Consider the following 72,089-nt stretch of genomic DNA (forward strand, 5'->3'; position numbering starts at 1 on the left):
TTACGTAATCTTCGCACACCGAATTCGCATAGCGGCAGCATGTTCGAGTGATTTTTGTAGCTTGTTATTAGTCGTTTCGCGCGTATTTGACACACAAGCTTGCACCGTGCAATGATGCACACAGCACCCACGCTCTTGACCGAAGAGACGACCCAACATGCCCAATGAACTTACACACAAACTAATGCCTATACCTCGGCTATCTTTCCTTGTATGCAAACGTTTATGCACACACCAAACCCCATCTCCCTGGTATACACATGATACATGTAATGATAAGCATGATAAGAGAGAATTGAGATGAATGAGGGAAATTGTTCTCTGACCATCGACGTGATCATTGTGAATGTAGGCCTACAAACATGCATGCTAACTGACCACGGGACCATACAGCCAGTACCAAATCATTCACCGTTTCCCCCTTTTCTGCACTTAACAGTCATAAGCCAAAGGAAAAATAAGGGATATTAATGATTCATGCGATATTGGACATGTTGGACAAGTCATGTAAGTTTTATAATTTCATCATGTTCATCTGTTTTGTAATTGACGATCCTGATCCTTCACTGTGTCGGTGAACTGCATCAAGGACTCATCATTTTTAAATAGTTTTTACTGGTTTTTCATTGTACATGTAAATCTTATGTTCGCCGTTGCTATCACCTATGAATATTAATACTATAACGAACCTTCAAGTACGACGTTGTGTGCATATTGATCAGTACACTACGTGTAGACTGAAAGTTTACATATCGGATACAAAAGTTTACGTGAATGACGGCTGTCATAAACGCCTATCAGTCGTTTTATTCAGCTCGGCAAAACTGATGTACAGGTTCTTTTGGTAATTTATAACAAAATGCCACGGTAAAAAAAAAATCGGCGCGGATAGATCGAATGCTAATAAAGTTGAAAAACAAAGTATCGTACTTTGCAGAAATCCTTTTGTTTTGGGACAAATCGCCGGGAAGGGAAAGAAGGGGGAAGAGCTCGTGGAATCGTTCGCTCTCGCCCGTTTCTCATAGGTTTGCGTGCAAATCTCCGTGAACCGCTGGCAATGTGCAGCGCTCTCGCTGTTATCGATTCACTGTGGTGACCTCATTTTATTACATGTTTGCGTAATGACGATTTCGCGTGATTTTACTACACTGATTTAAGCATAAGATGTTTGCAATGCATTTCCACTACACACGTGTACAGAGTGTAGCAGGGAGTAGATTGCAAAAAGTAAGATCAGACACCTGTGTATTTGTGATTATTTATTAGTTATAATGCCTGTCCTTTTAATGAGTAGAACCATGTTTTTAGGTACATAGTTCCCCCCCCCAAAAAAAAAAGGAACCATAATCCTCCATTGATCCAGATAATTTGGCAGCAAAAACAAAATCCAAAAGTTCACCTACAATACCCATTTTCCCATGATAGGCCATATATATAATAAATATATATGCCGATGATTGGGCAAAGTGCTCAATGCTATATAAAGCAGAGCATACCGGAACGAAACTCAACTCTCAAAATACATATGGAATCTGAAAGAAAAGAACATTGAATCTACGCTAACTTGGGACATTGAAAAAAGTCAAACTTAAACCAAAGAAAAGGTGGCTTGTACAATCTTTGCTTAGAGGAAAAAGTGTCAATAATAACAAACAGAAACTCACTAAACAAAAGGTGGGAACTGATTTCTAAGTGCAGACACCGAACGAGACCAAACCGGAAACCAGCGAAGCATCAAATTGACTCGCCGCACCACACAAATAGCCAATAACGTCAGTCTGCCAGAAGATCGCCTCAAGTCCGGGCCTGAAACCGCCGGTAGCAGACGTTTAATAGGTATGAATATATACATACATATATTTTATTTTTTTCTTTTTAAAATTTTTTTTCAGGCAAGACGCTAGAAAGTAAAAATCAGACAGTTGCTTTAGAAAATTTGAATTCTCCAAAAAAAATTCTTAAGGAGGGGTTGAATTGTAACGTTTCCAATCTGATCACATATTCTGCCAGGCAGTACAGGCACTCAAAGAAAAAAGCCTACACAAAGCAGGAAAAGCTGCTTAAACAGCTAGAGATATTTACCCAAATCCATCTAAAAATGGGGTAGACTCATTCAAACAGCAAAAGTACTCTACCACAATGTTCGGTATCATGTCCAAGCAACACATTTTTTTTTAAATATAACAAATACAAATATAACAAATACTTGTCACATGAGAAGCTTTGTCGCCTGGCAACATAAGGTTATGTACCATATCAAGTAAAACTATGTCATGTGTTGCATAACTTAGGACAAAGACATATTTATTAACAAATTAAAGGGATACTCCAGGTGAAAAATTGTCTTGGTTGCTCAATGGGTGCGATAGTTCTAGCGGATGATGTTGCTCTCATTAGTGCCTGCCCCCAAGAACTCCAAACTATGCTAGACGGGACTTTCTCTAATTACTGTGATTGGAGGTGTACAATTAACACACAGAAAAGAACTGTTGTAATAATAATAATTATAAAAAATGTCTACCAGTTTAAGGTCAGCCAAGTGGAATCTGGGGGAATGACGATCAAGGAAAGCAAAATGCATCCAAACTTTGGCATAGTTAAAAGCGGATGCAATACTGACCACACCAATGACATCATTTCAAAGGGATATAACAGCTTCTTCTCTCTCACTGGAACCAAGCTTAAGAACTCCGCACCTGCTCCCACCAATATGTGCTCATCTATGGAAAATGTTCTGCACACCCAGGATGCTATACAAAATTCAAGTTTAACATCTAATACTGGCGACATGCTATCCCATCTGAAAAAGGCTCAAACATTCTTGTTTAAGAGAGTGCTGGGATTGCCAAGGCTGATGAAATTATTTACTTATTGCTCAATATTCTCCCAATGGATAAGCAAATTGATTATGATATTCTTTACCTACTTGGGCAATACCCAAGCTTTTCTGACAAACGCACCGAAAGAAGGATCCTGCTGAATACTATAGCACACAACACACCTTTGGTCAGATGCTGGATGAAAATTTTTAATACTTATCAGCTTCCAAAAAGTTCCAAGTCTCACCAACCTTCGCAGAGATCGCATTCCAAATAAAGTATGAAGAGGTTAGCACTAGGAAACATCTATAAACACCACTATCCTGCCCTTGAAATCGCAGTAGCTAAGAAGTCCTCTCTCAGTCTATGCTCGGGCATGATCCAACGTGATAAGATTACCCCAAAACTTAAGATTGAAAAAATGGGGGCCTTGACTGCGGCACATAGGAATCATATGTTCATACCAAGTGCCCCCCCACTGGCATTTACCCCACATGGTTGGGGTAAGTGGGACGCGCCAAATCCAGGTGAGAATTTATATTGGGCCCTTTTGTTCAATTGATGTTTGAAGTTAAAGTAATGCATACATTTCATATGAAGGTAGTCTTTCAAAAATATTCTGACATATTTTTCTTTGATGTAGACTAATGTTATTATTTGAATAACACACTGATTTAATAATTTGGTATTATTATAATTATCATTTTAATGTAGGTGTCCAGACCTATATGGCTTCACCATGCCCAGAAAAAAGAAAGACTGGACATCTATCCACAAACTTGAGGGGAAACGGAGTGCAGAGTCCATGGAAGCTGCAGTTAAGACGGTTAAGGAGAAAAATATTGGCATCTGGAAAGGAGCAGCTACTCATGGTGTGCCGAAGTCAACACTTCAGCGACGACTGCAAAGTGGGGAAAACTGACCTGCCAGCTTCAAGAATTCCAGTAAATACACGTGCACAGAAAAAGGAGCTCTATGATCACATTTTGTATAAAGAAAGTAATGGTCTTTGATTAACGATAGATGTCTGTAGATTGGCATTTGAGATGGCATTAGAAGGAAGGCTTATTCATTCTTTCTATGATAAGAAAGCGAGATTTGACTGGTAGGTTGGATTCAAGAACTACAAACCTCACGAACCTCTTTGACAGCCAGAAGCACTCTCTGCCACTTGTGCATCAATGCTGAATCCAACGGTCATTGATAAACATTTCAAGAAACTGCAGAATTCCACTGGGCTGGGAAACACACCAGCTCAAATCTATAATGCAGATGGAACAGGATTCAGTCTAGTCCATGTGCCATCAAAAAATTTGGCAGAAAAGGGGAAGAAAACCGTACAGGCTACAAGTGGAAAGAGGGGAGAAAACGTCACACTGAAAACCATTGATTCATACCCAAACTGTCAATCACCACTTTGTTTTTGAACTCAACAGAAATGACAAGCTTACGAGAGTAAGTCAACTTAATCAAGATTGTTTGAGATCCTTTTGTTGAGTTAAAAAGAGTACTTTAAAATTTAAATTGTGTCTTGGTAATTTTCACAGAAAATTATATTTCAAAGGAAATATTTAACGATACCTATCTACATGTGAAGGCATTTCATTTTTGTAAACTTTTCAGCTAATTTTATGCAAAGGTCAAAGTACTAAGCCCATGACAAATTTTCTGTTCAAACAATTGTTAGGGATTTATACTCAAAATAACGACCATACTTTTGGCTTAATTCAAGTTATAGTTTATATCGAACACATATTATGGGGGCCATTTTTGTCATTTCAAACAGTCAAAATCACTTTTTGAATTCCTTTGTTATCAATACTGGTGGTGTGCTCACTCTGAAAGCTGTAAAAAAAATTTCCAATCTCTGTTCTGTCTTACCAAGATGGCACCCTTTGGTAAAACACTAATGAGAGTCTTAAGAACATCAACAAGCCAAGTCTCAACTAAATCCAACGACTTCTTTGTGATTCTTTTATACCTAAAAGAATAAAAGAATTAAACATGTTTTTAAATAGAGATTTCTGTTGTTGGGAAGATAAAATAAATATAAATTTTAACATCAGAAAGTATTGTACTGTTTTTGTCTGTTTAATATCCAGAGCTTTTATGACTATTTCACTATAATAATGTTCAAACTTTATTCGCGAGTTACTTGCCAGCGTACGAGATGCTGGTCATCAAAGGAATGCCTTTCTTATTTTGAATCTTTGGTATTACATTGTGAATGGTGTCATTTCGTTGAACCTCATTACTACAAGCGTTGTCTTGCCTGCATATTGCAGTAAAGAGACTGCATGTCAAAACTATAGGTAATTACATTAGTGGAACAAACAGATAAGGTCATGCCATTAGTGGAACAAACAGATGCAAAAAGCATCCGAACTTACAGTACCAGTGAGATATCTTTAATACCTGTTTCGAGGCTATAGAAAGTTATTGTGTGTACAACACAGCACAGTGCAAGTCATGGAAAGTTCACTAACCTTTAACCTTAAATTAACTCACATTCGAACTTGACTGAAAGTTCAGTAACATCAATGTTCAGTGGTAGGAATCCTGAGTACGCTGTATTGGCAGTCGACACGGGGAGGTCAGATATGACGTTGTTGTTATTGAGATCACTCATCATAGCCGGGTTCGTGATGACACGAACATCGACTCCATTGGAGTTGAAATCATCGTTGTGCAAATGACTACAGATAGAGTTCTTAAAATCTCCACTGAATCTACAATTAGACAGTCGCACACTAAGACCAAAATAATCTTGGAATGGATCGAACATGATTAATACTGGTGGTGCGCTCACTCTCAAAGCTAGTAAATGCCATCTTCGGACTTCAACTTGTGCCTGGGGTACACCATCTCGCTTTCCCCGTTGTTTTTACAGAACACACACCAGCTGGGCGGTCGGGTTGCAGTACCCGTTGCTCCACCTCTACCGTTATTAGAGCGTCGACTCGCTCCTCTCATCACTTTCGAAAGTTCAGTAATATCAACGTTCAGTGGTAGGAATCCTGAGTATGCTGTATTGGCAGTCGACACGGGGAAACCGGACATAACGTTGTTGAGATCACTCATCATAGCCGGGTTCGTGATGACACGAACATCGACTCCATTGGAGATGAAATCGTCGTTGTGCAAATGACTACAGATAGAGTTCTTAAAATCGCCAGAGTCTACAATTAGACAGTAGCCGACTTAGGCCAAAATTATCTTGGAATGGATCGAACATGATTAATACTGGTGGTGTGCTCACTCTCAAAGCTAGTGATGCCATCCTCCGACTTCAACTTGTGGCAGGCGTACACCATCTCGCTTTCCCCGTTGTTCTTACAGAACACACACCAGCTGGGCGGTCGGGTTGCAGTACCCGTTGCTCCACCTCTACCGTTATTAGAGCGTCGACTCGCTCCTCTCATCACTTTCGAAAGTTCAGTAATATCAATGTTCAGTGGTAGGAATCCTGAGTATGCTGTATTGGCAGTCGACACGGGGAAACCGGACATAACGTTGTTGAGATCACTCATCATAGCCGGGTTCGTGATGACACGAACATCGACTCCATTGGAGATGAAATCGTCGTTGTGCAAATGACTACAGATAGAGTTCTTAAAATCGCCAGAGTCTACAATTAGACAGTAGCCGACTTAGGCCAAAATTATCTTGGAATGGATCGAACATGATTAATACTGGTGGTGTGCTCACTCTCAAAGCTAGTGATGCCATCCTCCGACTTCAACTTGTGGCTGGGGTACACCATCTCGCTTTCCCCGTTGTTCTTACAGAACACACACCAGCTGGGCAGTCGGGTTGCAGTACCCGTTGCTCCACCTCTACCGTTATTAGAGCGTCGACTCGCTCCTCTCATCACTTTCGAAAGTTCAGTAATATCAATGTTCAATGGTAGGAATCCTGAGTACGCTGTATTGGCAGTCGCACGGGGAGGTCAGATATGACGTTGTTATTGAGATCACTCATCATAGCCGGGTTCGTGATGACACGAACATCAACTCCATTAGAGTTGAAATCATCGTTGTGCAAATGACTACAGATAGAGTTCTTAAAATCGCCAGAGTCTACAATTAGACAGTAGCCGACTTAGACCAAAATTATCTTGGAATGGATCGAACATGATTAATACTGGTGGTGTGCTCTTTCTCAAAGCTAGTAAATGCCATCTTCGGACTTCAACTTGTGCCTGGGGTACACCATCTCGCTTTCCCCGTTGTTTTTACAGAACACACACCAGCTGGGCGGTCGGGTTGCAGTACCCGTTGCTCCACCTCTACCGTTATTAGAGCGTCGACTCGCTCCTCTCATCACTTTCGAAAGTTCAGTAATATCAATGTTCAGTGGTAGGAATCCTGAGTACGCTGTATTGGCAGTCGCACGGGGAGGTCAGATATGACGTTGTTATTGAGATCACTCATCATAGCCGGGTTCGTGATGACACGAACATCAACTCCATTAGAGTTGAAATCATCGTTGTGCAAATGACTACAGATAGAGTTCTTAAAATCGCCAGAGTCTACAATTAGACAGTAGCCGACTTAGACCAAAATTATCTTGGAATGGATCGAACATGATTAATACTGGTGGTGTGCTCTTTCTCAAAGCTAGTGATGCCATCCTCCGACTTGAACTTGTGGCTGGCGTACACCATCTCGCTTTCCCCGTTGGTCTTGCAGAACACACACCAGCTAGGCGGTCGGGTTGCAGTACCCGTTGCTCCACCTCTCCACTTTCTCGGTCTAACTTGCCAATTCAGTGTAATTATAAAACATATGTTTCTTGATTATATTTTTATGATATCAATGTGCGCAAAGTGCCATGACAACCCAAAATAACTATTTTCTTGATTTTGTCACTTTGCTGTTATTTGACCTAGAAGGAGACCTTCGTTTACCGCTCCTCTTTGCAAAATCTGTTTTAACATTACTGCCATGCAAAAGTTATTTATGTCCAGTCAACGAGGTGAGTTGGATCTTATTCATGATATTGCTGATATAAATTATTAATCAATTCTTTATTTTCATGTGATATTATTCTAACGATTGTGGAATATGATGGATATTCATGTTTTGGAACTTGGTTCATATTGATGTCCTTTTTGTTTATATTATGTAAATGTACTTGAAACTTAGTGATATGACAATCGGTTATGAATGATGAGAATTAGTTAAGAATTATTGTATGAAATGTTAAATGATCATATACATGTACGTCTTGTTTAAAATGTCATAGTTGAGGAAATTTCACTAAAAGAGTAATTTAATAAGACTTGATTAATATATGTTTAATTGGAAATGATATTATTGCAATGTACATATTCGATATGAAATTAATTGTTTGAATTGTTCAATGTTTGTTACAGTTTCACGGCACTGTTTGGAATAAACTTTCAACATGTACATATTTGATATGAAAATAATTGTTTGAATTGTTCAATATTTGTTACAGTTTCACGGCACCGTTTGGAATAAACTTTCAACATCCGTCCAAACGTTGGATCTTTTGACTTTTGTCTAAATAACTTGGTGGCAGTTACACTCATCACTTTCGAAAGTTCAGTAATATCGATGTTCAGTGGTAGGAATCCAGAGTACGCTATACTGGCAGTCGACAAAGGGAGGTCAGACATGACGTTGTTATTGAGATCGCTCATCACAGCCGGGTTCGTGATGACACGAACATCGACTCCATTGGAGTTGAAATCGTTGTTTTGTAAGTGACTAGAGATAGAGTTCTTAAAATCTCCACTGAATCTACAATTAGACAGTAGCCGACTTAGACCAAAATTATCTTGGAATGGATTAAACATGATTAATACTGGTGGTGCCCTCACTCTCAAAGCTAATGATGCCATCCTCGGACTTCAACTTGTGGCTGGCGTACACCATCTCGCTTTCCCCGTTGTTCTTGCAGAACACACACCAGCTAGGCGGTCGGGTTGCAGTACCCGTTGCTCCACCTCTACCGTTATTAGAGCGTCGACCCGCTCCTCTCAACACTTTCGAAAGTTCAGTAATATTGATGTTAAGTGGTAGGAATCCAGAGTACGCTATACTGGCAGTCGACACAGGGAGGTCAGAAATGACGTTATTGAGATCGCTCATCACAGCCGGGTTCGTGATGACACGAACATCGACTCCATTAGAGTTGAAATCATCGTTGTGCAAATGACTACAGATAGAGTTCTTAAAATCGCCAGAGTCTACAATTAGACAGTAGCCGACTTAGACCAAAATTATCTTGGAATGGATCGAACATGATTAATACTGGTGGTGTGCTCACTCTCAAAGCTAGTGATGCCATCCTCGGACTTCAACTTGTGGCTGGCATACACCATCTCGCTTTCCCCGTTGTTCTTACAGAACACACACCAGCTAGGCGGTCGGGTTGCAGTACCCATTGCTCCACCTCTCCACTTTCTCGGTCTAACTTGCCAATTCAGTGTAATTATAAAACATATTTTTCTTGATTATATTTTTATGATATCAATGTGCGCAAAGTGCCATGACAACCCAAAATAACTATTTTTTTATTTTGTCACTTTGCTGTTATTTGACCTAGAAGGAGACCTTCGTTTACCGCTCCTCTTTGCAAAATCTGTTTTAACATTACTGCCATGCAAAAGTTATTTATGTCCAGCCAACGAGGTGAGTTGGATCTTATTCATGATATTGCTGATATAAATTATTAATCAATTCTTTATTTTCATGTGATATTATTCTAACGATTGTGGAATATGATGGATATTTATGTTTTGGAACTTGGTTCATATTGATGTCCTTTTTGTTTATATTACGTAAATGTACTTGAAACATAGTGATATGACAATTGGTTATGAATGATGAGAATTAGTAAAGAATTATTGTATGAAATGTTAAATGATCGTATACGTCTTGTTTGAAATGCCATAGTTGAGGAAATTTCACTAAAAGAGTAATTTAATAAGACTTGATTAATATATGTTTAATTGGAAACGATATTATTGCAATGTACATATTCGATATGAAATTGTTTGAATTGTTCAATGTTTGTTACAGTTTCACGGCACTGTTTGGAATAAACTTTCAACATCCGTCCAAGCTTTAGATCTTTTGACTTTTGTCTAAATAACTTGGTGGCAGTTACATTCATCACTTTCGAAAGTTCAGTAATATGGAAGTTCAGTGGTAGGAATCCAGAGTACGCTATACTGGCAGTCGACAAAGGGAGGTCAGACATGACGTTGTTATTGAGATCGCTCATCATAGCCGGGTTCGTGATGACACGAACATCAACTCCATTAGAGTTGAAATCATCGGTATGCAAATGACTACAGATAGAGTTCTTAAAATCGCCAGAGTCTACAATTAGACAGTAGCTGACTTAGACCAAAATTATCTTGGAATGGATCAAACATGATTAATACTGGTGGTGCGCTCACTCTCAAAGCTAGTGATGCCATCCTCGGACTTCAACTTGTGACTGGCGTACACCATCTCGCTTTCCCCGTTGTTCTTGCAGAACACACACCAGCTGGGTGGTCGGGCCGCTGTACCCGTTGCTCCACCTCTACCGTTATTAGAGCGTCGACCAGCTCCTCTCATCACTTTCGAAAGTTCAGTAATATTGATGTTCAGTGGTACGAATCCTGAGTACACTGTATTGGCAGTCGACACGGGGAAAACGGACATGACGTTGTTATTGAGATTGCTCATCATAGCCGAGTTCTTGATGACACGAACATCGACTCAATTGGAATTGAAATCATTGTTGTGCAAATGACTAGAGATAGAGTTCTTAAAATCTCCACAATCAGACAGTAGCCCACTAAGACCAAAATAATCGGAGCAGGAGAGCGCCCTCAACGCTGATGAATCGTTTCTCATTTTGCTCAACCTAATCTGACGATTTTTGGCCCAAAACTTGTAATGGACGAGTAAGTACTTCTTTTTGAAGTATTCTTTTCATTCTTTGGTGTTAAGAAAAAGGAAAAAGATGGATCAGAAAAGGCAATCCTGCTCAGAAGGACAAAACTCTCCCTCCAAACCGGCACCCAAACAAGTAGCAGTCGAAGGAGTACGTGTCCGGGGAGAGTCGGGCGAGGTTTCTATTGCACGCCCGCCGGACTTTACTGGTGAATTTGACAAATACGCAGATGTAGCTGACGACCCCCGAGCTGGTTTCTACGTTTCTTCGAGGGTTCTGAGAAGCGTCTAGATGAAAAGATTGCGAAAAGGTTGGATGAAGCGTGTCTTATACTAAAGGAGCCTGATGAATTTGTCTCAGCCTGTTCACTTCAAATTGTCACCATGGATGAACTAGGAAGAGACCATTATGTGTATGTTTATTTATAGATCACCTTGTTTGTGAAATATTAACAATAGGCTTTAACCCTAATACAAGGGGGGTCCTCAACATTTTTGCGATAAATCCGCCTCATTAAATTTGTTTACTGCTCCGCTCGCTTACTTTCAACCCTTAATCAACTTTTGAGACCAAATAATGCAATATTAAAATGCATGCTAAAGACCTGCAAGACACAATTTTTTTTTTAGTGTCGGAAATTGCGTTGCTTAGGTAACTGCATTTTATGGCAAAAAACCAGGAAAACTCATTACGGATCTAATACTTCATCAGTTTTTTCCCAGTACTCATAAAAGTTGACACCAACATTCATCATGTGTAAAGACATGCAAAATTCATTTGAAGTACAGGACATTATTGGTTGTAAAATACTTATTTCTTGTTACTCTCTCAATTCCTATTTCAGGCTCCCAAAGAGTGCCGAAGCCACCATCTACCTCCGCAGGCCTCACTCCGCCTGCAGTGTCGCGTCCCATCTCAACGACCTGCATCACATAATACATTCCCCTGCTACCCCACAGAAGTCTGTCCTCCTCCTCCTTGTAGATGGTGGCCCCGACTTCAATGTCAATTTTCAAGTCAACTCTTTTTTTACGGCCAGTTTTTTTTTCAAGAAAACCTCGACGCACTTATAATTACTCAATACTGTCCCGGGCAATCGGCATACAATCCAATAGAACACCTTTGGGCCCCCTGCACACAGGCACTTACTTCCGTCTACCTTCCGAACACCTTGCCAGATGAAGATCTTCCTCCATCCATGCAAACTGGCCTTACAGCCGAGGAAAAGGAGCAGAAAGAGCAGCGTGTATTTGATGAGGCCATGAGGAGGGTGAAGGAAAGCTACTGGAGGGACTTGAGATTTGCTGGTCACCAGGTAATATTTTTTTCTAGATTATTCTTTACAAAAGACGTAAAAAAATCAAATTGTACAATTGAATCAAGGAGAAATGCAAATAAATTGAAAACTGCTTTCTTCAGTTCTATTGGTTAAATAAACTAGATAATACATATCATGAAACAACAAAGTGCTCTAAGATTGTTTGCCAAGACCCAGACCAAATCCAAAGTGAAATTGACAAATCATATACCGAAAGAAAGCATATAAACTACAGCTTTGCAAGGTTTTCGCATTTTCATCCCTTACCAGCTGAATATGTTGCGTAAGAAATGCTCCAATTTTCAGGCTTTGAAAATAGATTTCATTGTGCTTTTCTCTGGTCTCCGAGACTGTGATGTCATGTGTTAGAAGCATCGTGGTTCCATTGGTTTGTACACAGAAAGACCACAGAAAAACGGGGTGTTTTTTTTGTTTTGTTTTTTTCTTTTCCAGATTTCGTATTCATTTCCATTTTTACTCAAAGTGATATCATTACTATATATCGTTTCCCACAAGCTTGAATTGTTGAAATCTACAGCTTGGGTTTTAGTTTTTGCCATGTTTCATTTCCAATTCTTCCTGCATTCAGATTATGTGTAACATCTTTTCCTGCTGACATGCCAATTGAGAGCCAAACAAAGAATAAGTAGTTAAGATTTGTTGGTTTCCTTCCATTTGCGCACCGAATAATTGTCAGTACCATTTTCCTGTGCAAATAGACACACAATTCAATTAAAACAAACACCATGATTATCTGTGTACAAACCTATGGAATCACAACATGGTGTCATGTAATTCAGGTCATTACAGAATCTTGATAATGCCTTCTATTAATTTGAGTTTTTCTTAAGCAAAAAAAATACTCGGCTGTCGAGTGGTAAAAAATGCATAAAACTTTCATTGTTTTACTATGTTAATTTCACTTTCTCCTTTATCGAAAAATGTTGAATAATGCATATACTTACGCCTCGTTCCATTTCAATTCATTTAATCCAGGTGAATGTGCAGGTTGTACCTAGTGGGAGACCACCACATCCATACGGTCAAGACTACCAGGCAGTCAAGAAGATACTTGGGAAGTCCGCCCGTCAGCTGTCCCTCCAGCACCCAGACATCCTCCAACTCAAGCAAAATGCACAGCACATGGACAGACGGATTGGGACAACAATCTTTGTAAAATGTTCATCATGCCCTCACTGTATTCAAAATCCCATCAAGACATCACCAGAACTAATGTCCACCCTAAGGTCATTCCCCTCCCCAAGTCCCAGTCCCTCCCATCCCGGACACTTTACTACATATAAAGAATCACTACAAATCCCTGTCAATCCATGCCAACACCTCCCCCTCTACATTAGTAAGGGCTTTGGAAGATGTGCAGAAGATAAATATAATTACCTATTCACCAGTAAGGCTGAATAATCAAACAAGTCAAAGACTGCGCCTGAACCACTGCTGATTTGCGATGCACCTGATTGCCTGTTAGAAGGCAAACCTCAGAAGAAGGAGGACTGGGCAAAATGTGAAGTCTCTGGTGGCTGGATGCATTATAAATGGGTTGGACTGGAAAATCCACCACCACAACCCAGGACAAACTACATTTTGTCCTTTTTGCCAAGCAAAGTTCAAGTAGAGATCTGCAATGATTGAAGGGGTCAAAACTACAATTGGTGGTGACGTGAAGGTATTAACAGTCACAGTGTTATGATATAGTCGCAAATGTATGTCCTTGAAGCAATGCAATTACATTTGATTACTTGATATAGAAGTATAAATTGCTGAAGAATTTTTGTTTTCTAGCAACCTCGTACTAGATTTTATTTAGAACTCCTTTCAGAAAGGCTCTGAGGCATTTGGAGCAAATCTATTACGTGGATGGAAAAGGATTTAGTCTGGTTCATGTGCCATTCAAAACATTTGGCACAGAAGGGGACGAAGATGGTACAGACTACAACGAGTGGAAAGAGGGGAGAAAATATCACAGTTCTGATAGGTGCAAATGCAATTGGTCAACCTCTCCCTCCTTTTGTGATTTTCAAAGGTCACCGGTTGAATCCTGGTCTTGCAATTAAATGCACCAGCTGAAACATGTGAATCTGTGAACTGTGAATCGGAGCTCGCAATTAAATGCAAATGTGAATCAGTCTTGCAATTAAAATGCACCAGCTAAAACATGTGAACTGTGAATCAGAGCTTGTTCACAGATGATGTGGAGCTGTTTGAAACCTGGTTTGAGAAGCAGCTCCTGGCCAAGATACCCCCCAGCAAGACCAGTCAATACTCATTCTCAATGGTCACAGCTCACACATAACTTGTAACACACTCAGGCTTGCCAAAGCAAACTCAATCCATTTATTCTGCATACCACCTCATACCACCAACCAAACACATCCACTGGACAGGGCAGTTTTCAGATCCATGAAGGCCTGTTACAATCGCTGTTGTCAATCATTCATGCGGGATAATTCCAAATAAAAGTCATCACAAGGTGTGACTTCTGTGAAATATTCAGGGAAGTGTACAATAGAGACCTGACAATGGCAAGGATCGTCAGTGGGTAGCCACAGGGGTGTTTCCCTACAACCCAAGTGCCATAAGTGTCAAGCACTTGTAGCAATCCTCTATCGAGACCCACCTGGAAAGAGAGACTCCGGGTCCACATGAGTCACAAGAGACGGGCCATGAGGATGAAGAGCATCTACCAGCAAGAGACAAAGGGCAGTTGGCCCAGTCTGACAGTCAGATCAGACCTTCTTCTGCAACAACCAATACAGCTACGGACCATCCAAGAACAGCTGCTGATTGCAGTTCCAGTGCTCCTGTCTCAATGCTACATTCAACTCCATCTCCATCATTTCCTAAAACCCTTAAAAGACCCCTCATTCAGAAAACACTGAAGTGCACAAAAAAAATTTGAGGCATGTGACCGAGTCAAGGGCAAAGATGGATGATTTAATTTCTGGAAGAGATGGAGAAGATGCAAAAAAAAGGAAGAGCAAGATGTATCGAAGGAAGCACGAAAACAGGCAAGAGAAAAAAAAAGAAAGAGGATCGTGGAAAGGAAAAATCAGGAAAAGCTAGTAGCCAAAATTTATAAACAATCACAAAAAGACATGGCAAACAAAACAAAACAAGTAAAATGAAATCTCAGGAAGTGTGTGGAGCCTATAAAAGCATTGATGCAAGATGAGAGAAAAAGATACTCAAAACAACTGTGGTGGATGTAATGGCTTCCACTTTGATGATAAAAGTGAAGATGATGATGATTAGTGGCCGTGCACTGGATGTACTCGCTACTGGCATGAAACATGGATAGGACTATGGAAGGTCTCTGAATTGAAGAATATTCAATGTGATGACTGCGACAAATGATCAATAAAAAAATGGTTTGCCACTGAATTAAGAGTATATACAGTACATGTAGGTTGTTTTGAATCATTATGTCATATTTGAAAGAAAATTAATTAGTCCATTCTCTTTTCTTCTTGTGTGAGATCTCCTTAAACATAAATTTTCTATACAATATTGGCAAAGTATTTTTCATTTTTCTTCATGTCTCCGTTTCTCTACTTAGTGAATAATTTTGTATCATTAACAATGGCAAATGGGTTATATGTAACATTACTTTTGTTATTGCTGTGCTAAATGCCACCCTGAAAATATTTCATTATCTACACATAAAGTTAAGATTCAATAATGTATAAAGGTGTAATATGGGAAAGTAACTATAATATTTTTTTTATATTGTACCTTTTGTTCATTCTTATACATAAGGGGAGGGATGTGAAGGAAGAAAGAGTGACTTGCTTTGTTTACAGAATCAAACATCTTGAAATTGCTACTGAGCTTTGGTTAGAAAAAAATTATATCACCTGAGATTTCTTGATAATTTTTGAATTTTTAGATTTTTAACCAGTTCTTATGACATCTTAGAAATGATATTCTTAATGTATAAACAATGTTTATGAAGACAGAGATCTTTGTTTCTCACTTTTAAACCACATTTCATTCCATGTATTATGCCATCTCACTTACTCCAACTTAACGGGATAAGTGGGACAATGGAGTAGTGATGATTAACTGTCACCTTGATTTACACTGAGGGTAATTTTTCACTAAAACATTTCTAAAACATTAATATCTAAATAAACTCCAAAATGAGATACATAATTGCTCTGTTGATTATTCTCTTTTTTGTAATACTTAGGTAAATGCGGAAATGTCCCACTTACCATAATTTACCCCTACACTAGAAATTTCCTGATCCATGTGAATCATGGAGGATCTACTTCTCCCTGTGTTGTTTGAATATCCTCTAAAAGACACTTCAGTCTCTTGGTAACACTAACAATATGAGATGTATCACTTAATCTCTTCACAGCTGCATTGATGGCCCTGGTAGTGTCCATGCACTCTTGTATCGCTTCCTTCCGCCTCGCTTCAGAATCGTCTTCCGAATCCTTCGGTGCATAGGTTTCCATGGAGACAATAAACGCATCATCCAGGGCGAAGATAGGATTATTGTGATATAGGGGGCTCATATTCTCCCACTGCCACGATTCAAAGTGTTGGAAAACAGCGCAGAAGTGTTTGCAGGGTAGGAGATGGGTCTGCCAGTCGCGGCAGGTACAGCGCGGCATGACCGCACCCTCGCCGAATCGTAGGGTGTGGCATTCATTGGCGTACTGTACCACAAATAGTCCGTTCCCATGATCCACGATGCTTCCTTTAGGAATGTCATTCTGCATGCAATTTCTGATGTGATGGACTATGGCTCTTGGTCGGTTCTGCAGGAACTTTGGAATCTGAGCGTTGCTATGGCTGTAGCCTGCAGATGATCTTGCATTGCGTTCAAGGTATCTGTATAAATTGATCATTAAGTTGACAAGTATATGATTTAGTTGCGAACATTCAATTGACAATATCACTGGAATGTGACATCTGGGCCCCGCCGTACAAAGAGTTAAGATAGATCCAATCAACCACAACTATGGAAAGCCAGCAACATCATTACCTATAATGCATGTTTGCTCAAAATGTTTTCTAGATATGCTGCAAATTCATATATTCATTCATTTCTTGAAAAGTCAGTGTGCTAACTGTGCTTCTCTTTGTTTATAAAGGACATTGTGCAGTTTTGGGGTTGAAGAAATTATGACATCTGTGGATTTCTATAGAGTTGACACTGATTGGATCAATCATAACGCTTTGTACGATGGGCCCGTTCTACAAATTACAAAAGAGATTCATGACCACACAATAACAAAATGGCTTCTAAGATCCAGACGACATTTTCTCATTAGTGGAAAAGTTGTTAAAGGACTAGTCCACCCCAACAAAAACTTGATTTGAATAAAAAGAGAAAAAATCAACAAGCATAACACTGAAAATTTCATCAAAATCGGATGTAAAATAAGAACGTTATGGCATTTTAAAGTTTCGCTTCATTTCACAAAACAGTTATATGCACATCTCGGTCGGTATGCAAATGCGGGAACTGATGACATCACTCACTCACTATTTCTTTTGTATTTTATTATATGAAATATTTTGATTTTCTCGTCATTGTCATGTGAAATGAAATTTCATTTCTCCCTGAACACGTGGAACTTCGTTATTTTAACATTTTGTGCTTCAGGCAAGGAGGTCCTGATCATCTAATTCATAAAAATTGAAATATTGTATAATTTAAACAATAAAAAACAAAAGAAATAGTGAGTGAGTAACATCATCTACTCTCATTTGGATGTAGCTGGCTCGTTCATGTAACTATTTTGTTAAAATAAGCGAAACTTTGAAATGTCATTACTTTCTTTTACATCTGATTCATGAAATTTTGAGCATTGTGCTTGTCTGATATTTCTCTATTGATTCAAATCAACATTTTTCTGAGGTGGACTTGACCTTTAAATACAAGGTTTTTTATGATTTGTGTTCTATATGGGTACTAAAGAAATACTTAACTGCTTAAAAACACATCTGGAGTCATGAATCCTTGTCATAGAAACCCCATAAAAAATTGTTTTATTTACATTTTCTGGCTTTCTGGTCCTTAAGACTAGTAACATATCACATAAATTATGTCCAATAATTAAATGATTATGGTAATTATGTTAACTTAAAAAAAATGCTGAAGGTTGCCAAGGTGGCAACCAAGCTGAATTTACTTTAATAGCCATCTAGAACTGTAATAAAAACAAGTGGAATGCCTCTGGCCGTCTCACCTGCATCACGCGGTTCAATATAGCAGCAGTGCTCACTTTGAATACTACTCTAACTCGCACAAGATGTTCAGTGATACATGGTTACTCTTATCTCCCTTTTTTATGAACTAGACCAATAAACTTACAGAGATATGATGGTTATTCAACAAAAAACCCCAACATGGCCAAAGTTCATTGACCTTACATGACCTTTGACCTTGATCATGTGACCTGAAACTCGAACAGGATGTTCAGTGATACTTGATTACTCTTATGTACAAGTTTCATGAATCAGATCCATAAACTTTCAAAGTTATGATGGTAATTCAACAGATACACCCAATTCGGCCAAAGTTCATTGACCTTTGACCTTGGTCATGTGACCTGAAATGCGCACAGGATGTTCAGTGATACTTGATTACTCTAATGTCCAAGTTTAATGAACTAGACCAATAAACTTTCAAAGTTATGATGGTAATTCAACAGATACCCCCGATTCGGCCAAAGTTCATTGACCCAAAATGACCTTTGACCTTAATCATGAGACCTGAAACTTGCACAAAATTTTCAGTGATGCTTGATTACTATTATGTCCAAGTTTCATGAATCAGATCCATAAACTTTCAAAGTTATGATGGGAATTCAACAGATATCCCCAATTCGGCCAAAGTTCATTGACCCTAAATGACCTTTGACCTTGGTCATGTGACGTGAAACTCATGCAGGATGTTCAGTGATACTTGATTAACCTTATGTCCAAGTTTCATGAACTAGGTCCATATATTTTCTAAGTTATGATGACATTTCAAAAACTTAACCTCAGGTTAAGATTTCGATGTTGATTCCTCCAACATGGTCTAAGTTCATTGACCCTAAATGACCTTTGACCTTGGTCATGTGACATGAAACTCTAATAGGATGTTCAGTAATACTTGATTAACCTTATGGCCAAGTTTTATTAACTAGGTCCATATACTTTCTAAGTTATGACATCATTTCAAAAACTTAACCTCAGGTTAAGATTTGATGTTGACGCCGCCGTCGCCGTCGCCGTCGGAAAAGCGGCGCCTATAGTCTCACTTTGCTTCGCAGGTGAGACAAAAACCTTGTCCAACGTTTACTAGGTCTTATACATGGCCTATAGGGCCATCTACTGGACTAATTTCAAGTCAGCTATAGGAGTATGTAGACACATGGGAAATTATACAGTCTGTCAAGAAATATGCAGACTTGAATGAAGAAAAATTCCAAATTGTTTTTATTTTCATAAATGGCAAGTTCACCCAAACAAAAATGTGATTTTATTAAAAGCAGAAAAAAAGAGGAATATATATAGGTTAAAGATTTGGCAAAAAGATTAACAGAATTATGGATTCAAAGTTTGAATTTGTGTTGACACATTTATGGAAGCAGCTCCATGATGTGTTGGGTAATACATGTATATTCCATAAAAATGCCACTTTTCTCCAGAATTGAATATGATTTTACTTGTGCATTCATGACATCAGACACATCAACCTGCTATAAGGAAAATATTTTCAGTCATTGCAAACTATGAAAAACTGGGAATTGATCATCTTTATAATACATTCCTACAGGTAGAAGCATGCATAACACATCACAGATTAAAAAACTGGAAGAAAAAAAATCCATGGAAATTTGTCAAACCTTTAATATTTTATCAAATTTGTCTGCTTTTATAAAAATATCTTCATGATCTGGGTGAAACAACTAAAATGTTTGAGAGGAAAAGTAATTGTTATGCTACTTGGTAACATAATTATCGTGGTATAAATGTATTGAGTTGATTAGCATGTTATAATAATAATCCGCTTTTATATAGCGCTTAATCCATCGGATCGACGTGTCTAAGCACTTTACAGATATATTATTACCCCGGTTATCGGATTCAATCAGTCATTCCCGCACACAATGTGTGCACATTCTCCACTCCCTGGGGAGTATTCCAGTCAGTCGCCTGTGAGGCGCACACAGTACTGGACAAGCTGCAATGACAATGACAGACCGCGATGGAATTCGAACACACGACCCTCTGTTTACAAGGCGAGAGTCAGAACCACTACACCACGGCTCCTCCTCACATTATGTTATGATTCAAGTGGGTCAATATTACTAGCCTACACTAGCATTATGGGTCAGAAAACTGGCCAGGTATGAGTAGTTGAGGGCTCAAGATAGCGCTATTAGTTCGTATCTGCTTTAGCAAAAGAAGTATAGAGATACTTACTTTCTATATGAATCTGGGAAGAAATTATTAAGAAGTCCTGCCACCAGATCTTTGATGGAACCATTGGTGTAAGGTTTGATGACATCATATTTAAATATTTCATTTTGTTTATCTAACCCTCCGGCAGCATGCACTGTGAAATAGAAGCTCTCATCTTGGAAACAACGCACCCATCTCTGCACAAAAACAAAATTAAAATGCATTGATCACATCAATATTTCAAAGAAAGAGGTTTGACGGTAGAGACATTGATACACTCAAGTACAGTCAGGTCAGTCAAGTTGACCTTCTATAAGTCTAATAATTGGCTAAGTGGAAGCAATCTTACATGTCAGAACATGAATTATTTACATCATCCCAGTTGAACTCCACTCCAAATCAAAGATATTTCTGTGGTACAAAGATTCTTCTTTGGCAGATTCACCCTGTACTGGGTTGTGTTGAAAGAGTGCACAGCATGCCAAAAGAAGGGACTGGTTTTTCCAGGATTTTATTACCACAATCATAATTCCTGGAACCTAGAAACGGCATGTTTTCTACTGTTTTACCTCAATCAGAATCAGTTCTAAAAAAGGAACTGTCAATATTTTAGGGGCAGCGACAATTATCCAGAGGGCACGTTTTTATATTACAGCACAAATGGGAAAAATAAGTAAATATCTCAAAAGCCAATGAAGGGGCATTGAGTCTAATCAACGGGACAACAAGTCATGATCATTGATGAACTGGTTACAAAAAAAAGAATAATGGATGCTGATGAGTGCAATGGACAGAATACTTCATGAGATGAAATGATCCATAATAATAATAATAATTTAGGCATCTATATAGCGCCATCTATCTAGAAATATTCTATTCCAAGGCGCGTTGTTATTATTATCATTACCCCGGCTTTAGCTCGAGCTGCCTTTCAGCGCTCATGCATTCAAGGAATTAATCCTGCCGGGTACCCATTCACCTCATCTGGCTTGTGTGCAGCACAATGTGGATACATTTCTTGCTGAAGGAAAATACGCCATGGCTGGGATTCAAACCCACGACCCTCTGTTTCAAAGTCAGAAGAATTATCCACTGGGCCACAGCGCTCCACTATCCATTCAATGAGGCACAGCTGAGTTAATGGATCATTCATTTCATCTGTCATCGAATGCTTATTCGGTATTCTCTCCATTGCATATGCACACGAATAAGTCATTAATTTTATATGACACTATAAAAATAGATATCTGTTATTTAAGCAAAAGTACATGCAGTGCAAGCAAAGTCTCGTGTGCAAACACGAGTGTATTTACGTGTAGCGCCGTTGGTCTCAGCATGTGCAATGGACAAAATCTTATGGATCCTGAAATGAACGGATGATGACATTGTAAAATGGGTTGAATGATTGACATCAAACAACCAATCAAATAACAAGGATCTATCTAGGTGTCACATGAATTTGGAATTGCAGAAATAGTAAATAATCAAAATGGTATATTTTTCATACCTTTGCTTGAGGTAGCCAATAATTTGAAAATGCAGAGCATTCTTTCATATCACTGTTATTGAGCAGTTGGCCCATTAAGTCTTCATACTTTCCAATGGTGTCTGCATGTGCAATGCGGCGGAGCATTGGTAAGATAATCTCCTTTTTCAGATGTGGAGTCTTTGAAAAAAGCTCAGACCACGCCCTCTCGCAATGAACATTGGACAGGCTGACAGTATAATCTATCAAAATAAAAAGAAGAAAAATGTGGTGTAACAGTGTAACAATATTATAGTATCTTTCATTAGCTGACACAATCACGAGTTTTCGCAATTGCAATGGGGACAAATTCTTGAACATAGTAAAAGCATTTAACAGATCAGCGATCTTTGTCAAAAACTTGTGAACTGAGACAGCAGATCATCCTAAGATTTGGATCTGACAAAAATTGCAAATATTTATTTTGTCCAGTCACATACAGTATGGCTGTTTTGATTACCTGACTTTTAACAAAGAATGCTTTGTCAAGAAGGGCTTTAGATAATAGATGATCCACCTACTACACAGCATCTGTGTAGTGGTTGCAAAATCTTCCTTAGTGATATTAAAGAGCACGTCATTATTTAATATCAACATTTACTTTGCTTTCAGTCGCTTGGAAAATCAGGTTGATGAAGAATCATTGAAATTGGAATCAATCAGCCACCAGGTTTGAGAAGTATGATAAAATACAAGTGGAATGCCTCTGGCCGTCTCACCTGCATCACTCGGTTCAATATAGCAGCAGTGCTGACTTTGAATACTACTTTAACTCGCACAAGATGTTCAGTGATACATGGTTACTCTTATGTCCACTTTTTATGAACTAGACCAATAAACTTACAGAGATATGGTTATTCAACAAAAAACCCCAACATGGCCAAAGTTCATTGACCTTACATGACCTTTGACCTTGATCATGTGACCTGAAACTCGAACAGGATGTTCAGTGATACTTGATTACTCTTATGTACAAGTTTCATGAATCAGATCCATAAACTTTCAGAGTTATGATGGTAATTCAACAGATACACCCAATTCGGCCAAAGTTCATTGACCTTTGACCTTGGTCATGTGACCTGAAACGCGCACAGGATGTTCAGTGATACTTGATTACTCTAATGTCCAAGTTTAATGAACTAGACCAATAAACTTTCAAAGTTATGATGGTAATTCAACAGATACCCCCGATTCGGCCAAAGTTCATTGACCCTAAATGACCTTTGACCTTAATCATGAGACCTGAAACTTGCACAAAATTTTCAGTGATGCTTGATTACTATTATGTCCAAGTTTCATGAATCAGATCCATAAACTTTCAAAGTTATGATGGGAATTCAACAGATATCCCCAATTCGGCCAAAGTTCATTGACCCTAAATGACCTTTGACCTTGGTCATGTGACGTGGAACTCATGCAGGATGTTCAGTGATACTTGATTAACCTTATGTCCAAGTTTCATGAACTAGGTCCATATATTTTCTAAGTTATGATGACATTTCAAAAACTTAACCTCAGGTTAAGATTTCGATGTTGATTCCTCCAACATGGTCTAAGTTCATTGACCCTAAATGACCTTTGACCTTGGTCATGTGACATGAAACTCTATTAGGATGTTCAGTAACACTTGATTAACCTTATGGCCAAGTTTTATTAACTAGGTCCATATACTTTCTAAGTTATGACATCATTTCAAAAACTTAACCTCAGGTTAAGATTTGATGTTGACGCCGCCGCCGCCGTCGGAAAAGCGGCGCCTATAGTCTCACTTTGCTGCGCAAAACAGATGAGATAAAGGAGAGAATGAAGAGGGAAGAAAAAAGAGAGAAAACATATAAGGATGGAAGAGGGCAGGAGGGGGGTCATTAAGGTACCTTGTCAAAAATCTATGCCGCGTCTTTTAGCAGGAATCCCGCTATAAAGGCACAATGGATCGAATTCACAAAAGTGGTTTTGAAAACCCACGGTTGAATCCATCGTTTATGCAGATTTCCTGTATAAATTACGATTAATTTGGCGTGTATCGTGCGCATGTATAAAACATATCCTATGCTAATGCGCGCTTTTGTCACAGTGCGCCAAATTGACGCCTGTTACCATGGTTTGAAGAGTGGACTCATTATTCAAAACAGTGGACTCATGAATAAAATAGCGTGGATAACCATGGCAACAGGCGTCAATTTGGCACACTGCGACAATAGCGCGAATCAACATTGGACACTTTTCAATGCACAAGGTATAAAATAAGCGTAATTTAAACAGAAAATCTGCATAAACCATGGACTCAACCGTGGGTGTTCAAAACCACCTTTGTGAATTTGGGCCAATGCGTCTCTTCATAGCAGCTTTCCTGCATTCCCTATTGATTTTTTCTATGTGTGAGAAATGGGATAAAATGATGCTTGTGGGATTCCTGCGCGAAAGATGCAGATTTGACCTTTGACACGCTACCTAAGCAATAACACAAAATCGACGTAATTCAGCAAATAGGATGGTTAATTGCCAATTCGTCTACTGCCAACACGTCCACTCACCTCATGGTCTACTTCCATTTCGTCTAATGCCATTCCGTCCAAAAACATTTTGTCTCACAACTATTTGGTCCTTTAACCATTCGGTCCAATCATCACTTTGTCTAATCACCATTTCATCTATGACCATTTCGTCTCACAACCAGTTGGTCTAATATCCATTTCATTTTCATTCATTTTGCACAATTTAACACTTAGTCCAATTGGACCAAATGATACAGTATAATGGACTAAATGGCTATTGCACGAATTGCTAATTAGACGGAATGGCACGAGACTGAACGAAATTAGACCATGTGGTGAGTGGACGAACTGATGGTAGACCAAATGATAGTAGACGAGTTGGCAATTGGATGAATTGGCATGAGACAAATTGTAAATAAACCAACAGGATTATAAGGAACTAACCCCATTTTATATCAGGAACTACCCCCCCCCATACTATTATTTTACAAACCTGGAAAGCATGCTTCCACAGCTTGGACATCCGGTACATCTACCGCAAAGTGAGATGGCATCCAGCTCGGGTTCCATTTAGCAAAAATATCCAAAGCCTCTTGAACCTTATCAGGCTCCTCTGTCTCTACAATAAAGGCACCAACTGCAACATACGCAACATTAGTCCTCACATACAGAAGATACAGAAACCTTGACCCCTCAAGGACACGGTGGACGGCATCTAGGAGGCAGAACTGGTTGCCATAGCGATTTAAGAGTCTACTCTGCCAGGTAGATTGGTAGCAGAAGAGTAGCGGATGCTTGGGAGAGTTTGGTCGATGGAGAAGCAGATCGCTGGGGCAGCGTTTCCTCATCGTGTTGATAAATTCAGACATGCTGTCCGGGTCTTGGTGAGCCTTGCGTTTCACGGAGGCCATTATGTTGCTGATGTCTGTGTTTGTAGGCATGTATCTTCGGCGGAGAGTGTCTGTTATGTGCAACTCTTTGTGCAGGAAGCTGATGATGTGCTGCTTCATCTCGCTGACCTTGACGACCCCATCCCGGGTGAGAGATCGCACCCTCTCTACAACTTCTGGAATGGTTGGTTCGCGTAGACCGGCAGCCTGTTTGAATCAAAGCATTGATGAAGATGAAAATTTTGAAACTTCTGCAATTACTTATATAAATATATATATATATATATATATTTGAAAATATTCTGTTGGTTCATATTAGCCCCCAAAGTATTAATGTTAGTATAATTTTTTCATGCTTAGTGTATTTTCATAATTCTACTTTAATTCTGTTATGATTTATATTGTTTTATGTAAAAGTTCTGTACAATTCAGCTCTTGTTGCGAACAGTCTTGAAATAAAGTACCATTATTATTATAAATAATATGATCAAGGCCAGTGGCGTATGCAGGGCAAGGAGGTTACAGGGGTTCACCCCCCCCCCTTAAATTTCTTTGAAGACCTTTTTTGGGGGCTGGGAAATATAAAATTGGTGGCAAAGACTTTTTTGGGGGGGGGGGGGTTGTTAACATTTCATTCAGGCTATTTGTATAGAGCCATCTCTCTAAAAATATCCTATTTGGAGGTACGCAAGAAAACATAGAAAGAATAACAAAGTTTGTAGTGTGATAAAGGAATGATGTTAGAAAAGAAACTTCAGTCAAGACTTTAAAATCTTTAATGAATGATGAACAATTTCTCAAATTAAAGACAAATACCAGTTGTGGTAACAATTACAAAATGAGATCAATGAGAATGCAATAAAATTACCACCAAAGTGTTTGTATGTATTAATAAAAAAATATGTGCCAAATAGCTCTGGAAGAAAATGTGTGATTGCTGAGAAATGAGCAAAACAATCACAGAATTCCATCAAATGTCACATATTTTTTCCAAGCAATATTAATATACTGTCCAACATATGCTTTTCTGTGTTAGTGATCATCAGAATTACCGGTTTTGAGTTAAGATTTCATGACTTCACATGATAAGTTTACATTTAAATACACCAGATCTAGATAAAGTGAAACCTGTCTGTAGTGACCACTCTAAGGAAACACAAAATGTGGTCTTTCTAGACAGGTCCTTATACACACAATCTTCCTCCCAAGGAATCAAACTAAGTGGTCACTGTAGGTAGGTGGCTGCTACAGACAGGCGGCCACTAACACAGGTTTGATTGTATATGATAATATGGTGACAATTAACCTTGATTTAGAATACCTTCTCATGAAATAATTGTTTGCTGCAACTACCGTACTGCCCTCAAGACCATTTGAGATGATACCAAACAAGGAATTAGTCAAAGCCAGAGACTTACATAGATCAAGATCTAGTTAAGAGTACCTCATTCTTTATGGGATGTCCTTTATGATCCTCATCCTTGGGAAACAGAGCATAGAACTCCGATCGTTGTTGAGGTGTGTGACCCTTGGCTAGCATCTTACGAAATTCTGCAGAAGCGATCCGCTTTGTCCACTCCTTGTTTTCTTTCACCTGGGTGGAAAGTAGTGATGAAAAATAAAGTCTCCAAATTTATTGAGAGCTCTTTTGGTGGGGGGGGGGCTAAGAAAAACTTCAATCCCCCCAAAAAACAACCTTCCATTATGTGTTTTGCTGTCACTGTTCTAGTCATATATACTGCAGTTTCCATCCATTTTTAAAAACATGTTTACAGGTATTCATCATCAATTAATTACTTATATTTTAATTTAATATTTGATTAATTGATTTATTCATTTGTTTATTCTACCTACTGACCGACATACCTACCATAGATAATAATCGTTCACTTATCAATTACATACTTGTTTTCACACTTACCAAGTTTTATACTTTATATATATATATACATGTACATATATCAATCAATTAATTACTTAAATGTCTCTTTCTTTTTATTTTCTTACTCATTCATCAACATCTTTTATTCATCTGTTCATACTTCTTCTTTTTTAAATAAAAGGATAATCTACAAATACACAACTTAAGAGAGCCTAATCAGAAATATATACATTACCTTAATATCTTGCAATCTTGTAATCTGTATAATAATGATAGTTGCCGGACAGCTAACTTTCTTTGTCCGTTGTAAAAGCGCTTGCTTCTTCCTGCTCTTAGATTTCGATTCCTGAATAAAGAACAATTGCATCAATCTATTCCTTTATTTTTCATCAGTTGTAGATGGACAAAAGAAATATCAAGAAGAGGTGTACAAGGAGGTTATTTTATAGTAATATATTAGAAAATGAACAATGTATGCAGTTACTGCAGAACAGTTTTAAAAGTGGGGGGCTGGCCATGCAAAAATCGTAATCAGATGGACATTTTTACTAAATTTTATTTTGTACAAGGATTTGGAAACAGTGGGGGGTGGGGGATCACCCACCCCTATCATGAATTTGCCCTCAAATAGTCTGGACACAGTGCGGACCTAGCAATAACAACTGTGTTCACTTATTCAGAAACAGCCCGCAATACTGGAGAACTTCATTGATGAATTCAACGTACGAGATACGGAGATCGAGTCCGGATCAAGCCACTCAAACAATCTTCATTAATCGGGAGTGCGTCACAAACAGTTAAGTATAACTTTCGATCATGCTTATAGATTAATGCGCAGTAGTGCGCGTCCTCTTAGCACAATTTTACCAAAGTGGTGATGCCTTTTATACCGCACTGAACTGGGAAATTTAAGTTTGACTCTAGGTCACATTTAAATCTTGGAGAGTAACCCCCTAGTCCTTGACCTTTCATGAATAGAAATAATCTGCATCCAGTCCACATCCAGATATTCATTTTCAACACCAAAATAAATCTTGAATTCACCCAGCATCAGAGATGCCAAAGTTCAAATACTAGCTAGCAAGCAATTTTAAGCAATTTAGAGCCATGATGGAGTTGCGTGGCATTGCCAGGAGTTGTGTATTTGGCCTTCGGGTGTCATGTACATAAGGGGAAAAAAAAGCAATCGGAGAATGGACAAGAACTCCTAATACAAGAGTCTTGAGCCTAATGCAAGGGACTTGGCTTGTCTGGTTACAGTGTAAAATCTTACCCTTAATTTCTCTGCTTGAATGGCATACTTTTCCTTCTGTCTGATATTCCTATCCTTTCCCTGGTGGCATTCCATAGTCTTGCGGCCGACCGCAACAAAAGGAACTCCTGTAAACGGAATCTTGCACGGGTGCTGGTCCTCGTCATATTCCCAACGTAGACGAAATGACGTTTTCTCTGCAAAGTCGTAATCTGTCAACATAATCAGTGAAAATTTACTACATTCTTCTGAAAGAACCATCAGAGAGAGAGAGAAACGCCGTTGTGTGATTGCGAAATAAGAAAGGGGGCACATCCATGTTATACCCCCCCCCCCCTCACCCTGTCCAGAGTTTACTTTTGGAAATGAGAACCCTTTTTCACGTTAAGTGGTCTTGTAGCTAAAAACAAGCCGAGGTTTGTGCACAAAACATATGACCCCACTCAAGAGTTCCAATAGCAACAAGACCGCTGTAATATTAGTGATGTGGAAGCCAGTACAAACATGGTGATGAGAACACCAGCGAAGTGATCTTCTAAACTGATTTCCAAAACTACTTCAAGTTCAAAAGAGATCAGTTCAAGAAATGAGGTGAGAACAGGGTTTAAGCTGCATGTAGGTGAATTAAAGAACCCCAAATCAGATCGAAACCGAAACTAAATGGACAGATCAAAATCAAGCCCAACAATGCATAAGTTGAAGTACGTAAGGTGATGGTTTGTGTAGGCTCCACTACATTTCACTACCACTACACTCACCCGAACCCTCAAGATCAAAAACTTGCTCTCATACTCCGAGTGACAGTGTCACTTTATGTGGTTAAAATATAAAACTCATGCACCAAAATTACCTTAGATTGGTAGAAAACACTTTTTCTTACTTTTCATTCTAATTTCACCTTGTGTCCATCCTCCAATCAGTCTCAACATTGGTGAGTTAAAGCCAGTACCCAATTTTCTCACACCTATTAATAGACCACTTCGTAGTTACTCCATGGACAATTTTGGTAAAATGACCTTTCACTTCATTCATTATGATAGGCAGATTTCAAAGCATGATATTGCGTATGCATGCCTTACATAGCAGGTTGAAGAAATTGAACAGACCAGGTGAGTAGAATATCACATCGAAGATATTTGTTGCATTTCTACTTTGAATGCATAAATATTAGAGGATGTTGTACAATGTACTTGGCAAACTGTGAAATATACCAGTCATTTGTGGTCGCATTTTTCTTTGTGTGGATGTAAAAGAATATATGAATAATCAAGACATCAAAGTTGGTGCTTATCTAATTGAATTTTAAACCACCATGTCACATTAGTATGAATGACCTTCCTCTGATCATGCGCAGAGTGGAACTACGAACTGGCTTATTCACTGCCAATTTCAAAACATCGAAAAAAAATGTGAATTATGCATCCGTGAGGATCACAGCTCAAGATCAAGAATATTCAAGATATTCCTATACATGTAGATCGATATCTGATATATGAAATTGCAAAACTATCCCGATCTATGGGAATATGCATGAATGAGCATTAGAGTCATGCGTTTTGCAAGTTTTGTGCACGCAAGTTCGCGCCCTTGTTGCTAATGCTAATGACAATTCGCCCCTGTTGCTAAGGCATGATTTCTTTGAAATTCATTATCTTGAAGCAAATATTGAATGAGATCTTCAATTGCTGAATATTCTCCCAATCTTTCTCTGCAATGTCTTTGGAATGTCTCATTTTTATGTTTTTGCAGAAATACCGCATACAATAACTTACATTAGCTCCCTACCTCGCCATGGCAGAAGGCTCCTACATGTCGGCTAGTAGAGAGTAAAAATTATTAACTAACGTGTGCTTAGTCTCCACAGAGCCACTCATTCAATGAACAAGGTTATGTCTTATGAATGCACAGAGCCAGGCCCAGGCCAGGGAGTGCGTCCCATTCATGTGCATGTATTACAAAAAAAAATGAACTTTCGCCCATGAGATTTCTATTTTCCTTCTAAAAGTAAAGGATCTAGCCCTAAAGGCCAAATCGTGTTTTTGGGAACCACTCGTAGATTTGTGTACGCGCACTTGTGTACGAAGTGAATGGAGGTGGAAATGGGGAACCGTGCGTGTGACTGAATAAAGTAGGTATGAGCGAATACGGGGCATCGCGAGCGCTGGTTTTGGTGGCACGGTTTTCGCGCGGGTTTTGCTGCAAGTGGCATCGCCTCTGTCTGGGCGGCTCATTGAAAATGGGGTTTAATGCGCATGCGCACATAGTAGATGCAATCTCGTGCCTTTTAACAGACAGTTGAAGATGTGCACTTTCTGTACATATAAGTTTCAATGTGGATACTCGCCTGTAAAGTGTGGATATCGGAGCTTGAAAGTTCATCAAATTTTTGGACGGTAAGAAGAAAATTCCAATTAGGTATCAGAATTGACTTTAAATATATTCAAATTGACAAAAAATCTAAAATCATACCATTCTGACATGCCGCAGTCCAGATAAGAGGTGCCAGTTACCCTTGTCACAGCCGGTCTCTCGGCAGTCGAGCTGCCAAATGCGGTGGGCTCCCGTCGGTCTTTCGGCAGTCAAGCTACCGGTACCCGATGCGGAGGGCTTGGTGAGGGCAGCGGTCGATAGTGAGTCGTTCATGCTGGATTGAACTGGATCTGTATTGTTTTTACTTGATAATATTGTGCCATACCATAGATTATTATGCTGATATTGATTTATTTGTCACAAAAACATTCTTTCCTCCCAAGGTTATAGAGTCGAGATATTTGATTGTTCAATCATGTTTCATCAATTGGAAACTGGATTCTTTTGGAAGTGGAATATTAATGTTGACTTATTAAATTCAAATGCAAAATCTATAGTGTTTCTTTTTTTTATTTTGTAGAAAAAAAAATCTATTTTGAAACTTTTTAAACATGTTTCAGTATTTTAAGACTGGATTTGCTTTTCAAAGGGGAATATTATAAATGTTGACTTTCTAATTAAAATGCAAAAATTATGTTTATTTTAAAAAAAATTAGTTTCTTTTTTTATATATCATTTTTTAGTTTCTTTTTAACTTTTTGTATTGTTTATTTTTTCATTTTTTTGGTCATGTTTCATTATTTGGAGACTGGATTTGTTTTTGAAAGGAGAATATCTTTAAATATTGATTTTTCTATTAAAATGCACAAACTATATCTTTGTTTTTTTTGTAATTTTTTTCACTCTTGTAAGAAAATACATAAAAACTCAGAGGAAATAATATTTCATTTCCAGATGGGTCTAAGTCTTGTATTTATGTTTTTTATTATTAATTTTACTATTTATTTTTCTTTTATTTACTTTTCTTTTTTTTCATTAGGGGTGCAGTTGGGGGTTGTGTTTTGAATTGGAAAATATATGGGATTGGTATAAGTGTTTGTGTCACTTTTGTTTCTCTTGTTTTTAGAGTTTGTTTGGAGCTTTGATGTCTGTTATGTTGTTGTTTAGAGCTTTGTTATATTTTTTCCTGGTTGTTTTTTGTTTTGCTTTGAAAGAAATAGACCACTCTTTTCCTTTTCTTTTGGCTTCAACTAATAATTTGAATTTATTTATTTTTCTTTAAAAAAAGAAAGCTCAAACAGGGCCTTTGTAATACAATGTATGTATACAAGTCTAAGAAATACATTAACAACTGATAGAATATATTAAAACTTAATTTTTATCCTTCTTGATACTTGAAATAAATTGCATACAATTCTACATACATATTTTACACTCAGCTACGCATTCCTCCTAAAAAATGTAATCACATGTCCATTGTCTCTAAAATCAAAAGCTACATATTATCAGCAGAGGCGCACAGCCAATATGGGAGACTCTCTCCAATAGGGAGACAATCTCCCATATTGGAGACTTGCTTTGCAAAAGAGCAAAAGAAACAACACCAACAAAAGCGTAATTTTTTCCACCCAAATTATGTCTCACTATTAAAGGTCAGAAGCCCATTTGTTATGTGTGTGGATGACAACAAATATCCTAATCAAAACAAAAGTAGACGGTAAATTTTTGAAGTAGATGGTGAAAAGGGGTAATTTTACATGAGGAATCTGCCTATCACATTTTTATTTGCCGCCAAAGTAATCCTTTTGAAGCAAATGTAAACAGAGGAAATTGGTCTCCAAAACTGGAGACTGTCTCTGAAATTGAATACACAAATTATTTACAAAAGTCTCTGATATTGGAGATAATCTCTCTCTTGGGAGATAGTCTCCTATATTGGCCGTGCGCCTCTACTGATTATACATGTTAACAAATTGTTAAAACAATAGAATACATAAGGAATTGGTGAAACAAACAAATACATCAGCAAAAAGCACACATATTTTTATTTGGTCATACAAAATACAAAAGAAAATTTTTTATACGTAAAAAAGTACCCCCGTACATGTATATGTTGAAAAAGAGCTTGTAATTTATATCAGAAAAACAAAGAAATACATTAGGAATTACAAAAACAATACTTTAGACAAATTCAGTTAGGAAATTATCTACATGATGCTGTTTTGATGCCAACTAAATTATATAAATATCTATCATGATCACCTTCATTTGGCAAAAAAGAGGGGAGTAATTGTAATTTTGTGCTATTTTGCATAATTAATTAAAATTGATATTAGAAGAAATTATTATACACATAAGAAAAATTACAAGATGAATTGTTACACATCAATTGAACCTGGCCTTCTCTCACCTTTCCATTGATACCTAAATTACTTCATAGGGCTCAAAAACAAAGAAGTTAGAGCCTGTTGAAGACTTGGGTTCAAAATGGTCACAAAAATCGGTTCTGTACTCCATTGACTTTACATTAAGACAATGACCACAAATTTGGATGAATATGCGCGACTTAAACTGGAATAACTTTAATTTGGTGGTATCACTTTCTTAAAAATTTTAAGAAAGTGATACCAAATTTATTCTTTTGATGATTTTCATTTTTTTTGTCACATACCTAAATAAAGCACTGCTGTATGAAGTGAACGGTGGTTCCCAATATCACGATAATGCCGCCCTAAATGATGATGTAAATTGGATAGGGGTCTACATGATCTTATCTACATTTTTCGGACATTTTAGTTTGGCCCGCGTGGCCGTGGGCCTGGCCCAAAGACCTTATAATATATTACTAGACCGAAAGCTGCGCGCGCGTTCAGCACAAAACAAATGAGATTAGACTCCGCCTACCGCGATCATTTGAAGACAAAAATAAGCCCCCATTGACATTCATGAGCGTAAATATATTCATATTCCGGCCTTGTCATTGGCTAAGAGCGTCATTAATACGCGATTTCCCCGATTCTTTGTCATCGATACTAGTGGTATCGTGTTACAGAAGTAATTATTCATTTGACCTCATTACGTCATCTAATTTATTCATTCTGAAACTTTTCTTTCCACACAAAAATGGACCTACGAACACTCCGGTGAGTACGTATAAATTGATATAACCACATGAATTCAGTGGACTATTTACAAATTTCACACTGTATTTTGTGATCTTAGGTTATTTCTCTACCAAATTAGAGAGTTTACTATCATTCTTCTGTTAAAGGAAAGCAGAATTTGGTCTTTGAAATTGAAGTTAGATTGTCATCGTCGCCCAGTGCAGCCTGTATGTTGCTTGCAGTGTTGCGGTTATGCCGCTGTGTTAACCACATGTATTTTGTACGGGCTCCTAGCCGATTGGGCATCGAGAGAATTTCGGGCCGGTTTGGTTCACCTCCAATTAACAAGGACCAACCCACGATTGATTAAAGCAAGAAGAATGAAGCTTCTTTTTGTACACTGTAATGTTAGATCTAGAGGGAGATCTGCATCTATCTTCAGTAGATCGATCGAAACCCAGTCAGGAATAAACTGTGAAGTGGAGTGTGGATGAAGATATATTGCCTGTCATTGTGTCAATCCTCACTTTCAGTTTCAGATATCAAATTTATTTTGCATAACTTCAGGCTTCTTCATTTAGCCCCCACCCATTTTAACTTATTGTTATTTATAAATAGGGTCTATAGTTAGACTCCTAGACCAAAAGCTTCAGTCTCTCTATTTTGGTTGTTCCGCTGAACTGTGTTGGCTCACTCACGAATAGTAAAAAAAATGTCAGAAATTGTTGAATAAATCCCCAGAAACGACGGTTATTCCTGTATACGAAATAATATGCTGCTCTGCATGCATGTTTGTCTTATTATCAATAGGCTAGATCTAGGTAGGCCTAACGTTAGAACTAATTTCTAACTTGGTTAACAGAGGATCTAGGCCTAGTGTTACGGTTGCTTATTAATATTATTTTAGACTTAGATCTAGGCCTACGGTACTTCACTTTTATTCATCGATGCTTTCTAATTCTAGGCCAACCTAATTCAAATCGAGTCATCTAAATTATACTTTCCCAACCCGCGACACTTACCCCAGGCCCAGGGCTTATGATCTAGGTCTGTAATTTAGGCCTAGGTCTGGGCCTAAACGACTCCATTTACATGTACGAGTATGCCTGTCAGTGTCAGTGGACCAAGGACTAGATCTAATCTTGGTCAATAATGGCAATGAAGTTTAAACTTTTAGCCAGGAATAAAAGACATCAAATCCATATAGGCCTAGATCTCAGTTTAGAACCAAAGCTTTACTTTCTAGGTCTAAATAGATCGAGAGTCCATCGTTACTATCTAGATCTAGACCTACGAGTAATTTAGATACGCGAATGCTGTTGCACAGCTCTGAGTCTTGGACTAGATCTATACTTTCTTACAAATAGATCTAGACCTAGTGCATGAGATGAAATTATGTTAAAGTCAAATGAAATAAGATTCGGAAATAAAAAGATGCAGATGTTTCTTTTTGGGGGGAGGGCAGACATTTGAAAAAATTTAGAGAAACCTAAAATTCAGAAAGCGAGGGCCAGAAGTAACCAATATTACCTATGGCCGTTTTGTGCATTTTCTAAAATAAAATTGAAGGATGTCATGCAATTCTTTTTTTGATGAAGGTTTTCACATTTCATCTCTTACCCAAATCCCTCCCCTATACATACGGCCATGAAAAATATCACTTCTTATTATTGTACTCTCTTTTCTTTCACAAACAGGTTGAGTTTGAAGAAAAAGAAAAACAGGTTGAGTTTGAAGAAAAAGAAAAACAGGTTGAGTTTGAAGGACAAGAAAAACAGTATAGAGGTCTACCTATATGGTTCAAGATGATGATCATAAGTGCATGCATCATTTTGCAGATTCTCATCCAGGTATAAAAGTTAAACTAACCCATTCAAAATTACAGATACATTACATGCATTGAATGTTAACCATGTTTACATTAAATAAAAATAACCTGAGCCACAAAGAGGTAGGATCTGTACGGAACATACGGTACACTTCTTAAATATACAGGCTCTCGAGTCTAAAATAGAACCAATGTATGTACTTTGGGCAAATTTATAAAATTAGGACATGTCCTTGATCTACTAGTAATAAAGTTGCCTTTTTATTTCCTATTTGTTTATAAACAAAGCAATATTTATTTTTCATGAATTATATTTTATAAAATTCATTTTATTCATTCTTTAGTGTGATATTCATATTTCATATTTGTAGATTTACGATTTTTTGGGGGTTTTACATTTTGTCTAATAGGATGATGCAATTTGACAATTTCCATGGAGGTGATTGATGATGATAAATAATTGGTGAAGTAGGCCTAATAGAACAGTGCCTGGACCACAGAGAGAAATACAAACTACAGCAGTTATATGAGTGAGTGAGTGAGTGAGTGAGTTAGTGATTATTTTTGATAATGGAGGTTGTTCACATTTTTTGGCAACAAATAGACCTGCCTTTGAAAAACCCATTTCAATTTTGTTTCTAGATTATAGTTAGTGTCGTTTTTAATTACAGATCAAAATATTCTGTGCAACAAAACATCAACTTTAATTCTGACTATTCATATAATTTACATATGTTAATTTATATATTCATATTTACAAGAAATCTCTGTCATTTTTTCGAAGAGTACATGTAGTTAGAATGGAGAGTGGTATGTAAACTGCAGAGAACATGTTTAAGTGATATGCTTTATAGAAGTACAACTTTATAATTAGAAGAAAGATTTCCTATGGTATGTGTTGAAACATATATACCTATGCATAGTCTCACTTTTCTTAAAACATTTGTTTTATAAATCATGACAATTTAATTGATTTTCTTTCTCTATTTTTTTCAATCTGCAGGACTGGTGTAACAAATGTTTTCATTCAAGAAATCCAACTATTCAACATTGAAGACTTAGGAACCACGTGATGAAGATGGAAAAGGTTTTTTTTTCAAAGTCCAATTAAAAAAAAAATATCACAACCCAAATTCATGACGTATGAAATTTCTTATTGATTTTCATTAAAATTGGTTGCAAAAAGAGAAGCTATAAACATACAAATAGGAGCAGCGGATTGAAGTTGCTTGAAAGTGGGGGGGGGGCACAGGGAAAATGCTGTTTTATGTGAAATTTTTAAAAAGTTGCGAGCAAGCAAAATTTTGACATTTTAAAAACAAATATCCAATTTTGTGATAGATTTCGACAAAAAATTCAAAATGATATATTTCACCCTTTGCTTTCCTTTTTCTTTTTTTCCCCTTGGTCGTGATTTTTTTTTTTTTTTGTGGGGGGGGCAAGAGCATTGGCGGCGGAAGGCAAAAAATTTAGGGGGGTCCACCTGAATTTATCCACCTAAATCTTAGAAGGGACCACAAAAATTTCCAGCAAAAAAAAGGTTGTCAACCACAATTTTAGGGGGGCACAACAATTTTAAGGGGGGGGGGTGTCTACCTGAATTTAGGGGGGACGCAGGAAAAAAAATTGACGAGCAAAAAGAAAAAAATTCTCAACAAAAAATTTAGGAGGGGGGACTGTCCCCCACCTCAAATTTAGGGGGACAGGTCCCCCTATCCCACCGCTTCCACCGCCTATGGGCAAGAGTCCTTCAATCCCCCCTCCATCTGTACGAACCTGCTTATATACCCCACTCACATGAATTATTAAACTTAATGCACACAGGATTTCCTTCAGAAGTATATTATAGAAATGAAAATATTGTTTTCTTGTTTCAAAGGGCACTCGTCATGGTGACCATAAAACAGATCCTTCTCAAGTGAAAGGGGCACAGAACAAATTCTTTAGAAGCGCTCTTCTTGGGTAAAAAGGGGCAGTTATTCAAGAAAGGGCACTTTCAAGAAGGCGAGGGGCACTTTGTATTACATGAAACGGGCTCTCAGATGGAAGGGCACAGAACACGTGGGGGGCATTTTTGGGTGAAAAATTGCATATAAGGAAGAGCACTAATTGGTATTACCTAAAACAGGTTCTCATCAGGTGAAAGGGACACAGTACACGTTCGTGAGGGCCGGGCATTTTCTTGCATAAAAAGGGGGAATTGTGCCCCCCCAGCATACAAAAACATATTTATTTTGGTTCAAACTATTAACATACGCTTAAGAAAAAGGTAAAGCTTAATCCTCTGATAATGTAATTTTTTTCTGGATAATTAATAAAATTCACCACTAACCAGAAAATTCCTTCATGTCTTTCATTTGTGTTCATATAGTATTTGTACCACCGAGCTGAAATGAAAGGGATTTGGAATTGGCAAAATTCAAAGTGAGACGGAGATCGAGAGAGGGAAAGAGTGATGAGAAGTGGGTTGAAAAGAGATGAGAAAGAAATGGAGGGGCACATAATTATGAAGAGATAATTTAGAGGGGGTGGTGAGAGAGGCAGTGTTGGAAGTAGGAACAAAAGGGGTGGAAGAGAAATAAGACGAGATTTTTGGAAACCAGGAGACAGATAACAAGTGGGAAAATAAGAAAGAAATATATGAAAAGTTAAGTTGCAAAAGGGGCTAGGGCCACTCCAAGAAAATCATTTTTTTTTATTCTCCCATATTGCAATATTCTTATGCGAAAATGAATTTTCATGATACCCTACCATTAGAAATTCAAAATTGGGTATAAAAGAAATCTACTTATCTTCATATTTTTTTAAGATATTATTTTCCAGAAAAATTATGAATGGACCTAACCCCTTTTGAAAAAAGTGAATTTTCTTTTTTTAGTTCACTTTTTTAATGGGAATTTCAACTTTTCTATGGTATCATCTTATAGAGCTACTAAAAATCAATTAAGACATAAAGTGGGAAAATGATTAAATGGAAAAAAAACAGAGTAAGAAATGCTGGAGAATAAAGGGGACAGGAAACATATTGAGCATGATAAACTGGGGCCCGTTTCATCATGAGTTACAAGTATGGTAACTACGAATACCAATCATAATCAAGGTTCCCACGGTTATCACAATAATAGCGATGTTTAAATAGCTCAGTGTAATTCATTATGAAACGGACGCCAGAAGAAAGCAGGCACGGGGATCATGAAGATTTTTTTTTACTTCTCCAAATTAAATTTGTAACAAGAAATGACTCTTTTAGTGGTGAAAGTTATTTTTTTCAGTATTCATACTCAACCAGTGAAAATGAATACCATCATTGTAATAACCATGATTTGCCCCCACCCCACCACCTTTTTACCTAATCGCGACTTGATCTACTCTTTTCATCTTCCCTTTTAGAATTAGCATAGGCCTATACGCAATACAAACATTGTTTTGTTTTTAAGTGATATCGCTTGTGATATCGATACTTTATAAAGCGCAACGTATCGTCTCAGATTTGCGCTTGCTTGATTCGCTGAATCCTTCGCGTCACGAGCGCGTAACAAAATGAATACATTAATAAATTTGCCAAGTTGACCTTTGTCATTGCGCTGGTGTGCGTATTGTCTAATACACGTACAAAACCACAGTTGACGAGGGAGCATCTTACGAAATTAATATTAATGGGGGCTTATTTTAGCTTCTAATGGATTAAACAAAATGGCGGTAGCTTCGGGGGCCTGGCCTGGCCATGCTGCTGCTGCATACTCCACGACCGGTGTAAGCGCGCTGTCCTACCCGGCCCGGCCAGGCCTGGCTGAACGCAGGGCCAGCAAACTGACTCTTCCCGTCGACAAAACTCAAAACCGTTTTTAACTTACCCTTCCCAAATGCTTTGTCCTTGTTTAATACGACGAATTTCACCCTTGACGACTCTTCAATCTCCTCTATTCTCTGCTTCAATGCATCCAAGTCAGAAAAGAAGATTGGGTTGGCCATTTCCGAACTATCAAATTCGCTCTCATTACAGAATCATAATGTTGTTTTTCTACTTCGCTTCATGCGCATGTGCAAGACTGCGTCTGCTTAATTGATCGAGGGCTAGGGCTGGGATGGGGGAGGCCCGGGGGGAGGGGGCTGCATGGAGGTATTGATCAATGTTATTACCACCTGTGGAAGTGTTAAATTATCGATTGATTTAAGTTTGCCTAATATATCCGATTTAATAATTGGCAAGTTTCCAGGAGTATTTCCAGTAGATCGTTTATAAAAGAAATTGGTGAAGTGTAGAGCCCCCTAAGAGCAATTTGACCAAATTTATAGTAAGCCAAATGTGACCAACTGCTTGCTTGCAGACGTAGACGACCAACTTGAGTGCATAAGGGCATAAACTGGCATACTGGGGAGGCAGGGACCGCGGAACGGTTTTCAAAGTGGGGGGGCTGAGCCAAAAGTGGGGGGGGGGCTGACCATGCTAAAAATCACAATTATATGGTCATTTTTACGTTTTTGTACACGGTTTTGGAAAAAAGTGGGGGGCTGAAGCCCCCCGGTTCCGCGGCCCCTGGGAGGGGCCACTTGAGCCCCCCCCCCCTCGGCTTTCCCCTTCACAAAAAAGTTCCTTTACAAAGAACTGAAAATAAGAAGAAAGGATCTAAGGAAAAGGGCATATATATGATGTTGTATAATATGTCACAAAATTAGATTTGCATTTTTGAAATATGATTTGGGGTTTTGCTCACTCTTATATATTGTGGAAAAAGCGAGTGTGAATAAACATTCTCATAGCCTGCAAAGGGACACGCACCTCAACATTTGACCATAAAAGAAACAGTTGACTATTTAATATCAGGATATCTCTTGACTGAATCATGTTGTAATGTCCCATGTTCACAAAGCAATGAAACCATGCCATTTTACTGGTGAAAAAGGGAATATTTCAGAGTAAAATTCGAAAGAAATAGCAGTTCAGTGTTCATCAGCGTGGCATTGTCAGTTACCTTTGATTTTTCACATTGCCCATCATGTTATTCAGTGTTCTTCAATTGGATATTCTTTGAGGTTTTATTTTCATTCAAATCAACTGGGGGAGGAATGTAGTAAAAAAATGGTGGAGATTTTTTTGTTTTACCTGATTGCTAAGAAAGTATGAATGCTTGTAACCAACAACCAGAGGACCAACTGCTTAAGGTCCTCTCCGAGGGACCTGGTAATGAGGATTATAATGCCTTACCAAAGGGTACTAGCGCACCAAGTGGGAATCGAACCTATGGGTCACAGGAATCTGAAACTACCGACTGAGCTATCGCACCCCCTGGTTGGATTCTGGGTAGAATTGAAATGACAAAACAATAACCCTTCTAGTCCCATATAGCATGGTTACATTTCTTGTTCTGAATCCAACCTGATCATAAAGGGGAATCCAGCCTTGGTCATAACATGTTGCATCGGAAAGGAGAAAATAAATAAAACAGAATGGTGAAAGTCTGAAAGAAATCAGACAAGCAATAAGAAATTTACAGCTGCTTTGATGTCCCTAAGACTAAGTAGATTTCAAATTGGCAACTGGGAAAGTAAATTATGACAAGGGGCAAGTAAAACTTTCCCATAGGCCATGAACTTAATTGATTTATGGTTTTTGCCCAAGTACCCATTCCCTGTAGGGCAGTAATCTATATATAACCCTGGTAGTAATTTTTTTAATGTTTGTTTGCATTTATTTCTGCGTTCAAAAACACAATACAAAATTATTTATAATTACAATATACAAAACGTCCTCATGAAAGAAAAATATAATTTGAAGTGAAACTTTTGAAAAAAAATACATTTGGCTATTTTATGTATTGTAGTACCTGGAAGAGTAGTCCTTGACTTGCAACAATATACATCACATATGCGGCCAATTTGAAGACTCCATAGGTATAGTTTTAAAAAATCATTTATTCTTATTGTTGGTCTGATATTGTTCAAACTTTCACCTATCGACTTAATCTGATTTTTACTTTTCCTCTACAAACATGCAAGTTTTTATTTGGGTTGGATTGCCCTTGGGGGAGTAGCTTAATACACACTCTTTCACATTAGTCTGTGACACCCTAACTCACTTGCATGGGTCTTTTATTTCAAGTAGCCCTCCCCCCCCCCTTCACTCTTGCATGGCACCACTTAAGAGTTCTCCCCCCTCCCTCCCACATAAAAATAAAGGGCAATGATGTCTTGCTAAGTAAAACTGAGATAACTTTCGGAATGCATCGCAATGTTGAAGTAAAATCATAAGCACGCACTAAATGATTAATCAGGCTTATGGTACAAAAAAATAAAACATTCCACTATAAAGTATATAGTTCACACAATTTATTCTCTTATGTGGAAATAGAACTTTTTATTTCATTTATCATAGTTTACACACAATACAAGCAGAGATCTACAAATAATTTCTACAGTAATATATATTGTAGACATATACAATTCTGATAATTATTTTCAACATACAGAAAAAGGCAGTATTTACAAAACTTTAAAAAAAGAATAATCATTGTAATGAGTTAACACTGAAAAAAAGAAAATCTCAGACTTTTGAAGGGTAAAATCTGTTTATAATTTAAGTTCACTCTTTGTACAGTTGCAAAAAAATAAAGAGAAATAAATAAGTCTGTTTGTGGTGGCTGCTTCTCGAGTTCAGTTTCCAATAAAATGGGGGAAGATTAAGAAATAGTGCGGGAGCGGACTTGATAAAAAACAATTTATCATAGGCAAGAAGGCTGAATGGGGCTTTTAAAACAGTTGGAAACTGCGGACGAAATTCATACACTATATCCATGTAGCACTTCATTCAGGGGCAACTTTTACATTGTTCCTACAAAAAAAAAACAGGGAAAATGGTATGTAATACAATGATGAAGATGAAATGAAAATTAGCATAAGAATGCTGAGAAAATAGCTTCTCAAAATCATTGATCCTTCTACTCACTTTTTTAAAAAGTTGATCCGTTTCACATTTTCACGAAGAAATTATGTGATGTAAATTGTAAATAGCACATCCAACAAAATATGCAGCTATTATTTCCATTCCAGTGAACTGGACTTGATCAAGGATTTTCAATTTTATCCAATCATGTTCATAACAAACTTGGTGGTCATAAATTTACTGAAGGGGATGAATAAGGATAACTATCAAGTTACTTTGAAAAAAAATCATACTTTGTAATTCAAGTGGGATTCAGGGGCATTGCAAGAAACTGGCAAATCAAGTGCAAGAGCATTGCAATTGATTCCCAACATCCATCATTATTCTTAACAACTGGTTGCAAGTTTACAACCAGTTCCAATTGATGTTCGGAAGTCGGGACCCGTTTCATAAAGCATGTTACAATAACACATTAGCAGCAGTTAAAAGCTACTGAAATCCTCCTGTCTGATTGGCTGATGGCAAATTTGCTATTAGAAGTGTCATTATGAAACGGGACCCGGGAATCTCTGGAAAGTATTGCTGACAGTTACAATGGAGTTATTTTAGAAGTACTATGTGATAACGATATCCCTGCATGCATTTAGTACAGAGGAAGCTGACTTGTGAACATACAAGAATTATTATCCCTATCTTATTCACTCTTAATATGTGGACATTCTTCTTAAGAGGACGACGAAAGTGTGACATCACCGTCATTCGTCCCCATGGCAACTGGTTCCAAACAGTTTCAAGTAGCCTCAAGTTCTGGATCCGAGGACACAGTCACACCAACCAAACAGAATGGGGTCTGATCAAAATTGTTATGTTCTTTTGAATGGCATACTGTTGCTTGGTTTGGTCTCAGTGTGACTGATCCACTGGTGCAAAGATGACTGATAAGGAACTGCGTTTAGAAAATACAGGAGGCTTGGGCAATTTCATCCCAAAATGGTTAAAAGTGCCCTGGAAAATTGGAAAATAAATGTTACATGTAAATCCTCAAAAGTCCCCAATCATGGTAATATTAAAGTGAACCCTATGTTGTTGATTTAGGCAAAAATTGTAAAAAGTAGCCCCCCCCAAAAAAACAAAACTATTTGTCTGTTTGGAACCATTGCTATGATGTCACAAAGGACTATGACATCACAAAGGACTATGACATCATCACTTTGATACTCCATACAAATATGATGTAGCGTGCAACAATTTACATTCGACCAGAATCTCAAAAATCTTCAATATCAGGAAACTTACACTGTGCCTTTCATTACATGTATTTGCCTGTAACTTCTCTATATCAATCCTTAATATGATAGTGGAAAAATTCCTTCGAACAAATTGATATTAGAATAAGACAAATCAAAAGCAGATTGCTTGCAAAACTGCAACCTGCATGATAAGGGCTATTCTATTTTATATTAAGATTTCAGAATTTGTAGAAGCACCCTGTATTTACAAGTATACATAAAATGTTCTACATGTACTTTAAATAGTGTTCACAAGTTATAAAATAATTTGCCTTTTGCAAAGGAGCAAGAGAGTCATATATATTAATAACCTTATAAAAAAAATCATCTCAATTTGACGACAAACAAACAAGCGGTTCTTATTCACTGAAGAATACACTTTGTATCGTACACAATACATGTCGATAAAAATCAGCAGAAACGCTTCCAGATATAAACCAATACACAAGACGACAGACACAAGCTAACAAAAAATATGCTAGAAACGATCACTACAAACTCCTCAACGGCAGCATGCAGCATAGAGCATACCATGGCATGTAGCTGCATAACTGTACACAAACCTTTGAAATCACAATGAAAACTGAAGCACAAAACCATGCTACATCTACACCTCTCTTTAGAGGAATGTTATACATTTTTTTTAACATGTCGATGGTCAAAAACCATATTTCCCCATATCTTTTATTAACATCTCTCCCTCATAAAACACCTCGAATTTTATCCCAATTTATTGCTTTTACCCACTTTTTAATTAAATTTTACTTGCTCACTACTAGATTTCTTAATCCCAAGACTAAATACAAGATTCTTTAGAGCCCTGTTAGCCATGGTTAAACAAGACATTTTAAATCTCGAATTTAAAAAGAATTACATGTATAGACTCAATTTTTTTTCATTTCAATTTTTACCAATACCATACATAACTAAGAGCTACTATTACATAAGTGAATCAGCTATAACACCTAGTATTTTTATCTCTCTTTATCGTAATTACAATATAAATAATTTCTTTTTTTTTTAAAGAAGAAAATAGAGCACATTTTTTACCCAGAGGGAGAGAAAAAAAATTAATCCTTGTTTATTGAATTAAAGAATCAAAATTATGACTGATGAGACTCAAGTGCAAGTTATCTAAGTATGGTTTCAGACTTTCAATCATACTTGCAATATTATCAATTACCATAATTATATGAGAGGTGGTGTACATTTAGAAAGTATTTGATGTGCAGCATCAGTTAACTTGGACCTTTCAGGTTACTACTAGCAGTACTTCATATTACACATTCAACATGTTACGTTCATCATTCATTTGATGTTCTGTCACAGATCGACGTCTGCAAAACAAGCCTCCGCAGAACTTACTGTAAGTCTGAAATTAAGGAGCAATCATCGATTTAACTACACTTCCATGTGAATCTCAATCCCAAGTCCAAGAGGTTTTGAAACATTTGTGACTTTGCACCAAGATACAGGGATCGTTTCACATACGATGCTCTTAGTGATTAGCATGCTGAAAGAGATGAATACACCAGTTACATTGTTCTCTCATTGCATGCTTACCAATTTCACATTTACCTTTTATTCTTAGGAACAGCGGATTCACAACAAGCAGCCTTGTTGTCAGGGTTTAGATCATATTTCAAGTGCTTTTCGGGTTAAACTTTTTGGGGGGGGGTTCTCAGTTTTCTAATCTGTCTCATTTTACTGACAATAATGAGGAAGAATTTCATAGTACGACTGTCCCCCTAAAAAGGATGTACTTAAAATGCTCTCAGAATAACATGACAAATATTAGCTGAAAAGACAAGCCACAAAAATCATACAAGATTTGTGCGTGGTCCCATAAACCCATTACAATGTGCAGTGCAATTTGTCTCCTGGAGAATTTAGTGACTTTCTTATCTGCATGATTTATATCTGAACACCCAAGTAGAACTTACAGTATCTATCTCTTCCGGTTGCACTTGAACTACATGACCAACCCCATGCAAAATTCTTTGGAACTTTGGAATTTAGGACTCCTTCAAATTGGCCAATTCAATCAGTTGCCAGTATGAAGCTTTGCAAATTAGCTCCAGAACAGCCTGTCTCAAACTGGCCAATAGAGGGCACTTATAAGCCACTTAATCATTGCGAAATGCAAATCCACTGTAGTATACCTGCATTGAGTGTTTTGTTCTGGCTTTAATTTGTCCACTCACAATCAACACTTTAGTTTTGCTCTTCAAAATGCAGCCATGCAGCACCATGTGAAGGGAATCGTGTCGGAGGAAGTGTACATGAGTATATGCAAAAAAGGCAGATGTACTGCAGCATCTAGAGTGATAGTAACTTTACTCTCTTTTTTTTTCATTGCAGCAATTGAGGATGTAAACAGAAGGAACTAGTATAAGAATCACGGAGGGAAATCCCTCCAAAAAGTTTTTAATACTGAAACATTTTTCACACACATCATTATTAGTAAACATTCAGTGTATGACGGACAGAGTCCCGTAGCTCCACAGGAAAAATTAAAAAAGAAACCATGACAAGTTTGACTGCCATGTCGGCATTATCAATACACAAGGACTTCCGAATGCCCGTAACATTGAACTCGCGTGTTGTTTAAACAAGAGATGATTATTAACACACATGCAATTTCAAATTGTGGGTGTTCATGCAACTGAAATTTCGAATTCCACTGAATGCATTACCAAATATTTTGTTTTAAATCTCATAAACCATTTCCTATCAATGTACATGTATTCATGATGGGAAAATACTCCATGAATGAAAGCTCTACATAGTATGAATGACAGGTATTCCTCAACAGGAGAAATAGTATTGTCGAGGTACTGATTGGAATTAATTCTCTTCTTATACTCACTGGTCAACAAGCATTGTCCAATCATTATCAGCTATTCAGCTAATGACATAAAATGTTGCCCAAATGCTATTCCATAAATAGTCGCCATTCAAAATGACCTAACTTTTCTTCTAACTCTTTAAATCTGAAAATTTCTCCATTTCCTGAATGTGATATATTTTTATTGGCACTTGAATATTTCATATCTTTACTGGTTACTCCTCAGCAGACCGGCCAGCGGGCGTGGCCACGGATATCTCCATCGGGTGTTAATACACAGACAGTCTTTTCTTGAACTCCTTTAAACACAGCAGCAAGTAAAGAAGATTATTTTTTGTTAAACTTTGTGAATAGAAATTCTCTCCGGAGCTATAAGTCAGTGATGATAATCTCTTTGGTAGCGACCGCAAGGTCTCCATCACTGCTGTTCAGATCCGATGCAATACTGCGATTATCACTGTCATACCCAATTACATCAACGTCATCTGGGAAGGAAAGAGAAGCGAAATGACCGTTATTCCTCAAATATAACCAAGAACCAAGCGTACAATTGGACGCAGGGATTCACAATTTAAAGATATTCCAGTGAATGCTATAAAATATATCTTTCTTTTTTTTTACCCATACCTAAATCATTCAAATGATCGAAATGACCTCTTCTACCAAATCATCTACATTTCCTTATTATTAACATCATAGCATGCCTTCACAAAAATACTTCTTGCAACTTTTTGCAAAAAGGAAGCTATTTTTAATCAAAACCCTAAAACTGCAATATTTCAGTATCCAGGGTTTTTTTATATTTTTTTATTTGGGACAAATATTCCAAACTATATCATAACATATGATCATTGTGTTATTATCAAGAAATACAAAAATTAAAATTCAATTAAGTTCAAAATTTATTTCTTTTCAGATAGGGTGTGGCAAGAAACATACAATTGATAGCAAATCAATCTTCAGTCCAAATAAGTCTGGAAATTAAATGTGATTTCATTCAATTGCTACAGGAAGTATTAACTTCTTTGCTATGGCAATATATATATCAGACTTCGCAACTTGGCAACACAGAATTACAATTATTTCTATGTTCTTGCAGACCCCAACCTTGTAGGTGTTTCATTCAATTTCTGATATACTCTCTGGCCAGTATTCTGAAGTCAGGTTTAACTTAAATTCAGGTTTAAAGTTGTGCTTTAAGTATGGATAGCCAATTGTTACATAAATCACTAACAGTAGAGATATATTTCAGCTCATTTGGCTCTCAATCATTCATAATTGTCTAGGAAGTATAAATAGATGATCGTCTTCAGCATCAATGAATCAGGAAAGAGCACAGTAAATATAAGAAACATACAACTTAATAAAAATGTTGACACTTTTGGCTTCCCATAATTTTAGCACAGAGCTAGACCATGGTCTAAGTTAAACCTGACTTCAGAATACAGGCCTCTATGTTCATGTTCTATCAATTCTCCAATTACATAAAGACACATAAGATTTGGTTACGTATGATTTATTTTTCATTAGCTTTTCAATGTGGCTGAACTCTCCAATTATGATACTCTAAAAACTGACAGATTAGATTTGGTTAACTGTAAATAGATTACTCTTTTTACGCATTGAAAAGGGTATGGTGACTGTCCTTTTGACGTCATCATGTTCTAAGAATAGATCATAAAGACACATAAGATTTGGTTACGTATGATTTATTTTTCATTAGCTTTTCAATGTGGCTGAACTCTCCCAATTATGATACTCTAAAAACTGACAGATTAGATTTGGTTAACTGTAAATAGATTACTCTTTTTACGCATTGAAAAGGGTATGGTGACTGTCCTTTTGACGTCATCATGTTCTAAGAATAGATCAGTGGATAGAAAAAGGGGAGAGTCTTGTGGCGTAGACACGATACCTTTCTCTGAGTCATCGGAGGCCAAGGAGCTTCCTGTACTGTCTTGACGCTGTCTGTGCAAGGTAGACTGTAAGTAATCCAGTCTCCGTCTTAGGAAGCGCTGTTCTCTGCATAGCTGGTCTTTGTGTAAGGCAAACCGCGCGGACTTCTCCTCCAGATCCTGTAAAACACAACAAAAACATAGAAAATGTCGCAATGACGAATGGATCTTCAAAACAGGAGTGTGTTTCTATGGACTGGTGAACTATTGCGGAGCATTAGGGTTAAGATTCTACTCCCATGATGAACAAGGCCCCCTGGATGGATAGGGGGCCTATAGGATAAACAAATATATTTAACATTTGAGTTCACCATGCACCCCCCCCCCAAAAAAAAAAAATGTGAACTTGTATCAAAAGATATTTTTTTTACTGTTTTCTATTTTTTTAACTTACAAGTCAAATGAGGGGTCAGCAAGTAGATGACCAATCTGCTAATATCTCCATACACTGAAATAAACAATTTGTCATTTACAAAGAGGGGGGGGGGGTCGCGGGGAGGGATTACTTGGACTGCTTGAAGATGGACATTCCCAGGATATGGATAGCAATCTACACAACTATAATGGTAAATTGCTTGCTATTTATAAAAAGATATTCAAATATCCAGATTCTAGAATGCACTGTTGACCGACTGCCGGGAGTATGACGAGGCATGGTCTCATGATCAACTGCACACACAAACTTTTTGATTTTTCACTCACATGTTTCATATTTCAAAAGCTACATGTGTGCACTCCAACACAGCCCATGCTTGCAACCAACATGGGATCTTGCAGGATGCATGCCTATCATCACACGCACTACGTGCGCATAGCTTTCCTTTCCACATTTTAGCTCTAAGCTGACCTAGAACATCAATGAATATGAGGCCAAGATCAGATTATAGTCATGGGCTCAGATTAGATTACAAAATACCACTAATCCCACACTTCCCACTAAATCAACCATACAGATTATCATTCCAGCATGTCACCATGCTGAAAGTACTTTACTGTAAAACCTAATGGTTGTTTTAATTAAATTCTGTACATGTATATCCACTACCAACCATGCTAATATCGCAAACAATCTCTGAATGCAGATTAGCTTTGGATTCTATTAGACCTATAGTAAGAAAATGGTGATTTTCAACATTTTTTTACCTCACTCATGCCTCGGTAAGAGAGATCTGACAATGGGAGTTGGTTATGAAAATGTAGATTTAAAGAAATGATAAAAAAAGTTAATTAGGATTAATGTGGACTGTGGAGTATTTGATTTTCAAAGAGCAGTAGTTGGATAGGGTAATATCCAAACCCACAGCACCCCCATGAGTTCAGTAGAATGCATATAATCATTGGCTCACTGTACATTACCCAGTTATACAAGACAATACAACTCAACTTCTAAATTCTCAATTATGTTTTGATAAAATCTTGCATTTTTTTCAAATTCATTTTTCACATTTGGAACAAAAATAGAAGGGAAGCAAATTCTACATCAATCTCAAGCATTTCTTTTCCTTCATTTTATTATCAATATTGTCCATGCACATGGTCAATTGAGTTTTGCATGAAACGTTCTCTTACCACAATGAATTCTTTTGCATTTGTTAAGAGACCTAGTGTGGTGTGGCGAGGCATATCTCCATCGAGTGGTACCATTTCTTTTAGTCTCTCCAAGCACGTTCTTAAATGTGCGCGCCTGTAAAAATGAGAAGAGAAAGAAAAAGAAGGGAGGATTATCCACTGACAATTTATGAGAGGAATTTATGTCAACACAGAAAAATACACTGTACATAACAAAAACATTCCCCTTGAATTATTAGCGACTTTGGCCTCTGTATTAAAGTAAAGGGCAACTTCAGGCACTCAAATTGTTCAATAAAAATATTGCTGCTCATAATATAATGTTTCTTTTTCTACCATCTCTGCCTAAGTGAAATCTATATAGAGACAATTTTTTTTTCTTTAATGCCAAATGGGCAATTAAAACCACTGATTATTGGAATTGAAATAGTTTCACTTGTGCAGATTTTACTTGACATAGTTGGGGTAGTATTTTCAGTTTTAAGCTGGTTTTAAGATTGTTTCTTGGAAGTGAAAATATTAATTTTTTAAAATCATATTTCCTATATCATTTCAAAGAAATTGTATGTTATTTTCATTCATCTATTCATTACTTCTTCATTATAAAAGCCATTTTTGAACAGTTGATTTGCATAGGAGCAATGACTGCTGCACAAACAAATCCCATTTCTACAAAATCACGTTGTCAAACGACGTACTTGAAATGTAAACTGAACATGTTTTTAAAATATAATGGTACCCCCTCCATACTATTAATTGCCAAGTATGTAAACAATGAATACAATATAACTTCCTTGACACTGACTGCTACATGTACATGCAACCAAGCATATCTCCATTACACACCCGTGTGCAGAGTCACGTACTATATAATGCAGTCATTCCCACACACTCACATGATCACTGCGTACAAAGATAGTTCTATGAACCCCTCGGTCATTTCCTCTCACACTATGGTTTGATCACATGACAGTCTGATCACATGACTAGCTACAAGAAGGGTTCCAAAACCACTCAATACTTGGCAGACTCTCTCCCATTATATTCTAAAACTTTTGCACACTTCATACGAATTCAGAGTTTCTTGTGGGGGAGGCTTCTTCTGCAGTTCTTTGAATTATTTGGATGTCAGTCAACTATTCAAAGTCAAATTTGGAACAGGTTTGAAAAAATGAATACACTCACTTTCATTAACAAGATCATTTATAGTGTACGGGGAGGGGCCATCCTAAAGGGGTGCCACTCCCTTATTCAAGTCGCATCTTCACACACAAATTGCAATTACAAATTTTTAAAAAAAAAATTGTGTGATCACTGATCATTTCATTTTAGGTGTAAAATTTACATCACCTCCAAGTGCAGGGCCTTTTTATCAACTATAAAATTTAAGCAAATGTATATACATGTAAGCCTAAGTAGCCTACATGTACAGACCATGAACAGTCACAAATGATTGTGTTGATTTTATACATTACAGGGCTGAAGGGTTTCATCTGCAACAGCTCTATGGTATAATACTATATAGCTTTCAAGGTACTCTGTACTTATGTAGGCCTATCTAGATTCCTGTATTCAGGGTGCCAAGGGTATACATGTATGTAACACAAAAGGGGTTGGGGGAGGCAGAGCAATTGTTTTCTTTCTTTCTTTTTTTTCTAAGGTAAATTCCAAATTTTGAAGGTGCACAGAACCCATGAACATTGGCATTTATTTGGGTGGCACATTTTCTATGGCGGCAATCGCTCTAGTCTCTTAATATTTCATCTAAGAGTAAGACATAGGGTTAGGGCTTGCAATAGGGTTTTAAGTTTCGGTTTAGGATGAGGTATAGTGTTAAATCCAGGGTTGAATTTGTATACTAGCTTCACTATTAATGCGTGGAATTTGAAGGAGAGTAATTATCGCCAGAGCAAATGTCATGGAACCTTCATTTGTGCTGCACATATTATTGTAATATGTATCCATTTTCATCATGCCATTCAATGTACTTGGACATAAAATTGGTAACATTTCAGGCATTTTCAGTAAAATGGAGTTGTGCGACACACCCGATATCTCGCATGTAGGGGGCATGTAGGCCTACTTCTGGTACTAGTAAATCACTTACAGCCTGCCTAGTTCATGCATAGATAAGCCAGTTCATGTACATATTGTAGGGCTATATAGTATCAACAAATCTGAACAATGTTTATGACTTGTGGAGTACCACAGTTTGAGCAGCTGCAGTGACACACACACACACTCAATGACCCCTATGTATGGTAATGTAGCATAGGCAAAACTAGCCATCACTCTTTTTAAAATGCCCAGGGACCGGTCAATCCCGGTATTGTCATGATCTTAACAGTTTTTTTGTGTGTGTGTGTGTGTGTGGGGGAATCCAAGGAAAGTTTTGTAGGTCATCTTCACGGACTAACTTGCCTTCATCAGCCAACAGCAAGATGCAAGGATTTGCAGTAGCTTATAACAAGATCAGTCAGCAAAAATCGCTCGTGAATTTTTTGTGAAATACTCCCCAGGCCCAGCTGCCTTCATTGTTGCTTTTCCTTCTAAAAAATAACTTCCAAAATGTCCATAATCACGGAGAACAAGTTATTATATCCACTATAATTACTTGGGACAATGAATTATTGACCAGTTTTAATCTTCAAATTGGCAAAATTTATTTCTATTTTTTTTTCTTGATTATTAATTGCAAATTTTCATGATTTTATTTTATATATCACTCTGAGTTTGATAGCATTTGCAAATAAATGTTAATGTGTGAATTTGTATGTGAAAAGAACTTTAATCTGACTTGGTTTCGATCATGTTGCTAAAGCCAGAACTTTTAATTTTCAGTGATTTATTTCATTTGATTCTATGTTTTTCTCCTTCAATGAAATACAGTGATTGCATTTAAATGGAACACAGACAATTAATAGATTTTTGTTTTCTTTTTTTCCCTTCCATTGTAGTCTGCAGGATTTTTTTAAGGAGGGTGCATCAAATTCCAAATAAAGACAAAAGCATAAAAAGTGATCCTGAATGATAATACATGTAGTACGTGCCCAGATTCTGCAAGAATCATGGAGAAAAGTCAGAAGCCAATGTATTGTAGACATAGTTTCATTGGATTTTTGTGGATACATAATGCAACAAAATCGTGTATTTGTTGATATGCTTGTCATATTTTTCATTACCTTGATTCATTACACACTGCAAGATAACTAGAAAAAAATCCTTGAGTTTTTTTTCTTTATACTTTGACATGTCTTCACACCAATCCAAGTCTACCGAGAAAAACATAAAGGAGGAATCAAGAAAAAAAATAGATCCAAGCAAAAAAAAATTACATATAGAGGCAAATTGTTGTGAAATTTACAAGTGAGAAAGAAAACAAGCAAATAATTCAATTGTTGTTTGGGGATGTTGGAAAGCTGCCAGGCACACCTTGAATGGGTGAATGGAGAGCCCTTGTCCCTCAGCTGTGACCAAGCAGGGACTGCCTTTTGTGTCCAACAAGCCAGCCATTTATCAAATTTGCATAAAATAGGCTACAAGAATAGACCTTCTATATTCACAAAAGAGATTACATCAGGCACCAGTGAATTGATTTGGAGGCAAATGTTGCCCCTCCCCTTCTCAAGAAAACAAGCATAGGCCTACTCTGTTCACAGTCAAGTCGGCAAGCCCCTGTAAATGAGCAAGATTCTGTATTACAAAGATACCAAAAACGTGAAACTTGGTCATATATAGAGCAGCAATAAAGAGGTGTTTTGGTTCACACCAAGGTCATTAACAATGCAAAAACCCTCTAGTCATGAATATCAGTTGGATAAAAGAAGCTACTTTTTCAGGGCTTGCTGACTGACTGTTCACTATCAAGATTCAATGATTTTATATTTCTGCAACAGTGCAAGTGAAGGCCGACTTCTTGATTACAACTGGTTGTTAATAGTTTGATCTCATTATGAAAAATAGATTTAATCCAACAAAATGAACTGAGCTGGCAAATTTAATATTTTCAAAAAAAATTCAATGAGCTTTTTTTTATCATACACTCCTGGAAATACCTACAATGGATAAGAGACATCTTAAATTTCTCTGAAGGGAGATCTAATAATATTGAGGTCTGTAGGCTGTACTGCACATTTTTTAATATGCCTAGATATTTTCCATGAGAATTTCTAATTCTAGGCCTATTAGTTTTACAGCATGGACTGCCATGAAATGGTATGAATATATATTTTTTTATGAAAAATCATTTTCTTTTTAAAGATTTTTTGGGAGGGGTGGGTTTATTTTGTAAAAAGTCTAGCTAATGTCCTTAATTTTTATTTCCATTGAACAGAAAGAATAAACCTCAAGTCAAATGATCAGGTATTTCCTTTTTTTAATACACCCAACCAAAAATTACATCCTAATTTCCTAGTACAGCAATAGTGTTGGTGCTTCGTTGACTGACTCCATATTCCACCTCCGGGTGATGTAATCAACGCCAATTCTGGGGGCCAGCCTCATCAACGAACTCAACAAAAACCCTTCACTCACAAAATTTGGAGGGAATCCCAAAACAACTATAACGGTCAACAAACACCCCCGCCGTGCCGTGCCGGTACCCGGTATAATCTACATACAATACACACAATCATCTGTGCATACAGCTGGGCATAGCAAGCACAATACTAATACACACACACACAGTTCATTATGAGGTACACACCCGGATACACACACGTCTCCCACATGCATAGTATTCTCGTACACATGCAGTCAATGGAGAGCGAGCTCACACACCCGCAGCTAGCACACGTGTGCACACAACAAATAGAGGACGAAAGGCAAGAGGTCAATGGATACGTGGTGGTGGTGGGCAGGGCCATTTTGTAAACAACGACTTTCTTACCTATTTTTCTCCAATTCATTGTGCGTTGATCGGCTACTGTAGGAATAAACCACAAAAAATGAAACATAGATTACCACAATATCACTGAGATTGTTGCAATTTTCAATCAGTACAATGCAAATAATGACTTTACTAGGCCAGGGGGCATGCATGTTTTGAGAACAGCTGACTTCGTCGCTTTACACACTATTCACAGCTGATCAAAAAAATGGGCGCCAGTCAACAAACTGAAGAAATGGCAGGGGCGATCAATACCGCCCTGTTTGTGACTGGACAAAGTGAAACCATTGTCATAAATGTCATCAGTTTTGATGGCTCATTACGGTCACTCATTAAAAGTATAAATTCAATCTGCTACTTAACATTCTATTGTAGCTGACCACCATAAAACTAAGCTTGACATTTTTGGGAAAGACTTTATTACTAGTAATTTTCTTGAGTGTGGAATAGACGAGTGAAGATCTCCAATTCCAAAAAGACTCCATGATGACATGATTAGCTCAAGTGAATAGCACTGGGTCAAAGTAGAATCCATGCTGTAGATCCTACATGAACAATTATTCAACCTGTCACAATTCTAATTATAGGTTCATGGCCCCATGATCAACAAACAAGACAAGAAGGAACATGCCTGACCTAAAAACTCTTGACACAATTGAACTTATTCAACTGTAAAAACAAATATTGTTTGAATTTTTATCCTACCTATTGGAATTCAGCCTCTTCACCCGGTGTTTCCTCTTATTATTTGCTTCATGTGTGTATGGTGATGCATAACCATGTTCTGGAAATAAATCACAAGAATAAATACTAAATTAAAAATAGGAGAAATTTGGGGAGGAGTATCGTGTCAGTCTCGCATCAAACTATTTTTTCTTGACTTCTCCCATTTTTTTGTTACTCTCACACAATATTCACACCAGTCTCTCACGTTAAAGCAAATGTTTTAAATTCATCTAAATTAATTACAACAGAAGGATTAAATACAAATTAAGTGTTGATCTATTTTAACCAAACCTCCACGTAGGGCGAGCTAGCTAGCTGCAAACAACCAACAAACATGAACCGACCTGTCAAAATACCCCAATCACACAAACAATTGCAAACCGCTCCTGACTCATCAACGTCAACGAAGTTGCTGTAGAAACAAAATCTTACCTCTTTCTCTCCTTTCCAAAAACTCTGCAGCTTGGAGCAACTGCTCAATGTTGAGTAGGCCTTCCATCATTTTAATGTAGTGTCTGGATTAGACTAAAAATCTGTAAAAATGCCCGTTTCGATCAGAAATAGCTAGGATGTTTCCGTTCTCGTCTGTTCCTCCACAGGTTTGTGTACATTTCATGCAACACAAATTTATCGCGAGCGAATATGCGCAGGATATAATACGTGGTAAGCGGGCGCAGAGTTCGCTTGACATGACAGGATCGAGAATGCAAACAAACAGGTCACGTGCTTCTCTGCACTCTTTCATTGGTCAAGCCAACCCAGGTTACGGAAGATATTTTTAGCCAGCCAATCACGAGCTCGTACCTCGATCATGGCAAAAGTCCATGTGTAACACACGTGGGTACACCACGCCCAGCTTTTACTCAAAACATCAACAAACCCAACGTGCGTGCAAGTGAAATGTGGAAAGCTGAAACATAGCCTGTCCAGCTGATCTGTATTATACATCGAAGGGTTTCGGGTATTGAGGAAATGGCACTGATTTTGGACAAATTTTAAGGTTTTGAAATACCGAGATTTGGAGACGTTATATTTCATCGAAATTCAATTACATCATGGCCCTAGAGTAACTAGGTCCATGATCATACGAAGTAAGCATGAATCGGCCTACATGTTCATGGCCTTGGTTACAACAGCGTCACTGAAATGTACATAAATGTAACCGAGGGGGTCGAAAAACAAACTTGTGTGTCGTGGGTGTGGCTGACGATCTCAGTATTTCCAAATTCCATTCTCCCATTTTTTTTTGCACGACCGGTTATATCATTATGATATTCAGTACAACGCATTCTTTTATAGCTTGGTAACAACTAATTGTTCTTAGATATTTATTCATTTACCCCCCCCCCCTTCAGAAGAGGGGGCTCTTCGTCCTAAAAAAATGTTGACCGAGTACCCTTAAATATGCCGCCAGTGAAAATTGACGCACAAAAATGTTAACGTGGGGAACACAGAAACCCGCATTCACAACATCTTTATATGAGAAGCAAAAAATGCTAAACTAGATTACATCACTCAAAACACAGGCATTAAAGTTCCTGAAAAAAAACCACACTGAACATTATAAATCAATATAAGGGAACCCCATTGCCCTCTGTTGGCCCGGGAGACCCGGTAGCAGCAGTAGATGTAGAAGTACTGGTACAGCAGTTGTTGTCTATAGTCTGCGGGCACAGACCCTGATTGGAACTTTGATCAACAAGTGTGCCTCCATGCAAAGACTAGCACATACAAAAGCGAGAGAGCCTTCAGTAAACAAGGCATGAGTAGGCTGCACATTCAGACCCTTAACTCGAGCGAAGGGGTTGCCCAACAGACTAGTTGTTGTCGTCGTTGGAGTGGTGGTGGTCCAGGCAATCGTTTAGTAAAAGTGGTGGTGACGGTGTTTAGTAGTAGTAGTAGTATAGTAGTAGTAGTAGTAGTAGTAGTAGTAGTAGCAGTGATAGAAATAGTACTATAGTAGTAGTAGTAGTAGTAGTAGTAGTAGTAGTAGTAGGAGTAGTATAGTAGTAATAGTAGTAGTAGTAGTAGCAGCAGTAATAGGAGTAGTAGTAGTAGTAGTATAGTAGTAGTATAGTAGTAGTGGTGATAGAAATAGTACTATGCTAGGATAGTAGTAGTAGTAGTAGTAGTAGTAGTAGTAGTAGTAGTAGTAGTAGTAGTAGTAGTAGTAGTAGTAGTAGTAATAGTAGTAGTAGTAGTAGTAGTAGTAATAGTAGTAGTAGTAGAAGTAGTAGTAGTAGTGATAGAAATAGTACTGTAGTAGGATAGTAGTAGTAGTAGAAGTAGTAGTAGTAGTAGTAGTAGTAGTAGTAGTAGTAGTAGTAGTAGTAGTAGTAGTAGTAGTAGTAGTAGTAGTATATCTGAATTTTAGTCTATTTTATTATTTTCTCCTTGAAATATGTGTTTCGATGTCAAAAACAACATCACAGGAAATTGATGTGAAACAGTTTCCAATGATTTGTTTTTATCGTGTTGAAGTGTAAAAATGAAAAATATACATTATTGGGTTTCTTCCGAAGAATGTAAAATTCTGATTATTTTTTATTGATTGGTAATTTCGAATGTATTTTATTGGTTTGTAATTCATATATTTTATTGTGTCTGTTTCTATTTTTTGTATTTCCCCCATTAACTATGATTTTATTTGTCAAAATATTATTTTGAAATATAAACTCATAGTTAAGGAGGGATACCAAAATTAGAAATAGACCCAATAAAAATGTGAATTAAAAACCAATAAAATGCAAACAATGAAATAATGTTTGGAAATCATTAGACTAATATAGTCATATAGTCGAATGCTTTTCAAACATTATTTCTTAACAACAGTGCAAAAATACCAATATTCTCATAAGTAAGAAACACACTTGAATGTAATTATATTGTTAGTCATTGTTTTTTTTCCTATTTCTCGTGTGTTTTATTGTCATTAAATGTGACTCTATTTAATGACTAAATTATATTAGAACATCATTTTGATAAATTTCAAATGAAAAAGTATTTAACATTCTTTTTAGCCAAAATGCATCCTATAAAAGATGTGCAGGACTTGATTTTTAAAAAAGGTGATTGCGCTTGGTATAAGACAGCCTAATTACCCGATTCATTTCATACATGCTGTATTATTTCAATAACGACATACCCACTTCCGCCTACTGGCTGTTCTGCGAACTCTTGAATAATTCATTTTTGTTTCATTGAATTGCTTCATCAAATCATTTTTAAGTTTACCAGTTATCAATTCGTACGTTTATTTTGTTTTATTTTCGTTTATCTTTTATTACATATTATTTTTTCAATACACATAGGATTATAAATATCTCTTTTTTATATATATATTCATTCGATCATTGAATAGATTTGTGATAATTTAAGTTTTACTGTATTGGGTTTTTTTTCTGTATTTCAGCGAGCAAGAAGCAGTCAGTGATGAAGGCTATATTAGAGCGATATTTATTCAAAGATCGAGGGTAAGAAAAGAAGAAGACGAAAACCCAGCGGGAAAGAGAGCGAGCGAGATTGTGACAGAAAAAACGACCTACTTTTTAGGGCCTTTGATATTTGAATCAATATCTGACCCTGTCTTCTCGTCTTTCAGTTTAGCATCGTATAATTTACACCGCAAAATCCCAAATATAGATCTCGGCCTATTTTTTTGAAGAAACAAAATTTGAATGATAAATACATAATTAACATTTTCAGTTCTATTTAAATTTGTCACATTATTGTCTGGTTGTTTATGACAGCCATGAGACAGACAATCCTTCCATTGACACATTACATCACATTCAACCTTGTTTCGTTCGATAAATGTATCACGTGCTATGTATATCAAGAGATGCTGCTTCGTTAATGCAGTGATGCCCAGCATCAGAAGTAGATCAGCACGACCTTGGTATATTAGCGACAGAACGTTCGGTCAGCTCTTCGTTTGCGCCTGCGTCAATGTAATATTCATTCATTGAGAATGAATGCATGCCCGTGGCGACCTGCCAAGCGAATGACTTATATACATAAAATATAAGCTCGATCTATTTCCTCTCTCAATATTCTATGAATTGATACAAAAATGAAACCCGACGATGAGAACATTTTGACTTTAGATTTGACTTACTGGCTATATTTTCAGAGACCCTCGAAATGAAATGTGAATTTTAATGTAGCCAGGGGGGGGGGGGCAATGCAAGGCATTTATAAAAAGGCACTTATATGCCAAAAAGGGCATTTTGGCGGGTGCAAACGCATATTTTCACCATGAGTATATCATCTGTGTAAAGAAGTTGTGTGCTTTGTAATAATTAAGTTGAGCATTTTTTAAAGTGATTTCTGATTGATAGATTTATATTTAGGTTTTATTTTTTTTTGAGCGAGCGGTTTTTGAAAAAAATAAAATCTGAAGTTGCAAAAATCGCTTTTTGGTTAATTATGGACCTTAATATACTGTTAAAAGGACATCCATGTGAGAAGTTGCAAGCACGAATTGCGAGCTCAAACTTTTGACAATATCATGTGATAAGACATGAAAAGTAAACATTCTGAGTAGGTTTTGTAATCATGAAAAAGGATGTGATTCTGACTAAATAACTAACGCGGTCCGAGCGCGAAGCGTGAGCTGAAATATTTTTAATATTCTGACCAGGAATTGAACCTTTTATAAAGACTGCATTCAGTAAGTCATGAATAGGATACGGACTACATAATTATGTCACCAATCGGATAATGCGAGCGCGAAGCGCGAGGTGAAAATTTTTGATATTCTAACCAGAAAACTGGACATTATCTATTATATAGGCATTTTATTTAACCAGGAACAGACAAAATGACTACCTTAATAAACAATAATTGATGCGAGCACAAAACAAGAGCCAAAAATGTGTGATATTCCAACCTGAAAACTGCATGGACATTCTAAGCATTTTTGTATGAACAAGATGAGTATCTTACTAAACAATAATAAGAGCACGAAGCGCGAGCCACAAATTGTGATTTTTCTCACCTGAAAACTGGATAATTTTATTAGTGTAAGCACTGTTGGAACCAGGAACAGACGAGTACCTTAATAAGCATGCGAGTGCGAAATGTGTAATATTCCAACCTGAAAACTGGAAATTATATGCCTTGTTGTAACCGTGAACAGGACAAATACCTTATACTAATTGATGCGAGCGCAAAGCGCGAGCCAAAAATGTTGTGATTTTCTAACATAAAAATGTATTATGTTTTACTTCGAAAGAGTATTTCATTTTGAAAAAAGGCACATTTCATTTTGAAAATAGGGTATTTTTTCTTACGGTTTTTTTTTTTGGGGGGGCTGGGGCACTCCCCCTGCCTCTCCTAATGTAGTTTCTGATAGGCGATCAACATGAACACTAGGACTAACGGTGCCGTAGGCAAGCTCTAAAACCGCGCCCCTTTCAAAGTGTATTATAATTAAGAATGTTCATAGAATTTCATTTCTATACGGCATTTACTAAACCACTCTTTTTCCAAATACCGAAGCAGACTTAGGACTGAAAATTCCAAGTACTTTTCGTAATAATTAACATGATACATGACAATTAATGCGAGCGCGAATCGCGAGGTGAAAAAAATATTGATATTTACGCAGTCGGGACTATTTCGGGATCACCTTTAGTGATATTGCTTTTCTGCGCCTTATCGTTTTCTCCCCCCCCCCTTTATTTATTTTGCCCCTCTCACTGCGCCCCCTAAAAGTAGCGCCCGGGGCACGTGCCCCCTTGCCCCTACTAGATACGCCACTGGCGATCAATGAGTTTAATAACCTATTTACGAAAAAATGGTGCTTTAATGGTCCTTTTAAAGGGAAAGTTCTCCCAGACGATAGATCTTTCAAAGAAAACTATTGTTGAAAGTTTAATACAAATCCATCAAAAATGACGAAGTTGTGATTCCTTTAAACAAAAATTGTGACGTTACACACGAGCCACCATTATGTCGTGCGATATAAATTCTTTTAAAAAATGCAATTTTCTCCCCCCAAAATATGGAAGGGATTTTATCTGTGTGAGGGATATAAGTCACACCATTTTATACCCGATTCTATAAAATAAAGATATTTCTATTCATCGTGTTCCATAACAGAAATGGAATTTATCGAATTTATATATTAATTGGAGGAGCTTGCATGCTTGATATTAATGATGTCACAAATTAAAGAAAAAAAATCACAATTCTCTTTATCATAGGTGGATTTTTATCACACATTTAACAATATTTTATTTTTCCTATACTTGTTCTGCTTTTATTAATATAACAAAACAAACTTGTCGTCAGGGTAACTTCCTCTTTAAAACAGAGACAAGGTAATTAGAAGTGATAATGACGCTAGCTCAAACATAATAATAATAATATGCAACATTTATATAGCGCCTAAGCGCTGCATACTATTACCCCGGCTTTAGCACGGCTACCCTGGTCGGGCGCAACGAGCATTCAAGGAATTCCTTCCTATACCGGGTACCCATTTACTACACCTGGGTTGAGAGTGGCAAAATGTAGATAAACGCCTTGCCAAAGGACGTTATTGCTGCGGTGGGATTTGAACCCCGGACCTTGTGGTTCAAAGTCCGAAGACTAATCCACTGAGCCACAACGCTTCTACACGTCAAATGCACCAGAGTATCAAATCCATATCGGACATTGATTATAATTATGATGTCCCTTCATAATTATGCGAGCCATTGGAAATTCCTGACAGCTATTGACAGCTATCAAAATTGTCACTTTGAAGTGACATTTATTAAAAATCAATATTTTTCTTATTGTTGATCCAATTTTGTCCAGAGCTTCTGCATGTCTGGATAGTTATTTTTCTTTATATCAAAATTCCATTTGGGTCAGTTCCATTCATAAATAACCATAACCTCGATATTAACAGGCCTTTTAAAAATAATTTTTGCTGAAAAGGTACTGTCATAACATCGAATCGCATAGACCCCGAAATTGAAGTAAGCAATAAATAGATCTTTAGCACTTCACTGACACAATTTTTTGAAAGTGCAACTACAATATTGAGAAGTATAAATCATAGCAAATTCAATTGTTGAATTTGTGGTGATCTCTCGTCTGTATGTCGGCCTATTTACTGTTTTTTATTATCATCATTCTTTTTCGTACTTTTTAGCAGGCTTAAAAGACAGTCGTACTTTTTGCGTTCGGTCACTCGCTGTATTTTCGATCGGAAAATTGTAATTCTTATTTTCCGCCCTACTTCTCAATAATTTTACTCCGTTCTCAATATTTTGCGCGATGACCTGAAAGAATTAAATGACCGAGGAGAAACAGCACGAAATCATTTATAATCAGTAAATATAAATTTGTATAGAGATGCGTCACTCAGTGGTAACCGTATGCACTCGAATGTGCGCTGTCTATATACTGAACCAGTTTACAAGCGACCTTTGTTACGTATAATTAACACTGTTTATTAGCTTTTGGGGTATAACATCCCCTATAACATATTGTATTATAAAGGAGACAAGAGATGCTAAATATGGATAACAATGTAAAGTTGTGTAATGCTAATGTTATACTGAGAGTATTGGCCTGTTATAAGACCAACAGATAACTTTTTGATGAATGAAGTTTCTATATGGGGTACAAAAGCCTCATTAGTGAAAATAATAAGAGTTTTGTAACATACACTCATTACACAAAACACACATTTTCTGTACGGCATAACAATGTTTCTTGTATGTGACAAGTTTTTACCGTAAAACCACGGGCATATAGATGGGTGCTTCGGGACACTATAGCGCCTTCACGAATAAGGAACTCAAAATAAATGGGAGGGTATATAGGAATGAAAGAAACGGATAGGAGATGGTGAAATGTGATATAAATTTCTGAATACTTTGTAAATTATTTCACATAAGATTGAAATTAATTTGAAGAGGTACATTTAAATGCTTTCAATCGATCGCTTCGCATTCTCACTACTTTTTGAGAAATTTTACACGATACCCCAAGCTAAGCTCTCTTTAAACCATGCTTCTTTTTTTTATTTGGGGGGGCTCATTACGCCCCTTTTGGCTAATGATTATAATGTGCCCAGTTCAAGTCAAATTTTCAATGCAATAAAGGCCAGCGTGAATAATAAAGGTTGAAGGTTTATGCTAGTAATTTATTTTTTTTAAATCATCGTTTTCATGGTCATGTCAGCACCCAAAACATTAATTGTCTATTGAATTGTGGCAATTACCCATCAATATTGATTGGAGGCATCAGTCAAGCGATAAAAAAATCGAAAGTTTATTAACCACCGAGGTAATTTGATCACAATATCATTCATAAAAATATGGCCTTCAAATTTACAAGCTAATCCGGCTACATAAGCACGATTAGTAGAAAATCACAGACGGTTTTGTAAATGATTATCTTTTGTAGCGGTGCCAGGTCGCTCCTATATAGTTGGATTAAGCAAAATTCATGTGAAATTAATTTGCTTATTACAAGAAAATAAAAAAATAATCATATAATACAAACTTGAATAACATGTTGATCGTTCTGTTCAGTTATTGTAATTTCTAAATGTATATAAGAAATGTGATTTCATTTTTTTCAGTAACTTCAAAATCTGTCTCTCGCTCAAACATTCCCTCACTCTCCCCCCCCCTCCCTCCCTCCCCCCCCCCCTCCTTCCCCCCTCTCTCTCTCTCTCTCTCTCGACTGTTTATCTTTGATTGTCCTGCATATACAGAGTGTACCTCGAAAAGGAAATAGAAATTGCTTGAGCCTGCTTCTCTTCTTTTTCTTCCTTTTCTCTGATTATTGTTAATAATCAATTGCTGCTATTATTATTGTTGTTGTTCAGTTATCATGTATTATTATTATTATATAATTATTATTATTGTTATATAATCATTATTATTATTATCTTTGATTGTCGTGCATACAGAGTGTACCTCGAAAATGAAATAGAAATTGTTTGAGCCCGCTTCTCTTTCTTCTTCTTTCTTTTCTCTGATTATTGTTAATAATCAAATGCTGTTATTATTTTTATTGTTGTTCAGTTATCATGTACTATTCTTATTATATTATTATCATTATTATAATTTTTATTATTATTGTTGTTGTTGTTATATTATCATCATCATTATCTTCATCATAATCAATCATCATCATCTTCATTATCATCATCATCATCATCATCACTATCATCATCACCATCATCATCACCATCATCACTATCATCATCATCATCACCACCACCACCATCATCATCATCATTAATATTATCATTATTACTATTGTCATCAATATATGAATTCATAACTTTTAGATAACAATATGACTTCGATCTCTTCCTTTTCTATTGTAATATCCCACAAACAACATCGTGAACTCGACCTTGTCACATTCTACTGTTTACGATATCTGACTATCCCAGTGAACTTCTGTCTTATTAGAGTCAATTCTCTATTGATCATGAAGGAGGACCTGTTCAGGGAGTGCTCCAAAGTTCGACCTTATTAAAGTTGAGGGGAAGTTTGAACTTCCCCGTCTGTGTTACATTTATTTTTAGCACTCACTCTTTCTCTCTTTTATGATTTCATTGAATCGCGATCATGTACGTAGGCCAGGCCTTCTCTGTGGGAAACCGACCTTGACCATGCATGCATGCATGCAGGCGACGTAAAGGAAGAATAAAGGCCAACATGATTAAATATCAACTGTCCATCTAAAAGGGTGCGAGGGTGCGAAGTTGGGTTATTACCCCCCCCCCTTATTTTCTACTCTTCAACTTTCTTTCCTTTCTCGGTCGGTATATTTCTCTTTCCATTATAAACTTATCAGTCAAGCAATGTAATAAAGATAAAAAAAAACAACGAAATATTACTCGGGGGAGATAGGAATCGCCAACTGAAACCATGTATGCACCCTATCCATACTCAAAGCCCGTTTTACCCCCACGCCCCCCCCCCCCTCGCACAGATGCACTGGCTCCATACTCCCACATTTTATGGAATGTGAAATAGATCATATAATTGAGAGTGTTAAATGTTTAAGAGACAGCATCAGCGTACAGGTGCAAATCGAATCATCATTTATACCGCATTACAAACAATAAAAGTCACAACAGTCTCTGATCGATGTTTCAACTTTTAAGTTTTCTACAAAATAAAAAAGCACGTTGTTCAAGCCAGTCACTCTAACATCAGGTTGTTTAAACTTTTAAACAGTTATTTAATTGTTTGAATTTTTAAACAACCTACACAACATGCTTAAAGGTCAAGTCCATCCCATATTTTTTTTTTATTTGAATCAATGGGGAAAAATCCATCAAGCATAACACTGAAAATTTCATCCAAATCGGATGTAAAATAAGAAAGTTAACATTTTTAAGTTTCGCTTATTTTTCCTAAATAGTTATTATGCACCACTCAGTGATATACAAAATATAGTCGATGATGTCCCTCACTCACTATTTCTTTTATTTTTCATTGTTTGAATTATACAATACTGCAACTTTTTAAAAATTTGACAATTATAATGACCAACTTAACTGAGCCACAAAAGAGTAAAACAATATTAATTTCAAATATCCTTGGAGGAATAAAACTCCTTTAATAAAATACAAAAGAAATATGGATGATCGTCAGTCACCATATTTGAATATATTGACCATGCAGGATGTCTCTATTTTTTGTGAAATCAAGCGAAATTTCAAGATGTCATAGTTTTCTTATTTTACATTCGAATTTGGTGCAATTTTCAGTGATATGCTTGTTCGAATTTCTCTTTTTTTTTTAAATCAACTTTTTGTTGGGGTGGCCTTGTCCTTTAACATTTTAAACAGCGTTTTTACAGTGATAATAATAAAGCATTCGAGACTATGATAACGAGATGGTAAATTAGGCTAAAAGTAATTCAGAATAGGCTGATGCACATCCCTCCTATATATAAAATATTGGCATTGTTATTTTAACATATTATTTACTTAACTCTTCAAAATAACATCAAATTACAAGTCATCTGAAAAGTATGTTGATCGACACACTGTTTTCAAAGATGGTGTCAGATAGGCCCACGCCATTCCATTTTCTGCCCCACATTTTTTTTTCTCTCAGTGAATACCTATCTCGTTTGTGTTGAGTCTGTGATCTCTATATCATGTATATTATTCAATTCTATTAATATGATAGAGGCAATATCGGGGAAAACCAGACATTTACATGATTACACATTTAACATAATGAATAAAAACTATTATCACAACAACAAGCGACTTACCAAATATGCATGAAAACCGCACTTGAAACCAAATATACAAGAGTAATTTACAACCATCGCCAAACATCACCCCCTTCCTTATCATCTTTCTCTGTGACATTCACCTTTATCTTTCAATCTATATCCATTGAATATTCCTTCTACACTCTAACAACCGTTGTTTAAACTAAAAAAATGTTTAAACTTTTTAAACAAGTTGTTTAAAAAGTTTAATAAGTTTAAACAATATTACAAATAAAAAGGTTTGAACAACTCTTATAGAGTGACAAGCTTAAACAACATCACAGTGTTTTTTTTTACTCACGTTGTATAACTTCCCTTTTCCTGATCTCCCTCCCCCCACCCCTCCTCTGCCTCCTTCTCCTCCTTTTCTTCCCTTGAAAATCGGCTCTTCAGATGACTTTTAATCTATATATATGACTTCTTCATCTGGGATCCTTTTCATGAAACTTGTTACAATAACGGATTGACAATAACAGTTATAAGCCACTGAAATCCTTCACTTTGATTGGCTGATGGTAAATTTGTTATAGAAATCTTGCATGTGTTATAATGACAAGTCTTCATGAAACGGGATCCTGCTCTTCTTCTTCCCAGTCATAAAAAATGTCAGTTTTCTTCCATAATTATCCATGCATTCTTCAATAATGCATGCAGATACATTGTAGGACAGAGGCCGCCGAGCCAGGGTGGGGCCTCATCAGCCCCCAAATTTCAAAATCGTTCCGCGGCCCGGAAGAAAATAACACAATTAACTGAAACGTGACTATGCTAAGGCACCCCCTCCTATTTGCAATTCTAAAGTAAAATCTTTTCCGTATTCATTAAAAGCAAACATGATAAGCTCAGTTCTTTCTTTAAGAAATAAATTTAGAAGAAAAAATAACTATAGGAGTGAAGTGAATGATTTTATTCTCGTTTACTCATTAATTTTGAACGACGGGAGAGATCATTGAAAGATACCATTAAAGCATTATTTTTTTATCTATATTCGTGAATCAAATTCCATAAATTCACTCTTAATTCATTCCAAGATCATCCTCTTTTACGATACTGCTTGAAACATTATCGTTGTCACAGTTTTAACTGTTCATCCATTAAAAACTATATACTCCAAAATCACTTTGAATTTACTGAAAAATCTTTGTCTTCATTTATACTTCGTAGAGTCAGAGTAAATTGAGTTATTTCGAGTCTCTAACACATCACGAGGGCCGACCACAACAATCACCAATGCTCATCATACACTTTATTTAATGAAATGTAAACATCTGTTATTTTCATTTTACAATAATGTAACACAATTATATTTGAGCTCATTTCCGGTTTTAGAGCTTTTTTGTATAATACGCCAAACGAGAAAACATCAATAAATACGAATCAATATAGGATATACAGGCCCATGCAGTCAAACTCTATATAATAGAGAATGGAATTTACTGTACTATATTTCCGCTGTTTGACTCATTTCATCTTATTTTTATTTATTCATTTTATTCTTTTAGGGAATACATTCATTTTTCATATTATTTAATCAGATTGGCTTCAACCCCCCTCCCTCCCGACACCCCTCACACAGTGACACACAACAATTACTCATTTCATGAAAAGGAGAATCGATTATGCATGGGGGAAGTGTCTTAATTTGGGAAAATATGAATTGAAGGAACTAACATACTGGTATAATTATGGGAAAGATATAGGCCTATAGCCGAGGGGGGCGACAAATAGCACTGCCCCCCCCCCCCATCTACAGTTAGGCTCTATACTGCAAGATATTGATTAATTCTGGAATTCCCCAAATTTCCTCAGGTAGAAGTAATGCCAGCACGAGCAGAGCATGCCAATGTCATGATGACGTAGTCGGAATACAGCCATGATAGTGATTAAGATTGATAACATATTTCAATGACTTATCTTTGTGTAACTTCCCTAGAGAGCGTGCATCCCCACGTATCACACACCCATGCAAGGTAAACAGACGGCCAACGAACTCTTCGAATATCGAGACACGATGAAAGTACAACGAACTTAATATCCGTTGCGTAATATCGAAACAAGTCCGTTCATGGTTGGGGTATTGGCTTTGTGATCTTAACAATAGGAATGACGAACGGTGTTTATGAACCCAACATGATCATTCTCAACTTGGGACTAGCAGAGGCGTAATGAGCAAAAAAAAAAATCCGGGGGGGACACATATCGAAGACTCTTGAAAGCGAAGCAGCAAAGCGACCGAGCTTATATACGCATGGGCGGTTTTGCATTTTCTAAAGTGAAATCGTGCACACCTATGGTGAAAATGTTCAGTAATAATGCCCCTAGCTGCCTCCCCCCCCTCGATCCCCACTGCGTATACCGCCCCATCGACCCATGTCTCCTTCATTGCTTGTTGCTATTCTGAAAAATTTAATCGAATACACTTGAAAGAGAGAGGGAAATCGAAGATCTTGTAATGCGGGAAAGAGGACTCCCTTGTGATTACTTTTCAAAACATGGTCCACACAGAGTTCAATCGACCCCACCGGCCACCCCCCCCGTACCGTACCAGGATCCATCGTGGTTAAAAAAAAAATTATTTAAAAAAAACGGGAGAGGAGGTGCGGTCGATCACGTACTCAGTGACGTAATCACCCACGTGGATGTGGAGAAGAATGAACAATAACATGAGGGGGATTAGTCACAATCAAGCTGGTCACAGGTCGATATGCCTACGTCCTTTGGGGTCACGTAGAGAGAACTGATTCCTTGATTTTCCTTCAGTTCTTTCCTTTTCTGTATACCTCAATGTGAGTAGAAAAATATGCGCTTGGAAATTAATTACTGCTATTTATGGCCTGCTTCGAGAATGAAATAATAATGAATGCAATATGTTCCCGATGTGAAATGGAACTTGGTCACTGAAACGGTTTGGTTGCGTCACTAATTTATTAATTTAAGGCTGATGTGTTTATGTATGAACATGAGTGAGGGGCGGGGGGGGGGTTAAAAGTCAAAGAATGGCAGATTTTCAGTAATTCTGAAAAGTGTGCACCACGTCCTTAAGAAGACATTCCCAAAACTGCTTTCGTAATATAATCAACACAGTTGCTTCACTCCCTCGCTCGTAGGGTGTTCGGGGGGGAGGGGGGGGGCAGTCAAATATATATTTTTCCAAGCTTTTTCCCCGAGGTCATATTTTGGCGACATTTTTTTAGGGGCCAAAATGTGTATAATAAAGCCCGCGAAAACTTGTTTAGGAGATTATTTTGCACACAGAGAAAAACTCGTTTTTAGGGGGTGTTTGGAGATTCCTTGGTCAAGCGTGTAATAATAATTTACCCAGGGAAGCCGCATCAGTTCCGAAAAGTGTTCTCCCAGCGGGCCCTGCTATCATTATTACCTCGGCTTTAGCTGGGCTGCCTAGGCGCTCAAAGCATTCAAGGAATTTCTTCCTACCGGGTACCCATTCATCTCACCTGGGTTGAGTGCAGCACAGTGTGGATAAATTTCTTGCTGAAGGAAATTACGCCATGGCTGGGATTCGAACCCACGACCTTCTGTTTCAAAGTCCGAAGACTAATCCACTGGGCCACAACGCTCCACTACAGCAATATAGGTGTTCTACACCCTAAAAAGCCTAAGGGATTTAAATTGTACATATTTGGCATATATTCACCCCCCCCCCTGAAAAAAAGAAAACCTGCATAAGGTCATTGTTGATGAGAGTAATACTTGAGCTCGTCTTCAAAATCTTGATGCATCTGGCGACAATTAGATATTTACTTGCTTAAAGGTAAAGTCCACCTCAGAAAAATTTTGATTTGAATCAATAGAGAAAAATCAGACAAGCACAATGCTGAAAATTTGATCAAAATCGGATGTAAAATAAGACAGTTATGACATTTCAAAGTTTCGCTTATTTTTAACAAATGAGTAATATGAACGAGCCTGTTACATCCAAAGAGAGAGTTGATGACGTCACTCACTCATTATTTCTTTTGTTTTTTATTGTTTGTATTATACAATATTTCAATATTTACGAATTTGATGATTAGGACCTCCTTGCCTGAAGTACAAAATGTTAAAATAATGGAATTCCACGTGTTCAGGGAGGAATGAAATTTCATTTCACATGACAATGACGAGAAAATCAAAATATTTCATACTTCATATAATAAAATACAAAAGAAATAGTGAATGAGTGACGTCATTAGTTCCCTCATTTTCATATACCGACCGAGATGTGCATATCACTGTTTTGTGAAATGAAGCGAAACTTTAAAATGTCATAACTTTCTTATTTTACATCCGATTTTGATGAAATTTTCAGTGTTACGTTTGTTGGATTTTTTCTTTTCATTCAAATCAAATATTTGTTGGGGTGGACTTGTCCTTTAAATTGTTTCGATCCTGCTATGGATACGGTCTGCGAACACACGCCACATAGGCGCACATCTAGAGGGAGGGGGGGGCACAAAGTAGGGGGAATTTGTTACTCCCTGATTAAGATAAATACACTAAATTTAAATATATTTTTGGAGTGAGGAAATTTTTTTGTAAAAGAAATGATAGGTCTACAAAATAGTTATTGTGCTCCACGCTCTTGCATCATTCCACATAGAACCATCCAGGGACAAATACATCTGTAAAAGCCGTCACTCTTGTTAAAAAAAACCCACTAAAGTTGTATAAAAAGATTTAAAAATATATTTTTATTTAAGTCCAAAAAATTGTTAAAAAGTTCAAACAACTTGTTATGCAAGTGACAGGCTTAAACAACGTGCTATCATATTTACTGCAAAAAACAGATAATTCTACATTCATATTTAAGTTTTAATATAATTATTTTTCAACCCATACGGTATAAACAAATGCATACTGCAGTTTATCTGCAACCCACGTCAATAAACACTATTCCTAAAT

At 37.1% G+C, this 72,089-nt stretch overlaps 3 protein-coding genes across 4 annotated transcripts; 1 reads left to right on the plus strand and 2 right to left on the minus strand.

Annotated features, from left to right (window-relative positions):
* Positions 1 to 10,996: 10,996 nt before the first annotated feature.
* On the plus strand, positions 10,997 to 13,706 carry LOC121425106. The gene is made up of 2 exons (XM_041621084.1): positions 10,997 to 12,054; positions 13,054 to 13,706. Exons 1-2 carry the CDS (start codon positions 11,938 to 11,940, stop codon positions 13,477 to 13,479), a joined length of 543 nt encoding a protein of 180 aa, XP_041477018.1. The 5' UTR covers positions 10,997 to 11,937; the 3' UTR covers positions 13,480 to 13,706.
* Positions 13,707 to 15,217: 1,511 nt separating this feature from the next.
* Positions 15,218 to 39,762, minus strand: LOC121425664. The gene is made up of 8 exons (XM_041621811.1): positions 39,628 to 39,762; positions 28,553 to 28,743; positions 27,515 to 27,625; positions 26,842 to 26,991; positions 25,001 to 25,604; positions 21,995 to 22,215; positions 20,509 to 20,684; positions 15,218 to 16,917 (listed from the first exon to the last, which is right to left on the minus strand). Exons 1-8 carry the CDS (start codon positions 39,743 to 39,745, stop codon positions 16,332 to 16,334), a joined length of 2,157 nt encoding a protein of 718 aa, XP_041477745.1. The 5' UTR covers positions 39,746 to 39,762; the 3' UTR covers positions 15,218 to 16,331.
* A 5,854-nt stretch (positions 39,763 to 45,616) lies between these two features.
* Positions 45,617 to 56,606, minus strand: LOC121424783 (max dimerization protein 1-like). 2 transcript variants are annotated; one of them, XM_041620560.1, is made up of 6 exons: positions 56,361 to 56,606; positions 55,908 to 55,986; positions 55,203 to 55,235; positions 50,315 to 50,429; positions 48,706 to 48,865; positions 45,617 to 47,275 (listed from the first exon to the last, which is right to left on the minus strand). In XM_041620560.1, the coding sequence occupies exons 1-6, from the start codon at positions 56,428 to 56,430 to the stop codon at positions 47,160 to 47,162; spliced, it is 573 nt and encodes a 190-aa protein (XP_041476494.1). In that variant the 5' UTR covers positions 56,431 to 56,606; the 3' UTR covers positions 45,617 to 47,159. The 2 variants fall into 2 exon arrangements, with proteins under 2 accessions (XP_041476494.1, XP_041476493.1); XM_041620559.1 differs by having other exon boundaries at positions 55,203 to 55,238; positions 56,361 to 56,605.
* Positions 56,607 to 72,089: the final 15,483 nt, after the last annotated feature.

This window comes from Lytechinus variegatus, chromosome 12, assembly GCF_018143015.1.
Source record: "Lytechinus variegatus isolate NC3 chromosome 12, Lvar_3.0, whole genome shotgun sequence".
Classification (NCBI taxonomy): domain Eukaryota; kingdom Metazoa; phylum Echinodermata; class Echinoidea; order Temnopleuroida; family Toxopneustidae; genus Lytechinus; species Lytechinus variegatus.

Excerpts from the sequence above, each read along its gene's own strand:
- LOC121425106 (XM_041621084.1), top strand. The coding sequence starts at position 11,938 with ATGCAAACTGGCCTTACAGCCGAGGAAAAGGAGCAGAAAGAGCAGCGT. Across the intron at positions 12,055-13,053 it reads TGAGATTTGCTGGTCACCAG|GTGAATGTGCAGGTTGTACC; the intron begins GTAATATTTTTT and ends CATTTAATCCAG.
- LOC121425664 (XM_041621811.1), bottom strand. The coding sequence starts at position 39,745 with ATGGCCAACCCAATCTTCTTTTCTGACTTGGATGCATTGAAGCAGAGA. Across the intron at positions 25,605-26,841 it reads GACATCCCATAAAGAATGAG|GCTGCCGGTCTACGCGAACC; the intron begins GTACTCTTAACT and ends TGATTCAAACAG. Across the intron at positions 16,918-20,508 it reads TTCCCAGATTCATATAGAAA|ATACCTTGAACGCAATGCAA; the intron begins GTAAGTATCTCT and ends CAATTTATACAG.
- LOC121424783 (XM_041620559.1), bottom strand. The coding sequence starts at position 56,430 with ATGATGGAAGGCCTACTCAACATTGAGCAGTTGCTCCAAGCTGCAGAG. Across the intron at positions 55,239-55,907 it reads AAGAGGCTGAATTCCAATAG|TAGCCGATCAACGCACAATG; the intron begins GTAGGATAAAAA and ends TTATTCCTACAG. Across the intron at positions 48,866-50,314 it reads ATGCAAAAGAATTCATTGTG|GATCTGGAGGAGAAGTCCGC; the intron begins GTAAGAGAACGT and ends TGTGTTTTACAG.